We start from the raw sequence: 72,089 nt of genomic DNA on the forward strand, positions 1-72,089 counted from the left end.
ATCTGGGAGCGGCTGTTGCGTGCTATTTGTGAGTCTCTCGAAGGAGGAATTGATCTATTCCAGCTGTCGTGAGCTTCCTTGTGCGAGCAAACTTTTGCGCGCGAGCTACACACGCGTCCACTATTGGGCCCCACGCAACACATGCGTACTGGGTCCCACGCGTCCACTGCTAGGTCCCACGCGTCACCACCTAATCTACCCCATCTTCTCGTACAGTTGTTACTTTCCACCGACCCATCCACATGCGACCTTTATATATCCTCCTTAGCACCCATACAAACACAAGTTCAAGCCAATAGTTGACCCCAAACGGATGTCTGTTTTATCTGGATTTTGTCAGTTTCGGGTAGAAAAACGGATGGTCGTGTTCGGTTTGGTCCATCCACCTACTAGAGCACCCAACTGGATGACAACATCATATTTTGTCTGGGTCATGATAAAAAAACGGTGACACATTAAATCATTCAAACAAAGTCCCTCCAAACATTAAACCAAACTTAGAATTAAAAAACATTAAAAAAACTGGCCGCCGCCACCATGGTCGTCCTCGATGCCGCTGTCGTCCTTCTGGTCGTCATCCCCGGTGAGGTCGATGTACGGCGGTGACTACCAGAGGTGGGCAGGCAGCCCCTGCAGCGGCTGCATGGTCGGAGGTGCCTGCACAGCCTTGATATGTCTCCAACGTATCTATAATTTTTGATTGTTTCATGCTATTATCTTATCATTCTTGGACGTTTTACAATCATTTTATAGTCATTTTATATCATTTTTTGGTACTAACCTATTGACATAGTGCCCAGTGCTAGTTGCTGTTTTCTACTTGTTTTTTACATCGTAGGAAATCAATACCAAACGGAGTCCAAACACAGTGAAACTTCTTGTGGATTTTTTTGGACCAGAAGACATAAAGTGGGCTAAGAAAGCACCTGAGGGGAGCTCCGAGGGGAGTACAACCCACCAGGGCGTGCCTGGGAGCCTAGGCGCGCCCGATGGGTTGTGCCCACCTCGGTGGCCTCCCCCACCGCCTCTTTGCTCTATAAATGCCCCAATATTCCAGAAACCCTAGGGGAGGCGACGAAAATCAATTCTAGCCGCCGCAAGTTCCAGAAACACCAGATCCAATCTAGACACCATCTCGGAGGGGTTCATCATGTCCATTGCTGCCTCTCCGATGATGCGTGAGTAGTTCTTCGTAGACCTACGGGTCCGTAGTTAGTAGCTAGATGGCTTCCTCTCTCTCTTGATTATCAATACAATGGTCTCTTGGAGATCCATATGATGTAAGTCTTTTTGCGGTGTGTTTGTTGGGATCCGATGAACTTTGAGTTTATGATCAGATCTGAGTTTCTATCCATGAAAGTTAGTCGAGTCTTCTTTGATCTCTTATATGCATGATTGATTGTAGCCTCGTATTTGTTCTCTGATATGTGGGTTTTGTTTGGCCAACTTGATCTATTTATCTTGCAATGGGAAGATGTGCTTTGTGATGGGTTCGACCTTACGGTGCTTGATCCCAGTGACAGAAGGGCAAACGACATGTATGTATCGTTGCTATTAAGGATAACAAGATGGGGTCTATTTCTACATAAATAGATCTTGTCTACATCATGTCATCGTTCTTATTGCATTACTTCGTTTTTCCATGAATGCTGGACAACGGTCGATGTGTGGAGTAATAGTAGTAGATGCAGGCAGGAGTCGGTCTACTAATCTTGGGCATGATTCCTATATAATGATCATTGCCTGGATATCGTCATGATTATTTGAAGTTCTATCAATTGCCCAACAATAATTGTTTTCCCACCGTTTGCTACTTTTCTCGAGAGAAGCCACTCGTGAAACCTACAGCCCCCAGGTCTTTTCTCATCATATTTGCCCTTGTGATCTATTTTCCTTTGCTTTTATTTTCAGATCTACTAAAGCAAAAATACAAAAATATCTTGCTGCACTTTATTTATTTTGCGATCTATTTATCCTATCTATCACAACTTTATCATGTCTTCTCGCCAATTCGAGGCATCGTTACCCGAAAGGGATTGACAACCCCTTTAACACGTCCGGTTGCGAGTATTTTTTATTTGTGTGCCGGGGTTGTTTACGTTGCGTTGCTTGGTTCTCCTACTGGTTCGATAACCTTGGTCTCATCATTGAGGGAAATACCTACCATCGTTGTGCTGCATCATCCCTTCCTCTTTGGGGAAATACCAACATAGTTCAAGCAGACATCAAAAAAAATTTCTGGCACCATTGCTGGGGAGGATCTTCAACATCAACCAGGTTCCTAATCACAAATCTCATCTCTGCGCAATCTACATTAATTGCCATTTGCCTGTCATTTTCCTCTCCCCCACTTCACAAAAATTTGCTGTTTTATTTGCCCTCTTTTTCGTTTGCCGTTTTCTCGTTATATCTATTCGTGTTCTTGTTTTCTCGTCACAATGGCTAGTTTGAACGCCCCTCCTTTGCTACCAGACTTTGAAGTACTATACTTCAAACAAACACAAGGAGTAAATTGTAAAGATGCTTGGTATAGGCTTATGGAGTCTTACCGTGCTTACAATCTAAAGGGAGATGCAAAAAAATTGCTTAGAAATTTTTACGTAGGATTGGCTTTGCATCACAGACAACTCTTGGATTTTGCCGCAAAAGGGAATTTTATTGAGCTTGATGCTAATGCTGCCTATGAAATCTTAGAAGGAATTTTGGGGGTTCCACCACAAAACAAAGGGTTCCCTTTCACCCCAGAGGGAGTTCAACTTTTGGAAAAACTTGGTGATTTGCATAAACATATGGTTGAATTGCAAAAATATAATGAACCTCTCAGACATCTCAATGGTAGTATCGATCGTATGAACACTTTGATTACTCTTTGCAATAAACGGTTGGATATTTTATATCTCAAGATGGTTTCTTTCCCGGAAAATTTAGGGAAGCGCAAAGAGCCACCCGGATTTGAAAAGACCCTTACTAAAGTGGCAAAGATTATAGATGACAAAACTTAGATCCTACGTGTTATGCCTAGCTAGGGGCGTAAAATGATAGCGCTTGTTGGGAGGCAACCCAACTTGTATATTTTTTCCTTTTGGTTTTCTTGCTGTTTTCAACAAAATACACAATTATGCCTATGGTTAGATGTGTTTTGTGGTTTAAATTAGTGTTTGTTCCAAGCAAGGCCTTTGGAGGGTTTGGGTGAAAGTTGATTTGATCTTGCTGAAACTCAAAAACTTTTGCGCTCACGAAATTATTTTTCATTTTTATCAGAAGAGCGATTTTGAGTTGATTATTACAGCAGAAGATTAATAAACAAATTATTCACGTCGTCCTAAATTTTTAGAATTTTTGGAGTTACAGAAGTATTCGAAGTAGTCAGATTGCTACAGACTGTTCTGTTTTTGACAGATTCTGTTTTCTTTGAGTTGTGTGCTTGTTTTGATGATTCTATGGTTTTCTTTAAAGAGTTTTTGCCATAGAAAATTTGGAATACATAAGATATAATGCAAAAATAAAATATGAATGGGTTTGCAACAGTACTTATAGTAGTGGTCTGCTTTCTTATACTAACGGATCTCATGAAGGTTTTGTTGAGTTTTCTGTGATTGAAGTTTCAAGTTTTGGGTGATCTTACGATGGATTATGGAATAAGGATTAGCAAAAGGTTAAGCTTGGGGATGCCCGAGGCACCCCAAGATAATATTCAAGAATTAGCAAGCAACTAAGCTTGGGGATCCTCCGAGTGGCATCCTCTCTTTCTCCTAACAACCATCGGTATTTTACCTGGAACTATATTTTTATTCGTCACATATTATGAGTTTTTCTTGGAGCGTCTTGTATGATATGACCCCTCTGTAATAGAGGAAGCCATCCACTTGCCCTGCGCTCCAGATCCGGACATGGCTAGGGTATTTGGTGGCGATGGAAAAGATTGATACTTGGGCGCTGGAGGTCGACGGTAGATGGGCTGAGGAGGAAGAAGGCATGGGGTAAAAGGACGGATCCTTATATTCTTATAAAGGTAGTGGATATCAAGCATCCCCCCACAAGTCTTAAAACTCGCCTATTCCCAAGGGGACGTGCGAACGACACGGTTGGATTACCCAAACCCTTATTGATGAGGATCTCGTGATAAGGGGACACGATCTCTGCTTTCACGAGACGTGTCAATGGTCGTGCCTCAAAACGCGAAGCGGGGGTTATAAAATGGTTCAGAATAATAACAAGGCTGGGACATAACGTCTCACCAAAAAAGTTGCCAGTGAACGTGACTTCCTTTGTTTTAAGTATTTTTGCCCTTACAACTTAGGGTTGTAATCTTTAAACAGAGTCGGATACGGCTCTTATATGTGGAAGACTGCTTTGGAGTATTCGAAGAAGGAACCCGCGTTGCAATGCCGAAGATAATCTACGCGTCGGATACATCGTCACTGAAGCCCGGTTCAGGGGCTACTGAGGGAGTCCTGGATTATGGGGTCCTCGGGGAGCCGGCTTATCTTACATGGGCCGGACTAATGGGCCGTGAAGATACAAGACAGAGGGCCATTCCTCGTGTCCGGATGGGACTCTCCTTTGCATGGATGGAAAGCTTGGCGTTCGTATAGTGTATTTTCCTTTCTCTGTAAACCGACTCCATACAACCCTAGGTCCCTCCGGTGTCTATATAAACCGGAGGGTTTAGTCCATAGAGGCAATCATAAATCATACAGGCTAGATATCTAGGGTTTTGGCATTACAATCTCGAGGTAGATCAACTCTTGTAACCCCTATACTCATCCAAGTCAATCAAGTAGGAAGTAGGGTATAACCTCCTATAAGAGGGCCCGAACCTGGGTAAACATCATGTCCCATGCCTCCTGTTACCTTCGATCCTTAGACGCACAGTTCGGGACCCCTTACCTAAGATCTGCCGGTTTTGACACCGGCAGTCACTACTGACCATAACCACTGACCAGTTACAAAAACTCAATTCGCAGTTCGAGGCAGTTCCTCCATAGGTGCGCCCCATCAATATGGAAATCGTGTCCCGTTATTTAAGGGATATGATCAATGATTTGTGTTATCCCACGTGAGCATAACGACATGGTTATATCAGGAAGCGATGAGGTCTGCTGTGCAATAAAGAGACCCTTGGGCTTTCAACAACTTATAAAAAGGGCAGCGACATCTAATCCCTGCACACGCTTTCCCTTCCTCCATTGCCATTGCCTTCCCAATCTATGTAGCTCCAGCGCACAAATCCATTTCTCCTCTAAATCTCCCTAGGTCACTCCCCTAATTCGGCCATGGCTGGCTCCGGTTGCAAGGGCAAGTGGGAGCCCTACAGCATCACCGATGATGAAATCCAGGAGATGAACTGTGTCGGCTATCTTTCGACCAACGGCACCCACCACGCTCCAGAGGAGGGCCAGGTCGTCCCTATGCCAAGGCAATGTGAGAGGGTGGTATTCATCTCCCACTTCAACTGGGGACTAGGCTTTCCACTCTATCCCTTCGTTAGGGGTTTGATGTTCTTCTATAGGTTGGCCTTTCATGATCTCGCCCCGAACTCCTTGCATATTTTAGCCTTCATTGTTATCTGTGAGGCCTTCCTGCGGGTCCATCCACAATTCAGCTTGTGGCTAAATGTCTTCAATGTTAAGCCAAAGATACTCAATGGCGATTAGGCTGACTATGGTGGGGGGTGGCAATGATTAGCAAGCTTCCCTGGGTCACGTGGCTGGTAGGTACGTTTATCGATACCATTAAAATTTGGCCAAAGGCGTGGTTCTATATCACCCAACCACGTGGCGCGGACTGGGCAACACCCCCTGAATTTAGATCTGGACCTCCCACGCGGCTGGTGTCGTGGACCAAGAAAGGTCTCGATTGGGGGTCGACAACAGAGGTGGAGCCTATGCAGAAGCGCATCTCTGAGACGATAAAGAAGAAAGTCGAACTGACCAATGTGATTCAGGTCATGCTTCTCTTTGCTTGTTTTGCTTTGTGTTTTAAGTCTTGAATCCTTGCTGGACACACCTTTTTGAGAGAGCCAAAAATTATGCTATGCTTGCTCCTATGCTTCACTTAAAAATTTTAGAGCCATGTAATTGCTCTAGTGCTCCACTTATATCTTTTTGAGCACGGTGTGCTTTGTTATTTTTGAAGAAATGCCCTCATGCTTCACTTAGATTTATTTGGGAGTTAGTAATATTTTTTTTAGAAATTCTCTCTTGCTTCACTTAGATTATTTTGAGAGAAAGAAATACTATGCTCATGTTCTTCACTTACATTTGTTTGAGCTTATCAAACGCAACATATGAAAATAGTCCCAAGGTGATAGATATCCAAGGAGGATATACTAAAAACTTTCATGAAGATCATTGGACAAAATAAACTTGATTCTTAGTAATGGTTTTGAGATATGACGATATAATATGTGAGTCGTGTTGATGAGTAATTGTGCTTTAGTAAGAATCACTACAAAAAAAGACACATCCGTGACATTTTGGGCCGAACGAAATTTTTTTCTGTCATACATATGGCACTTCTATGACGATAATTGTGACAAAACCCGGTATCATCATAGATGTGGTGGGCTCCTACTTGTATGACAAAAAATCATGATAGAAAATGGGCTTTTCGTCCTGGGCGGGCCGGAGACGCAGCTGCATGACATTCTTTGGGCCGTCCATGACGGAAAAAACCGTGGTAGAAGCGAGGGGGAGGAAAATTTTGGGGAGTTGCCGGTTACGGTGGGAGGTCTGGGGCCGAGTGATGCGCGTTTCTCTTGTATGTACGCGCGTGTGTGCGAGGCATTGGCTCTAACTAAACCCGAGCGAGGCGTTGGGCTCTAACTGAACCCGAGCGATTGCACTGCAGGCTACGTGTTACTGAACTCGAGCGATTTATCGATGGCTGTTAACTGAACCCGATGGAGCGATTCCTTCGCTACTGCTGCTAACTGAAGCCGATCGATTGGATGAACAGTGAGCATTGCGGGGGGGTTTGGATGAACAGTGAGCGGTGGCGTTGCCTCTAGATGAACAGAACTCTGTGGTGTGGAGGGCTGGATGAACAGTAGACGGTGGAGGGGTGTCCGTGGAGGGGTGATTGAACAGGACCCCGTGGAGTGGAGGGCTGGATGAAGAGTAGACGGTGGAGGGGTGCCCGTGGAGGGATAGTTGAACAGTAGCCGGTGGAGTAGCACACGGTGGAGGCTGGATGAACAGGAGCCCGTGGAGGCTGGAGGAGGTCGACGGTAGCCCGTGGAGGCTGGAGGAGGTCGATGGTGGAGATGAACAATATCCCATGGAGTCCTGTTTTGCGGTACGCCACACCCCTCCCAATGAACAGGACCCCCGTTTTGATCGTAGCGCTCCAACACAAGTCGGTTTCGTCCGTTTTGCAGTACGCCACACCCCTCCCGATCAACAGGACCCCAGTTTCAACCATAGGAGGTCCGTTTCGTCCGTTTTGCGGTATGCCACACCTCTCCCGATCAACAGGACCCCCGTTTCGACCGTAGGAGGACTGTTTCCTCCGTTTTGCGGTACGCCACACCCCTCCCGATCAACAGGACTCCCATTTCGACCGTAGGAGGTCCGTTTCCTCTGTTTTGCGGTACGCCAGGCCCCTCCCGATCAACAGGACCCCGTTTCAAACGTGGTCGGTCGAACACAAGGCCGTTTCCTCCGCTGTGCGGTACGCCAGGCCTTGTTTCCATTGCATGTTCCGTCCAAGCCCTCCCGATGAACACGACCACGCATTCCGTTCCGACCCAGCCGGTTGGCTCCCCATGAACACGACGACGACGCTGTTTCTCTGTTCCGACCCAGCCATGTACGTATGCGTGATAGGCGTTATTGACCCTGCCCGTATGTACGTACGTGGCCGTATTTTCTTTCTTGCACCCTCGCCGATGTACGTACGTGTACATGCTACGTGCGCGCCTCTACTATGACACGTGCGCGCCTCTACATCCACCAGTATATATGTACATACACGTTCGCGACCAGAATGACAACGCTACGTACGCTTCAACCAGGTGGATCCCGACTGTCAGGCAGTTCCTTGCGTGCGAAGATGTAGCTGGTGGGTCCCAGCAGTCAGGGGGCGAATCATTTTTTTTCGGACGCACTTCCTTGTGTGCGAAGATGTAATTGGTGGGTCCCAGCAGACAGGGGGAACCGTTTTTTCGCTAAATACGGTGGCCCGTCCGGTGGGTCCCCGCTGTCAGGTGGAGGAATAATTATTTTGCGCGTAATAAGGAGGCACTTCCTTGCTGTGGCCGTGGACCCAGCTGTCAGCCTCTCCATGTACAGTCCACGTCTGATGGAAGTCATTCCTTGACCACGTTGACCATGCCGTGCCGAGAGCACTACGGCGGTGGACGACGGCGAGGCCTAGGAAGGGGACGACGCGGAGCCAGGGAAGACGTGGCAGTGGATGCCCATGCGTAGAGGAGTACGGGGGTTCACTAGTTCGCTGCGGTGTGAGGCTGCCATCGCCGCAGAATAACAGGGGGTGTGGGTGAGTAGAGGAATGGCCTGGCCAGCGGTGGGAGTAGTAGGGGGCGGTGAGGCCTTCGCCGCATCGCAGCCGGCCACGGGAGGCAGGAGCATGAGGCACGACCGGCACTGGTTTGGGCGGCTGGAGCAAGAAGACCAGAGGTTGAAGAAGCACTACGGCCGTTGGATGGACATTGTATGGTCACTGGAGCTAGAATCGTGCATATTGACTAAGTTGACAAAGCCCTCCATCCCCTCAACTTAGTAGGCCCACAAGTCAGCCTGCCACTATACTGGGTCCCAGCTAACAGGGGGAGTATTCATTTTTTTGTGCGTAATAAGGAGGCACTTCCTTGCGTGCGAAGATATAGCTGGTGGGTCCGAGCTATCAGCGGCGGTAACATTTTTTTTTGCGAAATACTGAGGCCCTTTCGGTGGGTCCCTGATGTCAGGTGGACGAATCATTATTTTGCGCGTAATAAGGAGGCATTTCCTTGCGTGCGGCCGTGGACCCAGCTGTCCGCCTCTCCACGTACATTCCACTTCAGATGCATGTCTGTCGTTGACCACGTTTACCAGGCCACGCCGAGAGCACCAGGGCGGTGGACGACGGCGAGGCCTAGGAAGGGAACGATACGGAGGCAGGGAAGACTCAGCAGTTGTTTCCCATGCGGAGGGGAGTACGACTGAACGAGGGTTTACTGGTTCGTCTGCCGTCGCCGGAGAATAACAGTAGATGTGGGTGAGTAGAGGGATGGCTAGGCCAGCGATGGGAGTACGGTGGGGCGGTGAGGCCTGCGCGGCAGCACAGCCGGCCGCGAGGAGGAGGGAGCAGGCAGTCCCGCTGGCGCTTGTTTGAGCGGCTGGACCAGGAAGAGCAGAGATTGAAGAAGAACGACGGTCGTTGCATGGCCATCCAACAGTCACTGCTTGTGCGTCAAACTTTTTTTTAGGAAAGCCTCAAATCTGTGGAAAACAGCATACATCCCATATGCCATTATTTCTAATAATTTACAGCCCATTTGCTAATTCTTAAGGTTTTTTTTTGGAGCCCATATTCTTTGTCCACTAGGGGCGCCCTGAATGAATAAGAAATGGACAGCTGAGGTCAGGCTTGCATGAAAAAAGAAGATAATAAGTTAGATGTACACACCTGAGGTTGGTAAGAACTGAGGGACAATGCCCCCCCTCACTGGGCCCATCAGCGAAAGCAACTGCTACTTAATCATAGGTTTGCTTTCATGCAAGGCCCCCGCTGCTGGAACAGGCGGTTGCCATTTTCAAGTAAACGCCCCGCCCCCTTTCTTTGCCCGCCGGCCGCCATTGCATCCCATATTGTGGCCACGGTTAAAAAATTATACAAAATTTTGCATATTTCGGTGCGGTCCGAACTGTTTTTAATCCCAAAATTTCGACTCACATTCAAACTAATTTTAAAACTAAATGTATATCAATATAAAATCCAACAAATTCTCCATGCATAAATATTAATGTAATTTAAAATCTCAAAATGAAAAAAAAAGATATTTGAAACTAATTGCCGCTTTGATGTGTTTTAAAAATGTACAACCCATTTCTCATTACTGATGGGCCATTTTCTCGCCAGCCGAATGAAAGCCCTCCTCGTCTTGAAAGATTTGCAGCCCAACAGGCCTGACAAAGCAACTTACTTGGCAAATCACAAAAAAACTGGGTTGTGGCCGTGGACCCAGCTGTTAGCCTCTCCATGTACAGTACTCTTCCGATGGAAGTCGTTCCTTGACCATGTTGACCACGCCGCGTGGAGAGCACCACGGCGGTGGACGACGGCGAGGCCTAGGAAGGGGACAACACGGAGCCGGGGAAGACGCAGCAGTGGAAGCCTGCGCGGAGAGGAGTACGAGGGTTCACTGGTTCGGCTGTGGTGTGAGGATGTCGTCGCCGCACGGCCTGGCCAGCGGTGGGAATAGTAGGGGGCGGTGAGTCCTCCGCGGCGGCATAGCCGGCCACGGGAGGCAGGAGCATGAGGCACGACCGGCGCTGGTTTGGGCGGCTGGAGCAAGAAGACCAGAGGTTGAAGAAGCACTACGGCCGTTGGATGGACATCATACGGTCGCTGGAGCTAGAATCGTTCATATTGACTAAGTTGACAAAGCCCTTCGTCCCCGTCAACTTAGTAGGCCCACAAGTCAGCCTCCCACCAAGGTGGGTCCCAGCTAGCAGGGGGAGTATTCATTTTTTTTGTGCGTAATAAGGAGGCACTTCCGGTGGGTCCGAGCTGACAGCGGGGGGGGGGGCGTTTTTTTCGCGAAATACGATGGCCCGTCAGGTGGATCCCAGCAGTCAGGGGGCAAACATTTTTTTTCGCAAAATACGGTGACCCGCCCAGTGGGTCCCCGCTGTCAGTTGGAAGAATCATTATTTTCCGCGTAATAAGGAGGCACTTACTTGCTGCGGCCGTGGACCCAGCTGAGACTCTCCATGTACATGCAATGGTTAGTTCATTGCATGAAATGCTATTAATTAGCAAATAAACATTAAGGTCTCTCGTTTTCCCCTCCTCCTTGGTCACGGTGCACAACCTAAGATGACTTATTCACCTAGACGGAGGGAGTAGCCTCATCCATGCTTGGATCCAAATACTAAAGAGACTAAAATCAAGTTAATGACATTTCAAAGCATCCGAGCCCACGTGCCATCCACCAAATCACAGCGAGGTGCTACAGTCAAGACTCACCTGTCACCCCAGTGTGGCCGTCATGACCCATCATATCACACAACCCACACCTTTACCAGCAGTGGTAAGGTGGCCTCCAAGTTGGACTGGACGAAGCAACCATCATTTCATTGGAACGCTCGTTCAAGCCCTTTCTTCCCTTTCTTGAAGAAAAACTCACTCCAGGCTACTCACTTCTGCCATTTTCTTCTCTACCAATGAAGCAAAGGTGGGCGAATCAGTTATGCTGCTATATTTTCATTCCAATAATCTTCTTTTTGTGAAGCACCGACCGATTCTCACATCCTATTCTTTTCCCGTTTTCATTGCGATTGTGGTTTCCTTTTGATTGCTTTTTTTTTGTCAGTTCATTGATGGATCCTGGAGCACTAGGCAAAGAGTTGCCGGCAGACAACCCACTAGAGACAACGATCTCCAGGAAGCGAGCACCGACCAACGAGTTGACCATGTTGGCGGGCCAACCCATGGAGATGAAGAACTCCAAGAAACAAGCACTGGCCAAAGAGTTGAGGACGTTGGCGGACGAACTCCTCAAAGAAAGTTGGAAGAACAGCAAGGGCCCCACCGTGCCTACCCCAGGAGCTCTGATTGCCACCTATGTGAGGCTCAAGATCGAGTTTGAGGAGATAGTCGCCGTTGAGAAGCAGTATTCCCCTGGCAAGGTGATGGCCCCCATCAAGGACGAGGAGATGGCCCCCGAAGGGATGAGATCCCCCGGTGAGCTGCACAAGGTAAAAAATAATGGCTTATTACCATAGTTGTGGTTTTTGATTATTTGCAATGTGCTTGCTTTTTGATTATTTGCAATGTGCTTGCTATTATGTTAGTGTTGTGCAGGTGCCGGTGGTTGTCCTTGATGATTTTGATGTCGTGGCCCGTCCTGTTGGCATCGCCCCGGAGATCGATTCCGATGCCGCTGTCCATCCTGTGGACATCGCCCCAGAGATCGATTCCGATGTCGCGGTTAGTACTGTGGACATCGCCCCAGAAATCGATTCCTATGCCGCCGTCCGTGTTGTGGTCATTGCCCGAGAGATCGATGACAAGAAATAGTTCGTCGCGCTAATCCTTCAGGGTAGTTTGCATTGCCCTATGTTTAATTACCAGAACGATGCGTGTTATCAAACCATCTTAGGGCTAGTGCACTGTCTTGTGTGGGCGGATCTTGCTACTTTTGTTTGATAGTGAATCATGCGATGAATCATGCGAACCCTCTCTGAGTTATGGAAACAGATGTATCCTCACCAGCTTTTGATGTAATATATGGCATGCTTAGATGTAAGTTTGAATTGTTTATCATATCAGCAGGGCTTGTTTTATCATATCCCTGTGATGGCCCCCATCGAGGACGAGGAGATGGCCCCCGAAGGGATGAGATCTAAAAGCATGTATGCCCCTCGCCTCTTATTGGTTGATATGTTAAGAAACAAGAGACGAGGTAGAAGTTAATGCACCGCGCCTAAGTGTTTTGGGATTATTTGGTTTTCGTAAGATGACTTACACATCTAGACGGAGGGAGTAATCCAGCAGCCTGTATCGCTTCTCCCTCCTCGTCTCCATCAAAGTGCGGCGGGTTGGCGTTTCTGCCGTCTATTGAGGTCGGTTAACTATCACATGTTAGCGACATGCCAAGAGCATTCTAAAAAAATTCCTTTCACGTACGAATTTGCATGTATGCTTTGAGCAACTTGCATGTCCTATACTGCTCCTGTTTGATACTCTAACTTAGCTAGAGGTTAGACTAACTCATGACTAACCCTGAACTAATTATAGCCAAAGAGGTGTTTGGGTGAAAGGGTTAGATTGACAATAAATGCACTTCATGGAGAGAGAAAAGTGATTTTTCAGTGGTCCCAATGAGAACTATCTCCAGTTAGCACCTCTTGGGTGGGATAGTTTTTTTTGGTGGGTTCGGTGCAATTTGCTCCAATTTAAACCCTCATGCTTGGATACTTTAGGGCTATTTGAGCCCCAACTAGCTCAAACTAACTCTAACCCATGGATCCAAACAGGGCCTATGGCCAGTCTCGACGCAGAGCAGTCGCGTGCACCGGGAAGCGGCGCTCTCTCGACCGTCGCGCCACTTCAAAGCTGGCGCCATTGAGAGGTCGCCTCCGCTCTGGCCGGGCATTAATGCGGCACTAACGCTCCAGGGCAGCGCTGACTGTTTCACGCGGGAAGTGCGCGCTGGCAAGGGAGTATATGTTTTGAACCGTTTCAGGTGTAGTAGTGATGGTAGTTTGCAAAACTACTCAACTATTGCACTCGGTTTCCTAAGAAATTGTGGTAAAAAACGTTACTCCATAGCCTGCTTCCCTTCTCCTTCCTGCTCGTGATTTACATGGCCATGATAACGTGGTTGTGTCAAAAAAATGTCACTTCCTGCTCGTGATTTGCGTTATATAATTACAAGCAAGATTCTCGTGCATTGCACGGAACATCAATATGCACTTTTTTACAGAACACCTGTTGTGATTGACCCATGCAGGAGTAATCCCATGTGTAAAAACTAATGATATCTCAGGAATTTTATCGGAAAACTAGTATCTCGAGAATGTCATCGAAAAAATGAAAGATGAGAGATAAGGCGAGGAGGAGTGGAGCGTGGTGGTGACTGGTGGTCGGAATGGGCAGAGGCATGGGGATGGACGGCGACGGCAGGCGGCAGCGGCCACCATGCATGCTAGATTGTTCCAGAGACTTATTCCTTTTTTAATTGCTGAGCAATGAGGTTGCGGGAGATAATGATGTGGAGAGAGGTGCGGGTATCTTTTGTAAAATTATCATAGTTTGCTTCCTATCCGTCAGATATAGATCATACGGTCTGTATTACAAGATGGCAGGCACACCATCATCGCCAACTCGTTTTTTATAAGGGTATACAGATGATAAGTTTGCTGACTACTAAAGTAAAGTGGAATCTGTCCATGTTATGCAAGAAAATAAAGGTGATTGTTTATCATACGGGTAAGGTTGGATGAAGGGTGGTAGGAACAAATGCTCCGCCTAGAGCATGTGTGTGAGAGATGGAGTCTTAGTGTGTGTGTGGTGTGTGGGTGTGTGGGTGTGTGTGTGTGTGAGAGAGAGAGAGAGGAGAGAGAGAGAGAGATGGAGTCTTAGTTTGTGTGTGTGTGAGAGAGAGAGATGGAGTCTAAGTGTGTGTGGGGGGATGCGTGTGTGTGTGTGTTTGTGTGTGTGTGTGAGAGAGAGAGAGAAAGATGGAGTCTTAGTGTGTGTGGGGGGTGCGTGCGTGTGCGTGTGTGTGTGTGTGTGTCCCGGGGTCCTCTGTGGCGGATTTAATTTAAGTGTGCATGGCTTCATCATAGAGAGGTGATGTGTATGGCAGAGGCCACCAACGATGGGGTGCGAGAGAGAAAATGCCCGTAGGAGGTAAGAGAAGGTGCATGCGCATGAGAGGAGTCGATATCGAGAGAACGTGTTTGTTCGAGAGACACCACAGAAGACTACTATATATCGATGGTGCATGTAGGCGGGAATTAAACAAAGGGATGGTCTTATTGGTTTTGGGGATATAGGGGAAGAGTGAGAGGCGCGTGGGGCGGGGGGGGTAGCTAGAAGGAGATTGTTAAGTGTGAGTGTGTGTTTTGCCCATCCAGGCGGAAGTTATGTGCACAAAAGAGGAGAACGATTCAATGTGGCGTTAGGATTGAGGGTAATTAACTACGTATGGAGACATAGAGACCTTGAACGTGCATGTGTGAGAGGTATACATGTGCGCGCGTGCATGATCGAGATAAAAGAAAGAATACATAAGTCCTAAGATCAACGACATGGGAGAGACGGATCGGTATGACAATATGCATGCATTTGAGAATGCAGGGAAGAAGGCCTGACAATTGAGCATGTGTTTTTGTCTTTAAGAGATAGTGGCGTGGGCTGGAGCATGCATCTATGGCGAGCAGAGGGAGTGAGGCGCAACGATTGTGCAAAAGAGATCAACCTATAAATGCATATGTATGGATAGACATATATAGTGTGGGTGATAGGAAGCAAGACTCCGTGCGAGAAAGAAATGTTGACGAAGAAACTACAGATATATACAGAGATGGAGATGCTAGCTAGAGAGACATCCGTTAGTTTGGGTGTCGGAGATGACCGTCGGGTGGTTCAAAGGGTGAAGTTATATATGTGTGTGAGCGGGCACTTGACTGCATGCATGTAGAGAGAAACATATGTAGTGTGCGTGATAGGAATCAAGAGTGAGGGCGAGAAAGAAGGTTGATGGAGAAACAGATAAATAGAAAGATAAAGATGCTAGCTAGTGTGCGCTAGAGATAGGAGTCGAGTGGATCAGAAGGATGGGTTATGTGTGTGGGTGTGAGAGAGATAGAGAGAGGGTGCATGTGAGTCACATACAAACAAATATCAGAGAGAAATGAGATCCAGAGAGACGGAGTTTTGTGTCTGCGAGAGAGAAAGATATTTCACAACGAGAGTGATAGCTAGAGAGACGTATGAGGGAACGCAAGATATCTCTAGGGAGAGAGGGTGTGTTTGAGCGACATACAAGAGAACAATGGAGAAATATGAGACCCTGGGAGACAGAGTTTGTGTTTGTGTGTGAGAAAGAGATATTGAAGAGGAAGAGTCGTAGGTTCTCATATCTAAGGAGCGAAAGACATCTCTGTATGAGGGGTGTGCGAGTGGCACACATGGGAATAGTTGAGAGAAATGAGACCCCGGGAGACAAAGTTTTGTGTTTGTGTGAGAGAAAGAGATTCCACATGGAGAATCATATCTAGAGACACATAGCAGGGAGCGAGATATACTTAGAGAGAGATAGAGTGATGAAGGTCGATGGAGAGAGTACCATTAGTGTGTTACGAAGATAAAAGATCATTGTCGACATACAGGTAGCACGAGAGATTCCTGAGAGACGATGAACGCATATAGGTCCAGAGAGATAGTCCTATATAAGCATGAGTGATAGCTATATGAGACAAATATCTGGCTTAAAGGGGATTCGAATATTTAAACTGGAGATCACGACATCGATAATATCATAACGCAAATTGGTGTATCAAACATGCATATTCATTTGAATTTGGGCACACGTGTAATGTTATATAGTTTATCAATATTAGTGATCCATAGATTCTTCAGTTACAAACAATGCATGGTTTATATGCAATTAATGTCTAAACGGGATTACACTATATGTTGCGTGTGTGAAACACATTATACATGTTTGACAAGTTAAAAAAACCGCATGAAACACACATTAATTGGAGACAGTTAGCGAGGAATGCATACATTCGATTTCAACATAAAGTGGTTTCAAATATTTGAAAATCCAAATTGATGGATACAACCTTATGAATCTGAGATCATGCCATTTGTAAACCATATTTATGTATAAATGGTGTTGTGCTTTTGAAAGTATATATGTAAAAAAACTGATGTATATAGAATGTAATTCCAATTGAAAATGGATCCCGCCCGAAAAAAAATAGTAGAATACAAACGGGATTCGAATTGAGTTGGCACGGTAAACGTGCACTGTGCAAAATTTGAATGAAGCGGGGAAAGTCGCAGTAACCGCCCGAAAACAAAATCTGCGAGATGGAAATCACTACTGCCTATCCCTGCGAGGCAAAGCCTATCTGCTGGAGTTCTATAGGTTTCGATAGGGGTAGGTTTGTAATTTCACCAAAACGTGACGTAACCGCCTCTCACCTGGATTCATACACGATGGGCGCCAAAACACAGTGTGCCCTCGGCCGAAATCGACTCCCTCCCCGATTCATATTCATACACGGTGGGCGCCAAAAACAAACTCTCGTCGGCGAATATTCGGTGTATGCGAGATTACCGTCCTATCCCCAACCGACTAATGTTGCTGTGATGTAGTAGAAATTTGAAACGGGGGCTAAATTTGTAAATTTCCTCGCATTTGAGACAAGCGCACCCTGAATACATGGTTCCCCCCTTCCTCTCTACCTCCCTTTTCCCCATTCGTACTCCGTGGGCGCCAAAACACCCTCTCCACCCCACCCTCCTCCGTCCGCCGCCGTCCGCCACCCCATCCACCGCCGTCCTCCTCCACCATGCCGGAGCTGATACCCCGATGCCGCCGTCCATTACAAGAGATCGACCTCTCTCATCCACGCCTTCGGACCGGGATCCTTGCATCCCGTCCTCTCGCTTCATCCCCGCCGTCGTCCACCTTGCCGGCATCGCTCCTACGACCGTCTCGTCCACCGCGCCCCGCCGCCACCGTCTACCCTCCTAGATCTGCTTCCACGCTGCCGACAGCCATCGCTACCGCAGCACCGTCAAATTCTCACCAGATGCATACACGGCACCGCACCAGAGGCGGTACTCTTTCGTATCTGCTCAACTTATTTATCGCAGCAAGAAAATAGATCGCCACTGCTTTACTCTAATTTCTTGTCTTGGTTGCGAAGTTGCCTTTGTCTGGTTTGCACCTTCAGATCCACCATGGCACGCTCAACACTATACTCCCAATGCTTATGGTTTTCCCCTTTTATATTCCACACTAGTTAAATCACAGTAGACTAAATTTCAAAATTGGGTCAGTCGATTTTTCAGAGCTCGCCGGAGTTCGCTGGTGCGATCCAAGGGGCTCTGGTGGTTGTGGGGCCTCTACGAATGAAGAAAACTCGACACGGGTGGGGGGTGGGGATGGTGGAGGAACACAGGCGGTGGGGGCCGATTGTCCGGCCGGCGGCCCGTGCGGTGTTCTATATGGGAAGAATCAGAGATGAGGAAGAAGAAGGGTTAGGAGACGTAGGATCTTCATCCAACCGCCTGAAATGGTCGAGAGACAGCTGGGAGTTGCATTCTTAATGCGCTCTGGTTCATCATGTGTGGGCACTGCGCAACCAACATTTTATTATTCAAAATCTGCTTGCTCTTCTTTACCATGTTCGATAGTGTTGGCCTGTACGTGATCGATAGGCTTTCAATTACTAGCGGCAATACAACACCATATTTTCAAGCCAGTTCCACTTTCCTGATTTATATATCGTGGTTATGGTGTACCCCTGTTATGTACACTATGATCTGCCTAGTTGCTGTGTGCTCTTGTTATCATGGTTTGGCAATAAACAGTATATTATGAACCTATCATCTGCCAACTATCCTTACTTCTGGAGCATATTTTTTGTGTACTTGTGCCAGATTACATAAATGCACGCACGATATTACAGCACACATGAGCTCTCTCATCAGAATCCAGTGATAGCACATAAGTGTTTACAGGGGCGCCCCTATATTAGAATATTATCTGCATTACAGAGATAATCTCACAACTATTTATGTTTTCATGGTTCTCAGATATTATATGCAAGACAGTGAATATCAGAATCCGCGCATCAGAAGAATATTGTGGAACACTGCAATGACTTACAAAATTGGCACCAAGGCATTGAGTGCCATTCTGGAAGCAATGAAACTCGTACGCTCCCCACCTGTTGATTCTTGTTTAGAATATCATTCTAATGACTATTCTAACCTCGAGGAGTCAAAGGCAGATAGCCTATCCTGTTCACCCATCAAGGTGCCTGTTCTAATTTGGCAATGTTTTATTGATTGCGCGTATCTTGCATATGTTGTCTCGCATTTCTTCTACTTTGTTGCACCACGATCTGCTTAGATTACTCATCATATAACTCGAGATGCTATGCCCATCCATTATCAATACATATTCCATCTATTGTCATACCATGGTTTTTCACTCAAATGTTGTTCTTGTGCATCAGACATCAAAAAGGAAGAGGGTGATTGCCGAACCTGAAGGAGCACCAGCAAAGTCCTTGAAAAACGTGGTGGTGCCAGAGAAATCAGACAGCGCCCCATTTATATTGGCTGTACAACCAGTGACAGAAAACATAGGACCGACTCCAACAGACTGTACCCATACTTCACTGGCCACGCCACTAGCCCCACCACACAGGACCTGCACTCCAACAAAAGGTATACCGATTTCATTTGCCATAGCACCAGCCATACCACAGAAAAATCCCACTCCAGCAAAAAGTACAGCAAGTCCACTGGCCGAAGGCCTATCCCAACTGAAGAGGCGGCCAATTCCTGTAGATTGGAACCCCATTCCATTTATTCCCAGTTTAAAAGACAATGCTTTCACTGTTGTTAGGGAATACGTGCATATATTCCCATCATGGGAAGATTATAGTGAAGACAAACACCATTTTCGCATCTTCCTATCCAACTTACGTGTAAGTGCTATTATTCATGGTTATTATTTTCCTGTTTTCTGCTGATCGAACACATCAATGATTCACATTACATTGTTGTAACTAGGTGAGGGTCAATCTGGATAGTCATGACGAGCAAAGCTTGCTTGTGCTTTTCAAGGAAGCATTGCAGCAGTATCGGTGTTACCTGAGGAAATCACACTTTGATGGCAAGTCTATAAACGAATATCCGGTGAAGTCTCCTGTGCTAAATTTAGAAGACATTGAATGGAAAAATCTTGTTATGCACTAGTCTCGTTCCCAGGATGAGGTACTGTCTATGAAATCACATGACAATTTGAACTTCTACTTTTCCGCATGTGCCTTACGGATCTTTTTTGTAGGAAATCAGCTCGAAGAAGAATTCCGGTTTGAAAAGAACGACAGGATATCGCAAATATGCTGCCCGCTGCTTTGCTCTTGTTAGTACATGTTGTCCTGTATCACTGTACTTGCATACATACCTGGTTCATTATGTGACAGCAGTATGCATGATAGCTTGCTTATCAATTGTTCGCTCCAAATTATCTGATCTGTATGAATGGTTACATTAGTGTAGAATATATCCAATGCCAATGAATTTTTTTAGCTCTGCATTGTTCTTGTAAGTACATGCTGTCCTTTATCAGTGTACTTATATTGACAGGTAGTTGTTCATGTACCATCACTCTGCAGCTTATTTTCCTTTGCCCTCCATTTTCTACACATCAGATCTATATTTACTCTTACCATAAGGTTGGTACTGAAGAAGTTTAGCTGTGCATTGCTCTTGGATGTGCCTTTTGCCTGTATCGCTGCACATACATTTATAGCTACTTGGTTATGTAGCATCACTCTTCATCTTATCTTAAATATTCTCCATTTTTTTTGTATATTATCACATCTATATTTACTCTTACCAAAATGTAGAATAAAGGCAATGCTTATGAAGAACATTCTGTGCTAAACTTCTTGAATTGCCCCCCCCCCCCCCATCAGCATGGACAAGGGATTTATAGAGCCTGTCTTCACCAGTAATGTAAGTTTGTCCTTCTCAAGCCTTCAAACTTTGTTGTGTATATTTGGTTAGGCATGACTGCAACAGCTGTTTATTTTTGGTGTTTGCATCAAATTGCATGTTTAAAGCTTATTATGTAGTTCATAAACAAAAGTTTGTCCTTCTCAATTTAAGTTTTCAGTTGTACAACCAAGTTCCTTCTTCATACCATGTAAAAACTATATAGAGCAAGTGATCTTCTTTTGCACTGCATGTATGCTTCTGTTCTTCATCTGTAATCCAGTGGTGTGGTGAACCTACCCACTACAGCACAATGTCATATTCTGCAATGTCTTAACTATGAACAATGTCATATCATTCTACTATTATTTAAACCACCTCTTTATTTTCCAATCTGAAATGGGATAAATTGACAGCACACTAACCATTGATACTTATGAGTTCTTGATCTGTAATCCAGTGGTGTCGTGAAGCTGCCAACTCCTTCACAATGTCAATTACTTCCATGTCTTGACCTGAACAATACCATATTGTGTTAATGCAATTTTAAATTGTGTCACTTTATTCGTCAGTAAGAAATGTGATGAATTGTCAGCACTGATACTTTTATGTGCAAAACCTGTCATCTGTCTGCTTGTTTATCTTTCAGAGTGAGGAAGATATAAGTGTTGAACAAGCGCAGTCTCATCATCTTGCTCAGCTGCTTGCGCTGCAGCTCCCCAGCAGGGCTAACCTTTCTTGAACTCTATTGAAGTGCTGTCGGTTTTGTATATTACTTTTTCGGCGTGTTTATTTGCACTGGTGGCGATCTTTGATGCCCAGTGTATGTAATCTGCTGTCTGCTTGTGCTTTATTATCATAGTGGCGAACTTTGATGCCCAGTGGATGTAATATGCCGTAATTTCTTTATTGTATAGTCTAGGTTTTTTCTTATTCACGATGCTGCAGTTATTTTACTGTATATATATCCTGTCTTCGCAGTAAACTGGCCAAACCGTAAAATTATGGTACATAATCGGGCCGTCATGCAATCACGATGTATGATCCGCATCATGGGCCCCGTCAAACTGGCCCACTATTAGATTCGGGCCTTTAATAGGCCGAGTAACCCCAGGCCCTCTTTTTGCAAGAAAACTCAATGGGCTTTTAGGAGGTTGAGAAGTAGGCTGGGCCTGAAACGTGCCGAATAGCTCACGGGTCGGCGGCAGCCCGAAATGGACCCCGACCCATGATTGTGCGAATCAATTCACGGGCTTTTAACAGGCCAAAGTTGTCTCGGTCCTTGTTTGTCCCAATCAGATATCGGCTGCGAGCAGGCCGGATGCAAACCGGGCCGTAGTTAGGCCCAACTATATGACGGGCTTTTAACAGGCCAAAATTAATATAGGGCCGAAATGTTAAATGGGCCCTTAACAGGCCGAAACTAATATCAGGCCGAATTACTAAATGGTCCTTTAGCAAGTGGGCCCAAAAGCATAGCGTCCAGTTAACGGGCCGAATCTGATATGGGCCACAATTGAGCCCAAAGCCTCTTAAAGGGTCGGACCTGATCTGGGACGTGATTTGGCCTAGAAAGTGGGAGACTTTTAACGGGTCGGATCTTATATGGGCCATTACTAGGCCCGAAATGTGGCAGGCCATTAATGGACCGGATCAATTATGGGCCGGCATTTGGCCCAAAACATGGCAGCCAGTTAATGGGCCGGCCTACTAGGGTCCTCAAAATCTTGTGGGCCTACAACTGGGCCGGCCCATTAATGTCAGCGAAATCTCATGGACCTTTAGCTGGGCCGGCCCATTATGATTCACAAGAATTTTGTGGGCCTTTACCTGGGCCGGCCCATTATGGCACACAAAAATCTTGTAGGCCTTTACCTTGGCCGGCCTATTATGGCCCGCAAAATCTTGTGGGCCTTTAGCTGGGCCAGCCCATTATTGTCCACAAAATCTCGTGGGCCTTTAACTGTGTCGGCCCATTATGGGCCGCAAAATCTTGTAGGGCCTTTAGTTGGGCCGGCCCATTTAAACTTGATTGGCCGTGCCACGTGTCGACGTATCATAGGCGCCTTCTGTCCAATGAGTGGATGACATCTGTCCCAATGATGAGCCGACACGTGTTTCCTCCAGCCAATGATGATTTTACACGTGGAAAATCCCCATTGGTTGGGGCTGTTAACGGGTTATCGGATCCAAAACCCAACCCGATAGCTTAACGGCGTTCCGTTACGGTGGATGCCACGTGTCGGTCACCCTTGACGAAAGCACTTCTGTGACGCGCGATTTATCGTCATGGAAGTGGACACTTCCGTGATGATAATTCTGGTAATGTCATGGAACACTTCTACGACAGCACAGGTATGACTATCTTGATTCTGTCATAAATTTGTCATGGATGTACATGCATGACAAAAAAAACCTACTGTGACAAACACGTATCATCACGGAAGTGTATTTTTTTGTAGTGAATATTGATGTTAAGGTTTGTGATTCCCTATGCAAGCATGAAAGTCAATAGTTATGCAATGAAATTTATCTACTACTTGTGGTGCATTTTTCGGTGTTACTTATTCTTAATGCTTGGGTACGAGATTTTTCCTTTCTTGGTTGGTCGCTTCTCAATCTTTTTGCCAGCCTTCATTTTGCACTAAGTATGATCACTACTTGTGCATCCAAAACCCTTTAAACCAATTTTTCCATATGAGTCCACTATACCTACCTATATGCGGTATTTCTGTGCCGTTCTAAGCAAATTTGCATGTGCCATCTCTAATTTTCAAAATAAATTTCACTTTTGTGTGCTCGTACTGCTCGCGAGGCGGTGAGGGGTGGCCAATATTTTCCATGCTAGATGTTTTATTCTCACGATGAGTGTTTATTCACTTGTCATTGCACGAGAGTATGGCAAAGGTATTAGGGATGCCAGGGCCCAAAATGAAAAATGAATTTACTTTATGTTGTCAAATAATAAATTCCTTGGAAAGTGTTGGTATGGAGGGCACCCGTGGATACGGTTAGCCATGGAAAGTGAAAGTAATGGTGGAAAAAGAATAAACTTTATTTTCTGTTTGGGAACCGCCTATGATGTATCTAGCATGGAAAGTGTTGGGAGCTCTAATTCGTTTTCGTTGGTGGGAAAAGTATGCCTCCCAAAATGTTTTTATCTCTCAATTTTCGCTTTGAACTCTGTCACCTCTACAAATCCCTACTTCCCTCTACGAAGGGCATTTCTTTTAATTTATGAAATTTTTATTTTTAATTTGTCTCCACCTTCTCCTATAAAGAACCAACTAATGGGCACTATGATCGTATTTGAGTATTGAGTGTAGCTAATATTTGAGTGTGCTTCATGAATGGATCAATGATTGAACATAATGGGCTAGGGATAACTTGCTTTAGTGTTGATATTTTGAAAGACATGGTTGCTTGTTGGTATGCTTGAGTATTAAAGTCTTCATGTCAAAACTAGACTATTGCTTTGAACCATATAAAAGTGCAAACGTCCATGCTAAAGAGAAAAGAAAATGTGATGAACGTGTTAGGCAGCATTCCACATCAAAAATTCTGTTTTTATCATTTACCTACTCGAGGACGAGCATGAATTAAGCTTGGCAATGTTGATACGTCTCCAATGTATCTATAATTTTTGAACGTTCCATGCTGTTATATTATCATTCTTGGATATTTTACAATCATTTTATAGTCATTTTATATCATTTTTTGGTACTAACCTACTGACATTGTGCCTAGTGCCAGTTGCTATTTTCTGCTTGTTTTTTACATCACAGGAAATCAATATCAAACGGAGTCCAAACGCAGCAAAACTTTTTCTGGATTTTTTTGGACCAAAAGACATCCAGTGGGCCAAGAAAGCACCTGAGGGGAGCTCCGAGGGGAGCACAACCCACCAGGGCGCACCCGGGGGCCCACGCGCGCCCCGGTGGGTTGTGCCCACATTGGTGGCCTCCCGCACCGCCTCTTTGCTCTATAAATACCCCAATATTCCATAAACCCTAGGGGAGGCGATGAAAATCAATTCTAGCCGCCGCAAGTTCTAGAAACACCAGATCCAATCTAGACACCATCTCCGAGGGGTTCATCATGTCCATTGGTGCCTCTCCGATGATGCGTGAGTAGTTCTTTGTAGACCTACGGGTCCGTAGTTAGTAGCTAGATGGCTTCCTCTCTCTCCCTTGATTATCAATACAATGGTCTCTTGGAGATCCATATGATGCAAGTCTTTTTGCGGTGTGTTTGTTGGGATCCGATGAACTTTGAGTTTATGATCAGATCTGAGTTTTTATCCATGAAAGTTATTTGAGTCTTCTTTGATCTCTTATATGCATGATTTTTTGTAGCCTCGTATTTGTTCTCCGATATTTGGGTTTTATTTGGCCAACTTGATCTATTGATCTTGCAATGGGAAGAGGTGCTTTGTGATTGGTTCGATCTTACGGTGCTTGATCCCAGTGATAGAAGGGGAAACGACACGTATGTATCGTTTCTATTAAGGATAAAAAAGATGGGGTCTATTTCTACATAAATAGAGCTTGTCTACATCATGTCATTGTTCTTACTGCATTACTCCGTTTTTCCATGAATGCTGGATAGCGGTCGATGTGTGGAGTAATAGTAGTAGATCCAGGAAGGAGTCGGTCTACTAATCTTGGACATGATGCCTATATAATGATCATTGCCTGGATATCGTCATGATTATTTGAAGTTCTATCAATTTCCCAATAGTAATTGTTTTCCCACCATTTGCTATTTTTCTCAAGATAAGCCACTAGTGAAACCTAAGGCCCCTAGATCTCTTCTCATCATATTTGCCTTTGCGATCTATTTTCCTTTGCTTTTATTTTTAGATCTACTAAACCAAAAAAACAAAAATACCTTGCGGCACTTTATTTATTGTGCGATCTATTTATCCTATCTATCACAACTTTATCACGTCTTCTCGCCAATTCGAGGCATCGTTACCCGAAAGGGATTGACAACCCCTTTAACATGTCGGGTTGCGAGTATTTGTTATTTGTGTGGAGGGGTTGTTTACGTTGTGTTCCTTGGTTCTCCTACTGGTTCGATAACCTTGGTCTCATCACTGAGGAAAATACCTACCGTCGTTGTGCTGCATCATCCCTTTCTCTTTGGGGGAAATACCGACGTAGTTCAAGCAGGCATCAGACCTCTTCCCATGGCCGGAACGGTGACCATGCCTCGTCGCCCACCAACAAGGAAGCACAGAGACATACTCTAACGTGCATGGCACCATGTTCGTCCACACCCGCCACTGCCCCTACCATTGCCACGAAGTGCGGCCTCCTCCTCCTTGACCAGCTCCTCCTTGTCGACTATCTCTTGCATCTCCTGGGGGTGGCGACGTCGCCCGCGACGGACAGGGTCATCTTCTCCTCAAGCCCCTACCATTGGGAATCGTCATGGTCATGGATGGACTCCTCAAGAACATGATGCATGAGCTCCTCCACCTCATGAACGATCATGGGAGGTGCCACCCTGATAGAGCTTTTCATGGACACACGCCAATTCCTTTTGCCGTAGCAATGCACACGCACTTATCCTAGTAAATAATTAAAAATGTGATTAATTTTGCTAAGTGTAATGGAGTTTTCTAGCGATATTAACCGTATATTTAAAGAATGAGTTCTAACAAATTAAAAGGTGTAACCAATTTCGCTAAGTGTAACTAAAATTTGTGTTTGTTACCATTATAGATGCAATGCATTGCAAAATATTAAATTGTGGTCAATAAAATAAATGGTGGAAGTGGCACCCTTTGCAGTAACATTTGAAATGTCACTCCATAGTTTCTATTTTTCATTCTACGGGCCATGTGTGTGTTTTACCCGTCTTCGCTCACTCACTATTGCATTCCAGCAAAAACAATATAAACAAAATTTCTCAGTCACATGAAGTCCAATGTTTGAAAGTAAGAATGAGCAATGGATTTCACATTTTTCCTAGCAAAATTCATTAAAAGTACTTATAACTTAAAGCATAGCCTAGCATATTCCAAGCGGGAGAATGGTTTTGTTTCCTTTTCGTTACTTAACTGGTCATTTCCCCTTCTCTGAGTACATGTGTGTTGGGAAACGTAGCATGCAATTTTAAAAAAATTCATACGCTCATGCAAGATCTATCTAGGAGATTCATAGCAACGAGAGGGGGGGAGTGTGTCCACGTACCCTCGAAGACCGAAATAGGAAGCATTTGCTTAACATGGTTGATGTAGTCGAACGTCTTCTCGTTCCAACCGATCAAGTACCGAATGTACGGCACCTCCGAGTTCTGCAGACGTTCAGCGCGATGACGTCCCTCGAGCTCTTGATCCAGCAGAGTGTCGAGGAAGTAGACGAGTTTCATCAGCACGACGGCATGGTGTCGGTGATGGTGAAGTAATCCACGCAGGGCTTCGCCTAAGCACCGCGATAATATGATCGGAGGCGTAAACTATGGAGGGGGCGCCACACATGGCTTTGAACAATTGATGTGTGTTGTAGGCACTCCCTCCCCCCCCCCCCCCCGTATATAAAGGAGGGAGGGGGAGAGGGCTGGTCCTAGGCACGCCCCAAGTAGGAGGAATCCTACTTGGGCTCCTAGTTGGATTCGCCCCCTCCCACCCTTTCCTTTTATCGGAGGGGGAAAGGGGGAAAGAGAGAGAGGGTGAGAAGGAAAGGGGGGCGCCGCCCCCTCCCCTAGTCCAATTCGGCCATCTTCCCCGCGGGGGGCGTGGCACCCATTTGTGGGCTGGTGTGCCTCCCTCCTATGGCCCATCGGGCCCATATCTTCCCCTGGGGGGTTCCGGTAACCCCCCCCCCCCCCCCAGTACTCCGATATGTACTTGATACATTCCGAAACACTTCCTGTGTCCGAATACTACCTTCCAATATATCAATCTTTACCTCTTGACTATTTCGAGACTCCACGTCATGTCTGTGATCTCATCCGGGACTGCGAACAACATTCGGTCACCAAATCACATAACTCATATAATACAAATCGTCATCGAATGTTAAGCATGTGGACCCTACGGGTTCAAGAACCATGTAGACATGACCGAGACACCTCTCCGGTCAATAACTAATAGCGGAACCTGGATGCTCATATTGGCTCCCACATATTCTACAAAGATATTTATCGGTTGAACTTCTATGACAACATATGTTATTCCCTTTGTCATCGGTATGTTACTTGCCCGAGATTCGATCGTCGGTATCTTCATACCTAGTTCAATCTTGTTACCGGCAAGTCTCCTTACTTGTTCCATAATGCACCATCCTGTAATAACTCATTATTCACATTGCTTGCAAGGCTTCATATGATGTGCATTACCGAGAGGGCCCAGAGATACCTCTCCGATACTCGGAGTGACAAATCCTAATCTCGATCTATGCCAACCCAACAAACACCTTCGGAGATACCTGTAGAGGATCTTTATAATCACCCAATTACGTTGTGACATTTGATAGCACACAAGGCATTCCTCCGGTGTCCGGGAGTTGCATAATCTACTAGTCGGAGGAATGTGTATTTGACATGAAGAAAGGAATACCAATAAAATTGAATGATCATTATGCTAAGCTAACGGATGGGTCTTTGAGGGAGTCCGGGATTAAGGGGTCCTCGGACAGCCGGACTATACACTTTGGCCGGACTTTTGGACTATGAAGGTACAAGATTGAAGACTTCTTCCCGTGTCCGGATGGGACTCTCCTTTGCTTGGAAGGCAAGGTTGGTGGTTAAAATATGAAAATTCCTTTCTCTGTAACCGACTCTGTGTAACACTATCTCCCTCTGGTGTCTATATAAACCGGAGGGTTTAGTCCGTAGGACAACAACAATCATAACCATAGGCTAGCTTCTAGGGTTTAGCCTCTTTGATCTCGTGGTAGATCTACTCTTGTAATACTCATATCATCAAAATCAATCAAGCAGGAAGTAGGGTATTACCTCCATCGAGAGGGCCCGAACCTGGGTAAACATCGTGTCCCCCGCCTCCTGTTACCATTAGCCTTAGACGCATAGTTCGGGACCCCCTACCCGAGATCCGCCGGTTTTGACACCGACATTGGTGCTTTCATTGAGAGTTCCACTGTGTCGTCACCATAAGGCTTGATGTCTCCTTCAATCATCAACAACGCGGTCCAAGGTGAAGTTTTTCCCCCCGGACAGATCTTCGTTTTTGGCGGCTTCGCACTGCAGGCCAACTCGCTTGGCCATTTGGAGCAGATCGACAGCTACGCCCCTGGCCATCAGGTCAGGTTTGGAAGCTTGAACTACACTACCGACATCCGCGGAGACTTGATCTTCGACGGATTCGAGCCCATGATAGCTGTACCCCGCCGCCACGATGAACACGACCTAAATCTGTCATCAGAGGGTATGCGGAAGATTGCACCTGTAGCCGCTCTAGCCCTAGATACAGAGCACAGTGCACCATCCGAGGATGGGAGGCTCGACCCCACCACGGAAGCCGCGGACTCGATGGCGCTAGAGCCGAACACAGATTTGACCTCCAATGAGGCTCGTATCATCAGAGCCTCGGACTCGTCTATGGTTATAGGCTCCGAACCGCGTGAATCTGTGCCCATTAAGTCTGACTGGGTGTAGATCTTAGAGTTCAGCTCCGCGGACATCTTCCAACACTCACCCCTAGGCGACGTGTTAAACTCATTAAAGTCTCTCTCCCTGTCAGGAGATTCCCGGCCGAACTATGTTCGGCTCGAGTGGGAAGCGGACGGCGAAGAACTTCGTTGCCCACCCACCACCCATTTGATAGACACTGTCGATGATTTGACCGACATGCTTGATTTTGACTCCAAAGACATCGACGGTATGGACGACGATGCCGGAGAAGAACAGGAACCACCGCCCATAGGGCACTGGACAGCCACCTCCTCATATGATATATACATGGTGGATACACCCAAAGAAGACAATGGCGATGACATACAAGATGCAACTGATGACAAACTTCCTGAGAAGCAGTCTAAGCGCCGACGTCAGCGGCACAACTCTAAATCACGCCATGGTAAACATAGCGATACAGGCACAAGATAGAACAGCACTCCGGACGATGCCGGAGACAATGAAGACCCCGCCGAGGCAAGTTTTGAACAGGCCGAACGGGAAGATGGGCAAGCCAGCCCCGATGAACAGGCCGTGAACGACGACTCGGAGGATAGCAAATACATGCCTCTCTCCGAGGACGAGATGAGCCTCGGCGATGAAGAATTTATCGTGCCAGAGGATCCTGTCGAGCAGGGGCGCTTTAAGCGCCGCCTTATTCCCACGGCAAGAAGCCTGAAGAAGAAGAAGCAGCAGCTTCAAGCTGATCAAGATCTGCTCACAAATAGATGGACTGAGGTCCTGGCAGCCGAGGAATACGGACTCGAGCGCCCAACCAAAAGTTACCCGAAGAGCAAACTGCTGCCTCAATTTGATGACGAGGCATTGGAGCCAGCACTGCCAGCATATAATGCGGCCGACCAACCCCCGCGTGGTCGAGACAAAGCGGCAATTCAGCCCGAACACCAGCCGCACCATGTTGCCGAACAAATAGAAACACAACAACTCGGGGATACACACATGACCTGCGGTACGACTTGGAGAACTGAGCAGGCCAGACCAGATCGATCTACGGATCGCGGGGGTGCTCCCCAATGTGCAACGACGACCACCACATCGGTCATAATAAATACACACCTGTCTGGGCCGAAAACCGTAGACCGGCTCCATCCGAGTTGCGTTGCGACGTAGCCCAGCACAGAGGCGCCGCGCACCCCCTATGCTTCACTCATGAAGTAATGGAACATGAATTCCCAGAAGGGTTTAAACCCATAAACATTGAATCATACGACGGAACAACAGACCCCCGCAGTATGGATCGAGGACTTCCTTCTCCATATACATATGGCCCGCGGCGATGATCTCCATGCCATCAAGTGTCTCCCGCTAAAACTCAAGGGACCAGCTAGGCACTGGTTGAACAATCTGCCCGAAAACAGTATTGGCAGTTGGGAGAACCTGGAAGATGCATTCCTTGAAAACTTCCAGGGCACTTATGTCCGACCTACGGATGCCGATGACCTAAGTCATATAATCCAACAGCTCAGAGAGTCGGCCAGGAAATTCTGGACTCGGTTCTTAACTAAAAAGAGCCAAATCGTCGACTGTCCGGACGCTGAAGCCCTAGCGGCCTTTAAGCACAACATCCGTGACGAGTGGCTTGCCCGACACCTCGGCCAAGAAAAGCCGAAGTCCATGGCAGCCCTCACGACGCTCATGACCCGCTTCTGTGTGGGCGAGGATAGCTGGCTAGCTCGTAGCAACAGCACCTCAAGCAAACCCGGCACTTCGGAAACCAGAGATAGCAATGGCAAGCCCCGAGGCAGTAAACACAAGGGTCGAAATAATGGCGATAACTCCGAGGACACGACCATCAATGCCGGATTCAGTGGCCCCAAGTCCGGGCAGCGGAAAAGACCATTTAATAGAAAAAATCTGGGCCCTTCCAGCATGGACCGCATACTCGATCGTCCGTGCCAAATCCATGGCACCCTCGACAAGCCAGCCAATCATACCAACAAAGAATGTTGGGTCTTTAAACAGGCCAGCAAGTTAAACACCGAAAATGGAGAAAAAGGATTGCAAAGTGACGATGACAAGGAACCCCGGGCGCCAAATACAGCGGGACAGAAGAAGTTTCCTCCCCAAGTGAAAACGGTGAATATGATATACGCTACCGATATCCCCAAAAGGGAGCGGAAGCGCGCACTAAGGGACGTCTATGTGGTGGAGCCAGTCACTCCAAAAATATAACCATGGTCCTCTTGTTCGATCACCTTCGATCGAAGGGACCATCCGACCAGTACCCGTCACGGTGGTTCAGTCGCACTAGTGCTTGACCCTATCATTGACGGATTCCACATCACACGCGTCCTCATGGACGATGGCAGCAGCCTGAACCTGCTTTATCAGGATACAATGCGCAAAATGGGTATTGATCCCTCAAGAATCATGCCCACCAAAACCACCTTTAAAGGTGTCATACCAGGTGTGGAGGCCTGTTGTACGGGCTCAATCACACAGGAAGTTCTCTTCGGATCCCTGGATAATTTCCGAAGCGAAGAGTTACTCTTTGATATCGTCCCCTTTCATAGTGGTTATCACGCACTTCTCGAACGAACTGCATTCGCTCGTTTCAATACGGTGCTGCACTATGCCTACCTTAAGCTCAAGATGCCCGGACCTCGCGGCATTATAACCGTGAATGGAAATACGGAGCGCTCCCTCCGTACCGAGGAGCACACCGCGGCCCTTGCAGTAGAAGTACAGAATAGCCTTCTTAGGCAAAAACTCAATTCGGCAATAAAGCCCCCAGACACCGTTAAGCGGGTCCGTGCTACGCTACAGCAGGACCATCCGGCTCGTTCAGAGCTTAGCTAGCAATTCGGCCTCCGTCCCATTCCTAAGAGAGCGGTGAAATTTGTACCACGCGTACATAACTACGCACTTAAAATACCATGGGAACGGGTGGAGGCACCGCTAGACCACGGTCCACAATGCGGCCCAACCGCTCCTGAATCTGCATACCTTCAGTTTTTCTCTTTCTTTCAGGTTTCTTCTCTTCTCGAGGCCTTTTCTGATAAACCTGCTCATCCGACCCGTAGCGGGACGGATACGCCAAGAAAGCTAGGGGCTTGGACGTACAAGGGAATACCCAGGTGGTCTTTGCTAATGATCATCATACCTGCTTTAACTACCCGCACGCAGCTCGCTCTTGGTCATGGCATATTAAATAGCCTTATTTGCTTATTACACTGCTCATACGCCTTGACGTATTAATCAAATTACAATGAAAATTAATTGGCAGCGTTTGCATTTTTACTGACTTTTCCTTGTCTACTTATTTTTCATCGCAACCGTACATTTTGGTATGCCTTAATTCACCAGGGGCTTCATTGTACCCCATAACACGGCAAGAAAGTCCGAGCACTTTTACAGTGCACTTCGGCACCTCGAACTTATAGCATTATATGCATTGGCTCCGTATCATGTCTTTGGTCAACAGTTGGGTTGCCCGGCTCTTGTGCTTGCTGCCCTACATTCCGCTATATCGGCTAGGGTAGTAAAGTGAGAACTACTGCGATTGTGTCCCGGTTCTTCCGAACGAGCACCTCGGTAGAGAAAGCCGAAAACTAACTGTCATGATGCGGCGAGAGCTGGTCAGCTGTTCGAGAGGTCCCAAAATCCTTAATGATTTCTTCCGCACTATGCGATAACTAATGCATCGTGCAATTGATCGGTTTTTATCCGATCAGGTGATTTCTAATGCCCCAAGTCCGGTCTTTCGAACACTAGGGGCTGCGCCTACCTTTCTTTTGTCAAACTCCTATGGCTAAGTGAGGGTGATAAAGCCTTATAGTCCGATTGCCTGGTTTGTCGCGCTAAACACCTCCTTTAAGGACCAAAAATCTGGAGTAAAGAGTGTTTAGATTCATCCCGAACAGCCCCGTACTTCCTACGTGGGGGCAGAAGCCGACGACTGGCAAATCTCAGCATTACTTTAAAAACGGCCGCACAGGAGGTAATAGTTTGAATAACAAGCATATGTTTTACATAACTTGTTTCATCTTACAACATAGGATAACACGCATCCATTCATGGGAAGGTAATATCCTTGGAACACTGCTCCACCACAAGGCAAGATCCCTTCAGGACACTGTCATAACACAGCTTGGGCTTGCGGTGCTCTTTCCCTTTGGGCGGTCCCTCGGTCATTAGCTTCACAGCATCCATCTTCGCCCAATGCACCTTGGCACGGGCAAAAGCCATTCCCGCACCTTCGATGCAGACCGACCGCTTGATGGCATCCAGCTGAGGATATGCACTAACTGTTGGAAATATGCCCTAGAGGCAATAATAAAATGGTTATTATTATATTTCCTTGTTCATGATAATTTTCTATTGTTCATGCTATAGTTGTATTAACTGGAAACCGTAATACATGTGTGAATACATAGACCACAACATGTCCCTAGTGAGCCTCTAGTTGACTAGCTCGTTGATCAATAGATGGTTATGGTTTCTTGACCATGGACATTGGATGTAATTGATAACGGGATCACATCATTAGGAGAATGATGTGATGGGCAAGACCCAATCCTAAGCATAGCATAAGATTGTGTAGTTCATTTGCAGAGAGCTTTTCTAATGTCAAGTATCATTTCTTTAGACCATGAGATTGTGCAACTCCCGGATACCGTAGGAATGCTTTGGGTGTACCAAACGTCACAACGTAACTAGGTGGCTATAAAGGTGCACTATAGGTATCTCCGAAAGTGTCTGTTGGGTTGGTACGAATCGAGACTAGGATTTGTCACTCCGATGACGGAGAGGTATCTCTGAGCCCACTCGGTAATGCATAATCGTAATGAGCTCAATGTGACTAAGTAGTTAGTCACTGGATCATGCATTACGTAACGAGTAAAGTGACTTGCCGGTAACGAGATTGAATGAGGTATTGGGATACCGGCGATCGAATCTCGGGCAAGTAACGTACCGATTAACAAAGGGAATTGTATAGGGATTGCTTGAATACTTGACATCATGGTTCATCCGATGAGATCATCGTGGAACATGTGGAAGCCAACATGGGTATCCAGATCCCGCTGTTGGTTATTGGCCAGAGAGCTGTCTCAGTCATGTCTGCATGATTCCCGAACCCGTAGGGTCTACACACTTAAGGTTCGGTGATGCTAGAGTTGTTATGGGAATTAGTGTGCAGTTACCGAATGTTGTTCGGAGTCCCGGATGAGATCCCGGACATCACGAGGAGTTCCGGAATGGTCCGGAGGTAATGATTTATATATGGGAAGTCCTATTTTAGCCACCAGAAAATGTTCGGGATTTTTCGGTATTTTACTGGGAAGGTTCTAGAAGGTTCCGGAGTGGGGCCCACCTGCATGGGGGGACCCACATGAATGTGGGTAGTGGGGGAAAGGCCCCACACCCCTGGTCAAGGCGCACCAAGATCCCCCCTTAGAAGGAATAAGATCATATCCCAAAGGGATAAGATCAAGATCCCTAAAAAGGGGGGATAACAATCGGTGGGGAAGGAAATGATAGGATTTCTTTCCTCCCACCTTTGCCAATGCCCCAATGGACTTGGAGGGCAAGAAACCAGCCCCTCCACCCCTATATATAGTGGGGAGGCGCATGGGAGCTTCACCCTTGCACCCTCCCCCTCTCCAACTCCACCTCCTCCTCGGTAGTGCTTGGTGAAGCCCTGCCGGAGAACTGCAAGCTCCACCACCACGCCGTCGTGTTGCCGGAGCACTCCCTCAACTTCTCCTCTCCCCTTTCTGGATCAAGAAGGAGGAGATGTCCCCGGGCTGTACGTGTGTTGAACGCGGAGGCGCCGTCCATTCGGCGTTAGATTGGATCTTCCGCGATTTGAATCGCCGCGAGTACGACTCCCTCATCCACGTTCTTGTAACGCTTCCGCATCGCGATCTTCAAGGGTATGAAGATGCACTCATCCTCTCCCTCTCTTGTTGCTAGAATCTCCATAGATTGATCTTGGTGATGCGTAGAAAATTTTGAATTTCTGCTATGTTCCCCAACAGTGGCATCATGAGCTAGGTCTATTGCGTAGATTCTATGCACGAGTAGAACACAAGTAGTTGTGGGCGTTGGTTTGTTCAATATGCTTACCGTTACTAGTCTTATCTTGATTTGGCGGCATCGTGGGATGAAGCGGCCCGGACCGACCTTACACGTACGCTTACGTGAGACAGGTTCCACCGACTGACATGCACTTGTTGCATAAAGGTGGCTAGCGGGTGCCAGTCTCTCCCACTTTAGTTGGATCGGATTCGATGAAAAGGGTCCTTATGAAGGGTAAATAGCAATTGGCGTATCACCGTTGTGGCTTTGCGTAGGTAAGAAACGTTCTTGCTAGAAACCTGTAGCAGCCACGTAAAACATGCAACAACAATTAGAGGATGTGATATGGCCCAAAAGAATGTGATGAATGATATATGTGATGTATGAGATTGATCATGTTCTTGTAATAGGAATCACGACTTGCATGTCGATGAGTATGACAACCGGCAGGAGCCATAGGAGTTGTCTTAATTTATTGTATGACCCGCCTGTCATTGAATAACACCATGCAATTAATTTACTTTATTGCTAAACCGTTAGCCATAGTAGTAGAAGTAATAGTTGGCCAGACAACTTCATGAAGACACGATGATGGAGATCATGGTGTCATGTCGGTGACGAAGGTGATCATGCCGTGCCTCAAGATGGAGATCAAAGGCGCAAGATGATATTGGCCATATCATGTCACTCTATGATTTGCATGTGATGTTTGTCATGTCTACATCTTATTTGCTTAGAACGATGGTAGCATAAATAAGATGATCCCTCATTAAAATTTCAAGAAAGTGTTCCCCCTAACTATGCACTGTTGCGAAAGTTCGTTGTTTCGAAGCACCACATGATGATCGGTGTGATAGATTCTAACGTTCACATACAACGGGTGTAAGCCAGATTTACACACGCAAAACACTTAGGTTGACTTGACGAGCCTAGCATGTACAGACATGGCCTCGGAACACAAGAGACCGAAAGGTCGAGCATGAGTCGTATAGTAGATACGATCAACATGAAGATGTTCACCGATGATGACTAGTCCGTCCCACGTGATGATCGGACACGGCCTAGTTGACTCGGATCATGTATCACTTAGATGACTAGAGGGATGTCTATCTAAGTGGGAGTTCATTAAATAATCAGATGAACTTAACTATCATGAACATAGTCAAAAGGTCTTTGCAAATTATGTCGTAGCTTACGCTTTAGTTCTACTATTTAAGATATGTTCCTAGAGAAATTTTAGTTGAAATTTGATAGTAGCAATTATGCGGACTGGGTCCGTAAACTGAGGATTATCCTCATTGTTGCGCAGAAGGCTTATGTCCTTAATGCACCGTTCGGTGTGCTGAACCTCGAGCGTCATCTGTGGATGTTGCGAACATCTGACATACACGTTTTGATGACTACATGATAGTTCAGTAATGTTAAACGGTTTAGAATTGTGGCGCCAAAGACGTTTTTGAAACGTCGCGGAACATATGAGATGTTCCAAGGGCTGAAATTGGGATTTCAACCTCGTGCCCACGTCAAGAGGTATGAGACCTCTGACGAGTTTCTTAGCCTACAAACTAAGTGAGAAAAGCTCAATCGTTGAGCATGTGCTCAGATTGTCTGAGTACTACAATCATTTGAATCGAGTGGGAGTTAAACTTCCAGATGAGATAGTGATGTTTCTCCAAAGTCATTGCCACCAACCTGCTAGAGCTTCGTGATGAACTATAACATATCAGGGATAGATATAATGATCCTTGAGCTATTCACGATGTTTGACACCGCGAAAGTAGAAATCGAGTAGGAGCATAAATTGTTGATGGTTAGTAAAACCACTAGTTTCAAGAAAGGGCAAGGGCAAGAAGGGATACTTCATGAAACGGCAAATCAGTTGCTGCTCTAGTGAAGAAACCCAGGGTTGAACCCAAACCCGAGACTAAGTGCTTTTGTAATGAGGGGAACGGTCACTGAAGCAGAACTACCCTAGATACTTGGTAGATAAGAAGGCTGGCAAGGTCGACAGAAGTATATTGGATATACATTATATTAATGTGTACTTTACTAGTACTCCTAGTAGCACCAGGGTATTAGATACCGGTTCGGTTGCTAAGTGTTAGTAACTCGAAACAAAAGCTGCGGAATAAACGGAGACTAGCTAAAGGTGAGATGACGATATGTGTTGGAAGTGTTTCCAAGGTTGATGTGATCAAGCATCGCATACTCCCTCTACCATCGAGATTGGTGTTAAACCTAAATAATTGTTATTTGCGTTGAGCATAGACATGATTGGATTATGTTTATCGCAATACGGTTATTCATTTAAGGAGAATAATGGTTACTCTGTTTATTTGAATAATACCTTCAATGGTCTTGCACCTAAAATGAATGGTTTATTGAATCTCGATCGTAGTCATACACATGTTCATGCCAAAAGATATAAGATAGTAATGATAGTACCACCTACTTGTGGCACTGCCATTTGAGTCATACTGGTATAAAACGCACGAAGAAGCTCCATGTTGATGGATCTTTGGACTCACTCGTTTTTGAAAAGTTTGAGACATGCGAACCATGTCTATTGGTATGTACGCATGAAGAAACTCCATGCAGATGGATCGTTTGGACTCACTTGGTTTTGAATCACTTGAGACATGCAAATCATACCACATGGGCAAGATGACTGAAAGGCCTCGTTTTCAGTGAGATGGAACAAGAAAGCAACTTGTTGGAAGTAATACATTTTGATGTGTGCAGTCCAATGAGTGCTGAGGCACGCAGTGGATATCGTTATGTTCTTACTTCACAGATGATTTGAGTAGATGCTAAGTATATTTACTTGATGAAACACAAGTCTGAATTATTGAAAGGTTCAAGTAATTTCAGAGTGAAGTTGAAGATCGTCGTGACAAGAGGATAAAATGTCTATGATATGATCATAGAGATGAATATCTGAGTTACGAGTTTGGCACACAATTAAGACATTGTGGAAATTGTTTCACAACTAATACCGCCTGGAACACCATAGTGTGATGGTGTGTCCGAACATCATAACTGCACCCTATTGGATATGGTGCATACCATGATGTCTCTTATCGAATTAACACTATCGTTTATGGGTTAGGCATTAGAGACAACCGCATTCACTTTAATAGGGCACCACACAATTCCATTGAGATGACACCGTATGAACTGTGGTTTAGAGAAACCTAAGCTGTCATTTCTTAAAAGGTTTGGGGCTGCGACGCTTATGTGAAAAAGGTATTAGCCTGATAAGCTCGAACCCAAAGCGGATAAATGCATCTTCATAGGACACCCAAAACAGTTGGGTATACCTCCTATTTCAGATCCGGAAGCAAAAGTGATTATTTCTAAAAATGGGTCCTTTCTCGAGGAAAAGTTTCTCTCGAAAGAATTGAGTGGGAGGATGGTGGAGACTTGATGAGGTTATTAAACCGTCACTTCAACTAGTGTGTAGCAGGGCACAGGAAGTTGTTCCTGTAGCGCCTACACCAATTGAAGTGGAAGTTGATGATATTGATCATTAAACTTCGGATCAAGTCACTACTAAAACTCGTAGGTCGACAAGGATACGTACTACTCCAGAGTGGTACGTAATCCTGTCTTGGAGGTCATGTTGCTAGACAACAATGAACCTACGAGCTATGGAGAAGCGATGGTGGGCCCGGATTCCGACGAATGGCTCGAGGCCATAAAATCCGAGAGAGGATCCATGTATGAAACAAAGTATAGACTTTGGAAGAACTACTTGATGGTCGTAAGGCTGTTGGGTACAGATGGATTTTAAAAGGAAGACGGACAATGATGGTAAGTATCACCATTAAGAAAGCTCGACTTGTTGTTAAGATGTTTTCCGACAAGTTCAAGGAGTTGACTGCGATGAGACTTTCTCATTCGTAGCGATGCTAAGAGTCTGTTGGAATTATATTAGCAGTTACTGCATTATTTATGAAATCTTGCAGATAGGATGTCAAAACATTGTTTCCTCGACGATTTTTTTGAGGAAAGGTTGTATGTGATACAACCAGAAGGTTTTGACAATCCTGAAAGATGCTAACAAGTATGCAAAGCTCCAGCAATCCTTCTAAGGACTGGAGTAAGCATCTCGGAGTTGGAATATACGCTTTGATGAGATGATCAAAGATTTTGGGTTTATACAAAGTTTATGAGAAACTTGTATTTCCAAAGAAGTGAGTGGGAGCACTATAGAATTTCTGATGAGTATATGTTGTTGACATATTGTTGATCAGAAATGATGTAGAGTTTCTGGAAAGCATATAGGGTTATTTGAAAAGTGTTTTTCAATGGAAAACCTGGATTAAGCTACTTGAACATTGAGCATCAAGATCTATAAGGATAGATCAAAATCGCTTAATAGTACTTTCAAACGAACACATACCGTGACAAGATTTTGAAGGAGTTCAAAATAGATCAGCAAAGAAGGAGTTCTTGGCTGTGTTAGTATTGAGTAAGACTCAAGACCTGACCACGGCAGAAGAGAGAGAAAGGACGAAGGTCGTCCCCTATGCTTTAGACGTAGGCTCTAAAGTATGCTATGCTGTGTACCGCACCTGAAGTGTGCCTTGCCATGAGTCAGTCAAGGGGTACAAGTGTGATCCAGGAATGGATCACATGACAGTGGTCAAACTTATCCTTAGTAACTAGTTGACTAAGGAATTTTCTCGATTATGGAGGTGGTAAAAGAGTTCGTCGTAAAGGGTTACGTCGATGCAAACTTTGACACTAATCCGGATGACTCTGAGTAGTAAACCGGATTCGTATAGTAGAGCAGTTGTTTGGAATAGCTCCAAGTAGCGCGTGGAAGCTGCATCTACAAGATGACATAGAGATTTGTAAAGCACACACGGATCTGAAAGGTTCAGACCTGTTGACTAATAAACCTCTCTCACAAGCGAGATATGATCAAACACCATGGGTGTTGGATTCATTACAATCACATAATGATGTGAACTAGATTATTGACTCTAGTGCAAGTGGGAGACTGTTGGAAATATGCCCTAGAGGCAATAATAAAATGGTTATTATTATATTTCCTTGTTCATGATAATTGTCTATTGTTCATGCTATAATTGTATTAACTGGAAACCGTAATACATGTGTGAATACATAGACCACAACATGTCCCTAGTGAGCCTCTAGTTGACTAGCTCGTTGATCAATAGATGGTTATGGTTTCCTGAAAATGGACATTGGATGTCATTGATAACGGGATCACATCATTAGGAGAATGATGTGATGGACAAGACCCAATCCTAAGCATAGCACAAGATCGTGTAGTTCGTTTGCTAAGAGCTTTTCTAATGTCAAGTATCATTTCCTTAGACCATGAGATTGTGCAACTCCCGGATACCGTAGGAATGCTTTGGGTGTACCAAACGTCACAACGTAACTGGGTGGCTATAAAGGTGCACTACAGGTATCTCCGAAAGTGTCTTTTGGGTTGGCACGAATTGAGACTGGGATTTGTCACTCCGATGACGGAGAGGTATCTCTGGGCCCACTCGGTAATGCATCATCATAATGAGCTCAATGTGACTAAGTAGTTAATCATGGGATCATGCATTATGGAACGAGTAAAGTGACTTGCCGGTAATGAGATTGAACGAGGTATTGGGATACCGGCGATCGAATCTCGGGCAAGTAACGTACCGATTGACAAAGGGAATTGTATACGGGATTGCTTGAATCCTTGACATCGTGGTTCATCCGATGAGATCATCGTGGAACATGTGGGAGCCAACATGGGTATCCAGATCCCGCTGTTGGTTATTGGCCAGAGAGCTGTCTCGGTCATGTCTGCATGATTCCCGAACCCGTAGGGTCTACACACTTAAGGTTCGGTGATGCTAGAGTTGTTATGGGAATTAGTGTGCAGTTACCGAATGTTGTTCGGAGTCACGGATGAGATCCCGGACGTCACGAGGAGTTCCGAAATGGTCCGGAGGTAAAGATTTATATATGGGAAGTCCTATTTTGACCACCGGAAAATGTTCAGGATTTTTCGGTATTGTACCGGGAAGGTTCTAGAAGGTTCTGGAGTGGGGCCCACCTGCATGGGGGGACCCACATGAACATGGGTAGTGGGGGCAAGGCCCCACACCCCTGGTCAAGGCGCACCAAGATCCCCCCTTAGAAGGAATAAGATCATATCCCGAAGGGATAAGATCAAGATCCTTAAAAGGGGGGATAACAATTGGTGGGGAAGGAAATGATGGGATTTCTTTCCTCTCACCTTTGCCAACGCCAAAATGGACTTGGAGGGAAAGAAACCAGCCCCCTCCACCCCTATATATAGTGGGGAGGCGCATGGGAGCTTCACCCTTGCCCCTGGCGCAGCCCTCCCCCTCTCCAACTCCACCTCCTCCTCGGTAGTGCTTGGCGAAGCCCTGCCGGAGAACTGCAAGCTCCACCACCACGCTGTCGTGCTGCCAGAGCTCTCCCTCAACTTCTCTTCTCCCCTTGCTGGATCAAGAAGGAGGAGATGTCCCCGGGCTGTACGTGTGTTGAATGCGGAGGCGACGTCCGTTCGGCGTTAGATCAGATCTTCCGTGATTTGAATCGCCGCGAGTACGACTCCCTCATCCGCATTCTTGTAACGCTTCCACATCATGATCTTCAAGGGTATGAAGATGCACTCATCCTCTCCCTCTCTTGTTGCTAGAATCTCCATAGATTGATCTTGGTGATGCGTAGAAAATTTTGAATTTCTGCTACGTTCCCCAACACTAACCAGCCGCTTCATGAGTCCGAAGTAGCTGCTGGGAATAGGTTCGGTAGGCCATAGCCGGATAATCAAATCCTCGAGGGCTAGTTCGGCCACCCTATGCAGATCGACCAGCTGTTTCAGCTGATCGGTAAAGGGTACTAGGTATTCTGGCGCAGGATATTGCAACGAGAACAGCTTCCCTGCAGAGCTCCCCTCTTTGGCTCGGTAGAATTGTTCGGCATCAGACATGCTGCGCGGTAGATCTGCAAACACCCCTGAAGAACTCCGAATCCGGGTCAGTAAACGAAATCTTTCCTTCGTGTATTTGCTCGGCATAATAAAGGCCTTACCCGCGGCGATCTTTCGGGCCTCCTGGATTTCCTGGAGGGCGCCTTGGGCTTCGACCCGGGCATCATGTGCGGATAGGCGAGCCTTGGTGAGTTCGGACTCTTGGTCCTTTATACTCTGCTCCAAGGTCTCGCACTTCCCTATGGCCTCTTGGAGCTCTTGTTGAACTTCAATGACCCGGGCCTCGTGGTTCTCATGAGTGGCCTGCTCATTGGCCGCCCTTTTCTTGGCCTCGGCTACCGCCTTCTTAAGAGCCTCGACTTCGGCCGCCGCTTCTATTACATACCATGACATTTTTTCAGTCAAAATAACCACTCACTTGTATTCAAATACAGACGATGTTATCCCATACCTTGGTTATCCTCCAATTGCTTGTTACTTGGCCGAGTGCCTTTTCGGCCCGCTCCAGTCTCTGCCTCAGCCCGAAGACCTCCATAGTATGAGCGGTTGCAGCTAATAGCGATGCCTGATCATTCACATAGATATTTCCTAGTTAGTCTCCTGCGAAATGTATCTGATCCTCTGTCCGGCTTTCTTTTCAAAACACCGAATAGTGTATTAGGGGCTACTATCTATATTATGACAATCTTTTAACTTCATTACTTACCTCAAAGCCTGTTAGAAGGCTGGTGCAAGCTTCGGTCAGCCCGCTTTTGATGGACTGAACCTTCTCAATCACTGCACCCATAAGGGTACGATGCTCTTCAACGATGGAGGTGCTTTGCAGCGTCGCCAACAAAGTATCCGGCACCCAAGGGTAGACTGAGGTTGCCGGTGGAATAGGTGCACCACCTTTTGTTGAGGAAGGTTGCTGGCCTAACTCCGGAGCCGTATTGATCTCCGGAGTTGTCTCTGGCTGGGGGGCCGAATTCAGGATGGCCCCGCCTTCAGCATCCATGGGGATCTGCTCCCCCATGTGTCCGGTCGCCGGGGTTTGACCCTTCGGCGCCACGGTCTCCCGAGCTTCGCCCTAGCCTGGGCCCCTCTGGGACGACACCTCAGTGTTGTCCATATCTTTGGGGGAGGAGGCCGTCAGGAGAGTCTCGTTGTTCATTGCATCCGAGTCCAACGAATCTTCTGACGAAGATCGCCCGATTTCGGATCCGGCCGGACTGTAGAATATGAGGACTCGGTACATCAATACTATGCAAAAGTGAGACTGGATATATAGAGATGTCCGGGTTTCTTTGTACTCATGACTTGGCCACGGGCTTGACCCTGGGTTCCCACTTTGGGTTGCTGTCGGCGGCCGCGATAGGTTCGTCTAGAAGGGATGCTTTCCCCTTCTTAGACGTTCGGCCTCCAAACGTGTGGAGGTCGTCCTCTTCTTTCTCCCCCTCACGAGGGGGACTGGCTTTCTTCTTCTTCTTCCTCTCCCTCTTCCTCGTCTTTTTCAGAGGAGTGGGCCTTGGTGTCTTCGGACACCACGTCCGACGTGCCCTTACGACGAAGCCTGCCCCTGGTCTCCTTGGCCTCCTTCTGGGCCTTCTTCTTCGGCGCCTTGTATGGCGCCGGGACCAGCATCTTCATCAGAAGTGGGCCCGCTTGTTCCTCAGGCAGCGGAGCCGGATAGTAGATCCGCTCTGCCTTTTCCTTCCAGGCCTGGGAGAATTGTCGGGGAAATATTAGGTGTTTTTCCCAGGGTATACAAATAAAGGACACACATTGACAACAAATAAAGACTCACCGAACTTGCGGGCCGGGACGCTTTGTGCCCGCGGTCCTCGGCGGTGTCCGGCCACGACTTGCTGGACTTGAATAGCACCTTCCAGATGTCCTCGTGTGTCGTGTCGAAGAACTCTAGCAAGGTTTGGTCCTTGGCCGCATCAAACTCCCATAGATGGAAAGTTCGGTGTTGGCAAGGAAGGATCCGGCGAACTAGCATCACCTGGGCCACATCGACAAGTTTGATATTCTTGTCCCCCATGCTCTTGATACGCACGCGGAGTGCCATCAGCCCGTCGGACGAAGGCCAGTCTAGGCCCTTTTCGGGCCAGGACATGAGCTGCAGTGGAGCTCCAGATCAGAACTCAGGGGTGGCGGCCCATTTGGCGCCGCGTGGCTCGGTGATATAGAACTACTGTTGTTGCCAACCTTTGACAGACTCATTGATTTTACCTGATGGCCATTTGACGTTGGGCATCTTGCTCACCATGGTTCCTCTACACTCGGCGTGTTCGCCGCCGACCACCTTGGGCTTCACGTTGAAGATCTTTAGCCACAGCGCGAAGTGTGGCGGGATGCGGAGGAAGGCCTCGCACACGACGATGAATGTCGAGAACCTGAGGAAGGAATTGGGGATAGATCATGGAAATCTATCCTGTAATAGTACGTAAGGCCGTGAACAAATGGGTGGAGGGGAAACCCCAACCCACGGATGAAGTGGAGGAGGAATACAACCCTCTCGTGGGGTTCTGGAGTAGGGACGATCTGTTCCGCCTCTGGGAGACGGTGTGCGATCTTCTTGGCCAGGTATCCGGCCTCTTGGAGCTTCTTGATATCCTTCTCCTGAACGAAGGAGGCCATCCACTTGCCCTGCGCTCCGGATCCAGACATGATTGGAGTGCTTTTTTGGGCGGAAGAGATGGGAGCTTGAGCGCTGGAGCTCGAGGATGAATGAGCAGAGGAAGAAGAGGGCGTGGGTGAAAGAGGGGAATCCTTATCCCTTTATATAGGCAGTAAAAATCGTGCGCCTCCCCGTTCGCCCTAAAACTCGCTTATTTCCCAAGCGTCGTGCTGATGGCACGGTTGGGTTACCCATGCCCGTATTGATGAGAATCCTATGATAAGCGGACACGATCTCTGCTTCGACAAGATGTGCCAGTGAAACCGCGCCTCAAAATACGGAGGGGCGGGATAAAAAACGGTTCGAATAAAGATCGGGCCGTGGCGTGATGTCACGCTAAGAGTTGTCAGCAGATTGGACTCGTGGGATATTATACTCTCTACAGTGGTGTGCAGAATTGTTTTTGCAGAGCCGGACATGATTCTTGTGTTCAAGATCTACTTTGAAGTATTCGGAGAAGTAACCCGCCTTGCAATGCCGAAGACAATCTGCGCGCCAGACTCAGGGGCTACTGAGGGAGTTCGAGATTAAGGGGTCCTCGGACAGCCGGACTATACACTTTGGCCGGACTGTTGGACTATGAAGGTACAAGATTGAAGACTTTTTGCCGTGTCCGGATGGGACTCTCCTTTACGTGGAAAGCAAGCTTGGTGGTTAATATATGAAGATTCCTTTTTCTGTAACCGACTCTGTGTAACCCTAGCTCCCTCCAGTGTCTATATAAACCGGACGGTTTAGTCCGTAGGACAGCAAGAATCATAACCATAGGCTAGCTTCTAGGGTTTAGCCTCTTTGATCTCGTGGTAAATCTACTCTTGTAATACTCATATCATCAAAATCAATCAAGCAGGAAGATGGACAAAAAAAAGCTCAATTTGTGAGGAAGTAAGCAAGTTAAAAGTTGAAGATAAAAAGATTGTAATTAGCATAATTAGTTTCCTTTCCTTTTAATTTCAAACTTTTAAGATGTAATCATTAATTACTTCTGTATATTTATGTGTAGTGCAAAGTCCATATTGATTGATCATAATAAAGGAATTAATTTCCCAAGTTTTTTTTAAATTTCCCAAGAGGTTAGACCATACGAGCCACCACTGGATTGGACAATATTAATGGCTCATATTAACTTGGACCATCTTAAAATTTCTCATTTCATAAATGAAAAGATATCGCCGCATGCCTCGCTTACTCACGGGTGCATCACGAGGGAGCCAGCACAGGACCGAAACGGCCGCGAATGCCTCGAGGTCACACGCCACACGGAAGAGCAGAGCCAAGATCCAGCGACCCGGGTCGAGGATTTCATACCCGTACGTCGAACAGCCCACAATCTCACATCCGCAGAGATAGAGTCTCTCAGGGAGCAAGTAGTGTCTCAGTGGAGTGCTCGCTTACTCAAGCTGCGATCTCGTCAACTGAAGCCGTCCCTGACTGTGATCCGCCCACGCAGCTTGATGGGCCGAAGCATAGCCATCTGGTTGCTCGTCGCCGCCGCCGTCATCCTGCCCCTGCTGGTGGCGGTCGCCACACATCGCCTGCCGCGGCATGCTCCAGGTACGCACGGCACGATCGAGTGCCAAGAGATTTCCCTCACTTGGATGATACGGATCCTAGCTAGTCTGCTGCCTATGCATGCACGAATGGGTGACTGATGTGATTTCGGTGCTGATTGATGATGCTAGGTGGCGGCTCCGGCGCGTGGGGTCGACCGGAGGGGCTGCGCCATGGCGCTAGGATGCCGGGTGTGGGAGCTGCGAGGCGCCTGGGGCAGAGGACGCCGTTGAAGGCGCCTCCCTCGCCGGACCCCGATCCCGGCAAGGGCACGTCGACGCGTCGGCTGCCCACGCGCCTCCCCTCTCCTCCGTCGATCAAAGAATAGTGGCCATTAATTTTTTGCACACACCGACCAGTCTTGGACGGTTTCTCAACAGCATGCACAATAAAAACGGCAATAGATAACCATTGTCAAAATAAACTATCTTCCCTTTATTTTGTCAGGCACATCTGCAAGTCATCTCATAACAATGCAGAGTTTTTCCAAAAAAAACAGGATCTATAGCGACAATCTCTTCTTCCTCGATTCCGACAGCCGGCACCCATTTAATAACGCTTACGAGAGTCGTAAAAAACTAATCATGTGATCTGATCCATCCTCTCCCTCTCCCTCTCACACGTGTTGCCCGATTTTCTCCATGCCCGCCCTCCCTCCCCCCTTTTCTGACTTATGAACCCCCCGATCCGATGACTCTTAAACGACTACGCATCGAGCGGTTCGTTTTCTCTCGATACAACCACCTCTATCACCCAATAGGACCCGACATGCATTGGGGAATAAAACTCTCGTTTGTAATGACCCCATGCATTTTGTATTAATTAATTGGCAACAAATCAAAAGAACGACAACATTGGTGATGAAGGAACACGTTACACTAGGCTTAGAAATGAAAATGACAATTTTCTTGGATGGGCCTAACACAAAAGGGAGTGAGTTCTACGATTTCTTTTACAAAAAGACTTTTCTTAGATATGATAGTATCATTGTTGTTTCTACATTAGCAATGCGATTCCAATGATGGTAAACCAAACATAGCGTCCGTTTGTTTTCATTTATTAGTCGAGAGAGCTAAGTCAATACAGATCTCCCCCCCCCCCCCCCCCCCCTCTCTCTCAATTTTTGGGCTTCGATTATTGTTAGGTTACAAATCCTCATTACGCTATATTCCCGATTTTCTTCATTTTTGTATTTAGTCTTACAAACCCAAACGAAAAGAGTAGTTGGCTTGATTGCATTCGTAATCCAGGAATCTAACGTAATTAACATGTCCCCCTTTGAGATAGCCAGACGTAGTACCTTTTTTGAGGAATGTTTCAAAGAGGGGTAGGGTGCATGTAGGGCTTATTTTAGAAAAAAGAATCAACTCACTATATAGAGAAAACTGGGTCAAAAACCATAAATGCATCGTTATTAAAAGAGAACGTGTAGAACCCCATCAACATGGAAACACCTAGCAAAACTAGGCAACGCGGCAAACCAACATGTGGTTGCGTGATTAGAGGGACTGTGGTATCCCCAGCCCATCAGGATTCAAGTCCTGGTGCTCGCATTTATTTCTGGATTTATTTTAGAATTTCCGGTGATGCGCATTCAGTCGGAGGAAACGTTTCCGTCGACGACGAGGTGCCTAAGGTGACTTCATAAATTTCAAGATGATATGCTGGCTCAGTCTTTCGGAGGTGCTCATAGGGGTAGGATGTGTGTGTGCGCGCGTTCATATGGATGAGTGTATGCGCGTGTGTATGAGCGCTTGCGTCTGTACTGTGTTTCAAAAAAAACTAGGCAACGCGATCCAACAACAACCGTGTAGGTGTCCTAGCATCGCTCACTAGCTGATATCACCTATGCCCCCGAAACCGGACCCGCAGGCCCATAAAGTTGACCTTTACCACCATGTACATGCGTTTCAATTAGAGTGATGCTATACACACGACGAAATTGCAGCCGACATGCGCACGATCCCATGTGGCAGCATCAGTAGCGCTCGTACATGCAGGAGGTAGTTGGTTTTCGTGTTAGGTGATGCATGCACACTATGTATCGTCCGCAGATCGTTCAATCATGTCGTGTGTGAAGCCATTTCGTTTCAATTATGCTAAGATGTGAAACTAGATCTTCGTCGCCCAGTAGAATCACTTGTGACCAAAATGAGTACAAAATCGGCGCACCTTCGGACCATACGGCTGAAGCTTGCACCATGTGCAATTAGAAAGTATGTTGCCTTATTACATTCTCTAGAACAATGAATAATGCAAAAACGAAAAAAAAATAACCAGACAGAGATTTTTATTTCCTGGAAGAGGACGCCACTGAGCGATCTATCATGGTAATTATCACTAATGGCTCGCTTCACTAGGAGGGACTATATTTCGACCACGGCTGCAATCATGCCCCAGCTCTGAGTTGGGGATTCTAAATATGTTGGATATGACCCACCCATATAGCCACTGCCTCCCCGAGCTCGTTTTGTACGACAAACCCCAAGTTGCCACGCAAGGCATTATTTGGAGTGCTTTCCATCAACATTGATCTTCAGTGGGTCCCTTCTATTGAGGAATGTTACAAAGAGGCGCATGGTGTATGTACTATTTATTTCCGGAAAAAAGTCAACCCACACTATACGTAAAACTGTGCCAAAACCCTTAAATGCATGGTTATTAAAAAGGAACGTGTAGAACCCAATAGCATGGAAACATCTAGCAAAAATAGGCATGCATCACAATCTAACAACAACTATGCAGGCATCCTAGCATTGCTCGCCAACTGATATCATCTCTGCTCCATGAAACCACAGCCATGAACCCACAAAGTTGACCTCTACCACCAGGCACATCCATCAAAAAATGTGGGTAAAATGTGAAACTAGCTCTTCGACAACGCCTTCGAGAATGAAGTGGTACCTAAATACCTAATCAGGGTTAGGATAGATGTGTGTATGATGCTTGGTCGTCTGATGTTTTGGTATCATTGCGTGTGAGCTGGCCAAGGAAGTTACAATTTACAAGTGCCTAATTTTGCCTTAGAATTACTTATTTATTATTTTTATACAGGTCCTTGATATTTGGAAAATCTTTCATTCGGAATCCTATGACCGGCTTTTGTAGACATTTAAGGGGTGGTTTTCTATCCACTTTGAAGCAGCCTACGCCATCTTCTGAAGCCTCACAATCATCCTAACCTACACGAGTCGAAAAGCAAGTAGGTCCATGTATGATCAAGCCATGTCGTTAGCTTAAAAGGCAGGTAGCTTAAACCGAGACCTATTCCACTAGGGTTGGACGAACAACAGCCACTGGCGGGAGACCTTCTGTCCCCTCGCCTTCAGATCGCCAAGAGGTGAGAGAGGTGAGAGGACCTCAGATCGCCAAGAATCATATGGTCTTCGTCAACATATATTGGTGCTCGTTGTATTTTTGCGAAGAAAAACACTACATTCTTTATTTGGCGATGCCATGGAGCCGAAAAGGCTTGTGTCCTTGCATAGTCAATTATTCAGACGACTAAGTTTATTTTAGTGTGCCATGTTGCTTTTGTTGCTTTGGTTCTTCGTGGAGTTAAAATCTTTCCTCGAGAGTATGCTGGGGATCTTGCGGTTCGACATCCTGCACTTCTAGGGAATCATCCCTAGCCCAAGTATGTTCACCACTTATGGTTTCCCATCTTTTTAGATGGGCGACTCAAGGGGCTTTCAGAAACCTTTACTGAACCAAGTTTGTGCAGGTAAACAAGCGGCGGTATCGTTGCTCCGCTTCAATTGCAGTCTCTTTAGGGTTTAGGATTTAGGGTTTAGGGTTAAAGTCTTGGCACTATTTCATCTTGCAAAGATTGACACCATATAAAAGAGATTTCATTGTAATTCTTAGTTGTACGAGTTACTTCGTAATTTCTTGTATCTTGGATCCAAAGCATTGAACCTGCAATGTTAGCTAGTGTGAATGAAATTACAGGTATTTCTCATAAAAACTTGTGCGCAAATAGCCATCTGGGGTAAGTGTGTATTAAAGGAAAAAAGGTTAGTAATGGAACTTCAGTAATATCACAACTTCAACCCATAGAGTGCAAAAACAACACCACAAACTATGTAGAATACTCTTTTTTCCAAAAATGCATTTGATACTGTCTGAAAACTTTGAAGTACCATGATAAACACTTAGTAAATACATGATAACAGTTTTTAATACATGATGACTAGTTTCTCATAAACCATAAACATTTTAAAAGTATACCATGAACATTTTAAAAGTACACCATAAACATTTGATACGGTATGAAAACTTTTAAGTACCATGATAAACATTTAGTAAATACATGATAACAATTTTTAATACATGATGACTAGTTTTTCATATGCCATGGCCATTTTGTTAAATATTAAGCATTTCTAATACACAATGAACATTTTAAAAGTACATGGTGGACCTTTTCAGTAAAATGTAAACAAACCAGTTTTTAGTACACGATGAACACTAATTAATTCACAAGGAACTTTTAATACAAAGAAGAACATTTTAAATAGTTCATAAACATATTTTAATACACAATACGCAATGAATATATTTTTAATATACACCATAGTTTTCTTGGTTACACCATTAACATTTTAAACACATGGCAAAACCCTTTTTTTAATGGCACATATATTTTAGTAGCTGATGAATAAAAATAACCAGAAGAAATGAAAAAAGGAAAATGAAAGAAAAATAGGAACAAGGAAAAGGGGAAACTAAACAAAAAATAAGAAGATAAATTAAAAATGAGGAAAAGGAAATGAACAAAATAAAAAGGTAGAGAACCCCAAAAAATAGATAAAGAATAGATAGAAACACCAAAAAACCAAACCAACCTGGTTCACGGAAAACATTTAGAAAACAGCGGTAAATACCTATTGAAAGAATAGATGGTGAAATGTCACCAATTATTTGCCCGGTTTTCCCTAGGTTTTATGGAGAAAAAATTGCACTATTTTCTCGCGTGAAAAAATAATGCTTCCATGAGAATCAAAAATTTCGTTCTCCTAGAGGCACAGATTTGCTTCAGGGAGAAGTGTTTTTAGAAAAAATAGATAATAATGTGAAAACGTATCGACATTATTTTAAAATCAATTAACATTTTTAATTTCATGTTTTATTTTGAAATTTGCACATGATTTTTAAAATTTTCATTTTTATTTTCTAATAATTTTTTAAAACAACTGTGAACCTTTTAGATTTCTGAACATTTATGAAATTCACTTTGAATTACATGCAAAATTTAAAATTCATTATTTTGTTTCAAATCTAGCAAAGACGCCAACACAATACATATGATAAAGTTGAGAGACGTGAAGGTCATTAAGGTGAAGGGAAATGACATTCACATGCTAATTAGCAAAGATGACAGCACAATACGTACTCTATGTATGCTTAATTCACAATCTTTTTTTTACAAACACATGTAATTTTATTCATACTTATAACAATTACAGGTACACTGATTTGGATCCAAAGTCTAAGAAAACAAAAACTAACTCATATGACCAAAAAATACAATGAAATCTCTTGAAAACACCTTCTTCTTGCTATTCTCTGCTAGAAGAAATACTTTAAAGACTTCGGTAAAGAGGCTGCAATTGAACTGGAACAACGATGTTGTCACTCTTTCACCCGCACAAACATTACCAATAATAGTTTTTGAAAACCGTCTTGAGTCGCCCATCCAAAAAGATGAGAAGCGTTCTGTGTCATGAGGCATTGGCCGTAGTTATGTTACGTACAGAGAAAACTCAGCCGGCGCCGCATCGTTGTACTAACAGGTCGGGCTTGTGGATGGATCGACCACTTGTAGTGCTATGTGCTATGTGCTATACAATGGATGCCACTATGTCTCGCTTAAAGCGAGACGACAGGCGAATGGAACCATCACGTAATGGGCGCGCCAGATGAGCCGGCCCATCACATCTTGTTTCTTTTTCAGTTTTTATTTTCTCATTTTTTGTTTTCATTTTATAAATTTATTTTTGTACTTTTGATTACACTTATAAAAACCTAAAATATATATTGCAAAATAATAATATAGTAAATGATCCGAAAATTCTAATCACGCATTTGAAAAATGTCAAATATGTATTAAAAATATTGACAAAAATATATATATAATATGTGTGACAAAATATGATCACGTATTTAAAAAATGTTAATCAAGTATTTGAAAAATGTTAATAAAGCATTTGAAAAAATGTTAAATGTGCATCATAACAATGTTGACCCTGTATTAAAAAATGTTAATCTTGTATGTTAAATGTTAATTAAATATTAGGAAAACATTAAATGTGCATAAAAATAATGACCATGAATTAAGAAAATGTTAATATTTTAATCAAAATATTAATAAGTCATTTGAAAAACCTTTAAAATGTGTATAAATTGTTTTTTACCATGTATTCAGAAAATATAAATCTTGTAAAAAATGATTATCTTGTATTTTAATAATGGTAAACGTGTCTTAGAAAAATGTATTATATATACCTTAATGTACAATGTGCATGGAAAAAGGTAGACATCAAAAATATAAGTTTTCAAAAAATGTTAAACCTGCATATAAAAATACTTTTCATGTATACAAAAAGTGTTGAATTTCTAGTAAAAATTTAACATGTGTTGGAGAAAAAAGTAAACCAATGAAAATCAACAAAACACATAGGAAACCTATGAAAAAAACTTTTCAAAAACAAAAGAAAATGAAAAACCAAAAAAAGTGCAAAAAATGGAAATAGAAAAAACTGATGAAACCAAGAAATAAACAAAGAAAATGAATAAAGAAAGAAAACCTAATAATGAAAATAGAGAAAGAAACAAAAAAAAGCGAAGAAAAGGAAAAAAACAATGAAAACCAAAAAAGATACGAAGAAAACCAATGAAAATGAAAAGAAAAAATCGAATTAAAAAAATAGCAAAGAAAAAATAGTAATAACTGAGAAGAAGCAAAGAAAAAACAAAGAAAATACTTTAAAACCCAAAAAAAGAAACGAGGAAATAAAAACAAAGAAAACAATGCAAATGAATGAAAAAATAGTGAAAATTGATAAATAAGAAAAGAAAGACCATAAAAACCAGGAAAGAAAGAAAGAAAAATCAAAGAAAATTCAAGAAACTAAGAAATAAAGAAAAACCAATGAAAATCAAGAGAGAAACAAAAAACATAATGAAAATGAAGAAAAAAAGAAAAATTTGTAAAACCAGTAAAGAAGCAAAGAAAACCATTGGAAGAATATAGAAAAATTGTAAGAACCGAAGAAAAATGACCAAAAACAAAGAAACCCGAAGAAGAAGCGGAATAATAATGAAAATCGATGAGGAAACGGGAAAAGCCAGATAAGAATTAAAGAAACCGAAAGAGAAACAAACAAAAACACAGTAAACCACGTCGAACAACACACAACCAGCGAACGGTCTAGCGCTAAAGGAGGGCCTACCCAGTACTGTATGGTCGCTGGGAAACCTCAAGCAAGATGGAACGAAGTCTCACTATAAGCGACATATAGATATTGTGCTATGCAACGAGTGAATTTGTTTTTGTTTTGAAAGATCCAACAATTGCTGGATTTTGATTGATCATTAGCAGGAAGGAAAGGATCCTAGGATCAAAAGGAAGAAAGCAGAAAAACAACATCGAGGCCGGCCAAAGTACATGTCCAACTTCACTACTCGTAAAAACATATCTCTCACGATGGATCCCCGAGGGGCTCTCAATGCATTTTCCACCCGTCAGTCAATTGGCGAAAGCTCGATCTTATCAATAATAATCTTTATGATATACCTTCAGGATGGCAGCTTCTTACAGAAGGTGCATTTGTTGCGCTCCTACCAAATTTCGCAGCAAGTGAACACCAACAAAGTTATTGTCCCTTTCTTGTGTCATTGCAAATGCAGATACAAAAGAGTGAATTTCCTTTGCGCGTTCGAAATCCCGGCCAACTTGTTGTACCATGTATGTGTGCATCAATATTAATTGATCGATCGTGACCACTGCAGTGCTGCTAGTAGGTGGCAACGAGGATCTGTGGGGAAGCCGGGTGCTGCATGAGAGGCGAGAGCGACGTGTGGGAGCGACGTGTGGGAGCTGGGAGGCACTTGGGGTAAAGGGTGCCAGTGAAGAAGCCCCCCTCACCCAACCCCAACGACATGAACACTATGGTGAAGCCTGATTTGCCGTCACCGCCATTATCGATCTACTGGGTATACAAGTATGCGGATTTGATGCTCACTTGTCGATTATTTGCAACATTGCATGCATTCACGTGGGACATAGCCGCAAAATATTTTCTTAGGATTATCTATTTTTTGGCAAAAAGACCCTTAGATCTATTACCCATAGACCAACAGTACAAGACAACATTGACAAAGAAAGATACTACAACCAGGTCCCTTGGATGCCTCACTCCTCCAATCTCCTGGATGCGATGACAGTGCATCGCCTCAGCTGCTCCATTAGCTTCCCCAGTGCTAGATTCCGACGAACCTTGTAGTATAACATGAGAGGGAAGTCATCACTGCCAAACATCTCGGAGATGTAGTCGTAGTCACCAGATCATAAGCCAAAGAGCTAAGAGCCTTGATGTCGCCCAAGCCAGCGCAGAAGCACCAGAGCAGGGCACACCACTGCTGCCACCTAGGATGAAAACAAACAGTGTTAACCACCCAAATCATGAACAAACTCTCGGGGCTTCCCGGCGACACTGAAGAAGCCAACGCCGTAACGCGGGTGAAGCCCGAAGACAGAACAGCCGATGGTACCATCGTGTCCACCTTAACAGCAGCACTAGGGCCAACATCCAGATATTGTTTCATGACAAAGCTCGGAGCGTCGTTGTTGAGGGGGAGCAAGGATCGGGCTTATTCCATATGCGCTGACGCCACTCTCCCACATCACTGTGGGACAAGCAAGCGCACACCTATTTACACACTAGAAAACTGGATCTGGGGTTCCCCCACCCGCCCACCGCCGGAGAGGCCGGAGAAGGGGAGGAAAAACCACAGTGGCATCGAGGAACTGAGGGAGCCCTTTCTTCGCCCAGAGCCTAACTTGAACGACTCCAAACCTTTAGCATTATCTTTGCAAGTACAATGTTGGAGTTGTGTTGTTCTCTCACACTTCGTACGGAAGATTGTTTTTTCTAGTTTCTCTATTTTTAGTCACCCCTTCTTTTTGGGGGAAAAATAAGGTTAATAGTATATCGATTGATTAAATGACAAAGGTTATGGGCCTCTGGCAGGCTAAATGTTACATTTTGGTCCGGCCTAATCATGGGTTCGCGGCTTGATCCACTTTGCCGCGTGAGAGATGTGAAGGGGAAGGGCTACACGACAATTGGCAAAGGGAGTGTATCACCAGGGTGGAACTGCAAGCAACATACATCTAGACATGCATGGTCAACACCTGCAAGACGAGCAGAGCCAAAATCGTATCCATGCTACTGGCTGGCAGAGGATTTAAGAGTGTCGCTATAGGACAACGAACAACGAACAACTCCCGATGTCTATCCCATGCAGCTACTAACTCAAACCCACATTTTTATTTGGTTTGCGTGCAAGTTTTTTTTCCTTTTTAGCTTGCTCCCAACCCTTTCCCCCTATTTATTCCATTGCCTCCCCTTGTTTTGCAGCTTCACAGGCAACCGATGTGTTAACTACTCTGATCATTGTGTAGGCAATTTCCCCTCTCTTTCCTCTTCGCCTTCCAGATCTCTCATCGTACCCAACTCTTCCCCTCTAGACGCCATGATCTACCAACGGAGGGCCACATGTTTTATCTTCATCGCCTTCCTCCTCCTCCTACCACTGATGGCATCCTATCCATGTGTGGCCGCCGCACATGACCCACCACGCCATGCTCCAGGTATATCTATATGCGCAACTGAGTTCCCTTTGGATATTTCCGAATCCTGGATTTGTTGTTCATATGTATGGATGCGTGCATTAATGGAATTACTATGATGATGCTAGGTGGCAACATTGGTGTGTGGGGGTCGTTCAGATGGGCTGAATCATGAAGGGGAAAAGGTGTTTGGGATGAGAGTTGCGAGGCGCTTGGGGCAGAGGATACCGATGAAGAACCCTCCCTCGCCGGTCCCCAACGAAAACATGGGGGTGGTGTTACCCTTGACACCGCCACCACCATCGTTGATCAATAAACAGGTGTTGGAGGTCCAGGATACAAGCATGCCATGGTGACTTTCGTGCACCTCCTTATCTGTTGTTGTCGTGTTACAAGAATAATTTCGCTATTGTGAAATAAGTTGGCATGCTTCAAAGTGTTAAAATATATTGTTCGCTTATGAATACCAATTTGGACTTTTGAGAGAAATGGTAAAAATATAATTTTATTATAGTCAGAGTCAAGTGGTCTCAAGCTTAAGACCTGGTCGACGAGCTACTAATAAATTAGTTGTAGCATACATACATAACTTTTCTAAGTGGAACTATTATTTTGATATTGATGAAAAATAAACTAAAGGCATGTTAAGCTATTTACAATAGCACACACCCCAATGAACTATTTATCCAGTTTAGCTATCTTAGGCCTCTAAGAAAATCCGATAATTCATGTTTCTTCCTTAATTCTATTTTCCTTCCATTACATGCAGTAACTGAAGAGGAGATTGGCCATACATGTGACCCACTGCGGATCTCTAGGGGAATGTCATATTTATTAGGCAATAGAGCGATGTGTGGGCCCTCAAAGATAATTAATGGACCAAAATTGGTGTGGTTAAAGAAGAAATTTTGGATGCCTTGGTCCTTCCTATTTGGCCACTTAAATAAACCCAAATATATATGATCATTTATTTCTCCGTTTGCACGGCAATTTATTTCATTTTTTATGTTTAGTTAAGGCATTGTCATCCAAACATGCATTCCAATGTACATTGGACAAATCTATCAAACAACTAAACATAACCATAATTTGTGCCAAAAGGCATTGATGAACAAGTCCATTCCAAAAAACCATCAATGCACGGTGGACCAAATGCCATCATAGTTCACAAGGGCTTCACGCACTCGCGTTGTCACCGGTGGCACCACCATTGTCGTCGCCACCATTGCTGCTACCAACACATATCTTAGCCAAGATGTCGCCATGATTAAACTCCCAATATTGCCTTGCCTTCTCATCCATCTTGCTAGGATCCATCCACATGGTTGCATGTTCCTCGGCCACCCTCTTGTTCCTTTGCTCCTCAGCCGCTAATGCAACATTTGCTCCTCACTCTCAATCTTTTTCTTTTTCTCCGCGACCTCAATTTCAAGGCTTGTCACCTCAAGTTCAAGTTTTTCTTTTCTTATGCTAGCACCTTTATCTCCTCGGCTATCACCTATTCCTTCTATTTTGTCTCCTCCATCAATTCCATCTCATAGAAACAAGTCATCTTCTCCTCCTCCCGATCGCCACCAATGCCCTCTTAACATCCACCATCGCAATCAACTCTTCCTTGTATGCTCCAACACAACCATTCTTCATGCTTTGCAATTTTCAATCCATCCGGACGCACATGAGGAGTGGATGGATTATCGACCAAATCATCATCATCAACACTGGTGTTGAGCCTTTGCCTCTTCTGTGTGGTTTCAAGGTTTCTTATTGTCCACTTGTCATGGCCATCAAGCTCCGTGTAACAATGATGCAAAGGAAATGCTTTTGAGACGTTTTTGTTGTTCCTTTCCTTGTAAAGAGCTTGAATGACGGGTTCATGCTTGTTGATGGGCACTCCACCTAGCGATGCAAGGTTGACTAGCTCAACATATTATTCCCACCAATTGCATTGATCTTAGATCGCACTCCAATGAGGAGTGAGAAATCCGATTGTGTGGTTGGAGCGAATGGTCGCATTGTTATTGTAGTACTCTGCGGCCCTTTAAAAAACATCCATTGTTTGGTCAGCCCCTAACGTGGCATCGAGAGAGATGTTGACCCAAGCTTCACACACAGCTTTGTCTTCCTCGGTCTTATACTTGCAAAACCTACTTCTCTTCTTATTAGCTTGGGTCTCTCAGACCTCATCAACAACATTGGCATTTCTCGTCATCTCTTGGGTATATGGCATTGAGATGGTGCTACTTGTGAACTGCTTTAGGATTTCTCCGAAGAGGAGAGGATGAAGTAGTACAGTAGAGATATGTATTTCCCTCACTTAAGAATCAAGGTTATCAATCTAGTAGGAGAAACACACAGAACCTTGTTAGCAGCACCTGCACACATAAAAGTAAATACTTGCACCTAACACAAACAAAGGGGTTGTCAATCCCCTCGGCGGTTATTTGCAAGGATCAAATCTCGTTGTGGTAGGTGATAAGAGAAATTGATAAACAAAATAAAATAAATAAAAGTGTAGAAAGGTATTTTTGTGTTTTTTATATATGATAAAAGTAGACATGGGTCCCATAGTGTTCACTAGAGGCTTCTCTCTCAAGCACATAACATACGATGGGTGAGCAAATTACTGTTGGGCAATTGATAGAAAAGCGCATAGTTATGACGATATTCAAGGCAATGATCATGTATATAGGCATCACACCCGAGACAAGTAGACCGACTCCTGCCTGCATCTACTACTATTACTCCACCCATCGACCGCTATCCAACATGCATCTAAGGCATTAAGTTAATGAAAACAGAGTAACGTCTTAAACAAGATGACATGATGTAAACAAAGTAAACCCAAGCAATATGAATAAACCTTATCTTTTTATCCTTAATGGCAACAATACAAATACGTGGCATGTCCCTTTGTGTCACTAGGATTGAGCACCGCAAGACTGAACCCATCACAAAGCACCTCACCCATTGCAAGAAAAATCAATCTAGTTGGCCAAACTATACAGATAAATTGGAGAGAAATATAATACTGTAATAACCATGCATAAAAGAATTTAGAAAACACTGAGAGTTGTGTTTTGCCTCCTAGGTGTAGATACACCTATTATGAAAAAAAATTAGCACAGATCAATTTAAAAAAAATCAAACAATAATTTCGTGTGTACATCCGGACATTCTATGTTCGCACAAAAATTCTCAAAGAAAGAACATTTTTTGTGGTATGTATAAAAAAGATTTAAAAAATGTCTCCGAAATAGTTATAATCAAACATCGAAAATTTTGTTTTTTACACAAGCCACAAAAAAATCCCTTTTTAGCGAAACTTTGTGCACAAACATATAATGTCCGGATGTACACGCGGGATTTTTTTCCCATTTTTTTACTTTTTAAAATGTATATTTAGACAATGGGTGCATCTATATCTATGTGTCAAAGTGAATTTCTTGAAAAGACTTAATTAATATTCATGAATAATCTGATCATAAACCCACAATTCATCTGATCCCAAGAAACACACTGCAAAAGAAGATTACATTGAATAGAACTCCAAGAACATCGAGGAGAACATTGTAATGAAGATCAAAGAGAGACAAGAAGTTATCTAGATAGTAACTATGGACCCATAGGTCTGTGGTAAACTATACACGCATCAACGGGAGGCAGCAAGGATGATGTAGAAGCCCTCCATGATTGATCCCCCTCAGACAGAATGCCGAAAAAGGCCTCCAGATGGATCACGGAAGAACAGAAACTTGCGGTGACAGAAAAAGTGTTTGGGGTGGCTCTCTGTGTGTTTCCCGATTTTACATAATTTATAGAGTTAAAATTAAGTCAGTCGAAGCCACGTGGGTCCCACAAGGCATCAGGGCGCGCCTACCCCCTGGGCGCGCCCTGTTTCCTTATTGTCTCCTCTCTTCTCATATGGCCTCCTCCTGAAGTTTCTGGGGTCTCTCTTGTCTAGAAAAAATTGTTAAAAAGTTTCATAGCATTTGGACTTCGTTTGGTACCGATTTACTGGAAAACCAAAAACAAACAGAAAACAACAACTGGCACTTGGCACTGGGTTAATAGGTTAGTCCCAAAAAATAATATAAAATATAACAAAAGGTTATAAAACATCCAAGATTGATACTATATAATATGGAACAATAAAAAATTACAGATACGTTGAAGACGTATCACATGGCAATCTCATCGAGACCGAGTGTGTGTCATACATTCAATTCATTCATGAAAGTGGTTGAATCATCATTCAATTGCTTAGAGAATCTAGTGTAGGAGTTGCCTAATCCGGGCCCATATACATTCACGGTCACGCCCGAGAGCACCCGCAGACATTGACCGGGCATGCACTAAAAGTATGCTTCCACAACCGGATCCATCAAACCAAAACCTCAAATCCATACTAGTCTCATGCAACATTGAACATACGTAGTTGAACACAAGTCATTGAACTACCAAAATTTGACATGTTCTACTTAACTATGAAGGAAACAACAACAAAAGAAGTTCATGCATGGTCTCCCTTGCCCTTGCCGTATTCCTTGCGGAAGTAACGGTCAAAGATGCAAAACGGATCAAGGCGAATCTGCTCATTGCTGGAGTTGTCCGATCCATCATCGTCCTCGTCCTTCTCCTCCTTGGGAGGTAGTCCAACCATGCCACGGACCGCTCAACTTTCCTTTTTTCCATGACATGGATCGGACTCCTTCGCCACTTCATGGTGATGCAGGCATGGAGGGCTTCCTCCTCGCTGACCATGCCAGTGTGCGATTCAACTGGCTCCGCCTCGCGGCCTTTGCTTCAAGGGCGTGCCCGTAGCCTTGTGCGGCGGGCACGCCGTACATCCCTCTCATTTCATCCGCAAACCATGGAGGCGGATATGGCCTCCATTCTGGCGGTCGACCCCGTGGGCGACCTAAAATGTTCCACAGGCACAACGGGGTACTTTACCATGCAGTGGTGGCCGCTTCCTGCGAGGTCGCGGCCAAATGCAGTGATCCACCAGCCCCAGCGGATCCTAGCGCCATTTAGCAGAGTCAATGGATTCCCGTGGGATCGATGAAGTCCACGGGCGGGCGCACTCCACATGAGAGCGTTAAAGAGCAGTGCAGATGGCCATCTGCTCCTCAGGATTGCAAGGGATGAGGTTCCAATTGAAGGAAATATGCCCTAGATGCAATAATAAAGTCATATCATGATAAATGTTTATTATTCATGCTAGAATTGTATTAACCGGAAACATGATACATGTGTGAATACATAGACAAACATATAGTCACTAGTATGCCTCTACTTGACTAGCTCATTAATCAAAGATGGTTATGTTTCCTAACCATAGACATGTGTTGTCATTTGATTAATGGGATCACATCATTAGAAGAATGATGTGATTGACATGACCCATTCCGTTAGCCTAGCACTTGATCGTTTAGTATGTTGCTATTGCTTTCTTCATGACTTATACAAAGTTCCTGCAACTATGAGATTGTGCAACTCACGTTTACCGGAAGAACACTTTGTGTGCTACCAAACGTCACAACGTAACTGGGTGATTATAAAGGTGCTCTACAGGTGTTTCCGAAGGTACATGTTGAGTTGGCATAATTCGAGATTAGGTTTTGTCACTCCGATTGTCGGAGAGGTATCTCTGGGCCCTCTCGGTAATACTCATCACTTAAGCCTTGCAAGCATTATAACTAATGAGTTAGTAATAAGATGATGTGTTACAGAACGAGTAAAGAGACTTGCCAGTAACGAGATTGAACTAGGTATTGGATACCGACGATCAAATCTCGGGCAAGTAACATACCGATGACAAAGGGAACAACGTATGTTGTTATGCGGTTTGACCGATAAAGATCTTCGTAGAATATGTAGGAACCAATATGGGCATCCAGGTTCCGCTATTGGTTATTGACCGAGAATGGTTCTAGGTCATGTCTACATAGTTCTCGAACCCGTAGGGTCCGCACGCTTAACGTTACGATGACAGTTTTATTATGAGTTTATAAGTTTTGATGTACCGAAGTTTGTTCGGAGTCCCGGATGTGATCACGGACATGACGAGGAGTCTCGAAATGGTCGAGACATAAAGATTGATATATTGGAAGCCTATATTTGGACATCGGAAAGGTTCCGGGTGAAATCGGGATTTTACCGGAACACCGGGGGGTTACCGGAACCCTCCCGGGGGTTAATGGGCCTTAGTGGGCCATGAGGGAGAAGAGGAGGGCCGGCCAGGGCAGGCCGCGCGCCCCCTCCCCCCTAGTCCGAATAGGACAAGGAAGGGGGGGGCGGCGCCCCCCTTTCCTCTTTCCCCTCCCCCCTTTCCTTCTCCACCAAGGCAAGAGGGGGGAGTCCTACTCCCGGTGGGAGTAGGACTCCTCCAGGCGCACCCCAAAGGGGCCGGCCGCACCTCCCCCTCCCTCCTTTATATACGGGGGCAAGGGGGCACCCCATAACACACAAGTTGATCTACGGATCGTTCCTTAGCCGTGTGCGGTGCCCCCCTCCACCATATTCCACCTCGGTCATATCGTCGCGAAGCTTAGGCGAAGCCCTGCGCCGGTAGAACATCATCATCGTCACCACGCCGTCGTGCTGACGGAACTCATCCCCGAAGCTTTGCTGGATCGGAGCCCGGGGATCGTCATCGAGCTGAACGTGTGCTGAACTCGGAGGTGCCGTACGTTCGGTGCTTGGATCGGTCGGATCGTGAAGACGTACGACTACATCAACCGCGTTGTGCTAACGCTTCCGCTTACGGTCTACGAGGGTACGTGGACAACACTCTCCCCTCTCGTTGCTATGTCATCACCATGATCTTGCGTGTGCGTAGGAATTTTTTGAAATTACTACGTTCCCCAACAGTGGCATCCGAGCCTAGGTTTTATGCGTTGATGTTATATGCACGAGTAGAACACAAGTGAGTTGTGGGCGATACAAGTCATACTGCTTACCAGCATGTCATACTTTGGTTCGGCGGTATTGTGAGATGAAGCGGCCCGGACCGACATTACGCGTACGCTTACGCGAGACTGGTTTCACCGTTACGAGCACTCGTGCTTAAAGGTGGCTGGCGGGTGTCTGTCTCTCTCACTTTAGCTGAATCGAGTGTGGCTACGCCCGGTCCTTGCGAAGGTTAAAACAGCACCAACTTGACAAACTATCGTTGTGGTTTTGATGCGTAGGTAAGAACGGTTCTTGCTAAGCCCGTAGCAGCCACGTAAAATTTGCAACAACAAAGTAGAGGACGTCTAACTTGTTTTTGCAGGGCATGTTGTGATGTGATATGGTCAAGACGTGATGCTATATTTTATTGTATGAGATGATCATGTTTTGTAACCGAAGTTATCGGCAACTGGCAGGAGCCATATGGTTGTCGCTTTATTGTATGAAATGCAAACGCCCTGTAATTGCTTTACTTTATCACTAAGCGGTAGCGATAGTCGTAGAAGCAATAGTTGGCGAGACGACAACGATGCTACGATGGAGATCAAGGTGTCGCGCCGGTGACGATGGTGATCATGACGGTGCTTCGGAGATGGAGATCACAAGCACAAGATGATGATGGCCATATCATATCACTTATATTGATTGCATGTGATGTTTATCCTTTATGCATCTTATCTTGCTTTGATTGACGGTAGCATTTTAAGATGATCTCTCACTAAAATTATCAAGAAGTGTTCTCCCTGAGTATGCACCGTTGCCAAAGTTCGTCGTGCCCAGACACCACGTGATGATCGGGTGTGATAAGCTCTACGTCCATCTACAACGGGTGCAAGACAGTTTTGCACACGCGGAATACTCAGGTTAAACTTGACGAGCCTAGCATATGCAGATATGGCCTCGGAACACGGAGACCGAAAGGTCGAGCGTGAATCATATAGTAGATATGATCAACATAAGATGTTCACCATTGAAAACTACCCCATCTCACGTGATGATCGGTTATGGTTTAGTTGATTTGGATCACGTGATCACTTAGATGACTAGAGAGATGTCTGTCTAAGTGGGAGTTCTTAAGTAATATGATTAATTGAACCTAAATTTATCATGAACTTAGTACCTGATAGTATTTTGCTTGTCTATGTTTGTTTGTAGATAGATGGCTCGTGCTGTTGTTCCGTTGAATTTTAATGCGTTCCTTGAGAAAGCAAAGTTGAAAGATGATGGTAGCAATTACACGGACTGGGTCCGTAACCTGAGGATTATCCTCATTGCTGCACAGAAAAGTTACGTCCTGGAAGCACCGCTGGGTGCCAGGCCTGCTGCTGATGCAACTGACGACGTTAAGAACGTCTGGCAGAGCAAAGCTGATGACTACTCTATAGTTCAGTGTGCCATGCTTTACGGCTTAGAACCGGGTCTTCAACGACGTTTTGAACGTCATGGAGCATATGAGATGTTCCAGGAGTTGAAGTTAATATTTCAAGCAAATGCCCGGATTGAGAGATATGAAGTCTCCAATAAGTTCTACAGCTGCAAGATGGAGGAGAATAGTTCTGTTAGTGAGCATATACTCAAAATGTCTGGGTATAATAATCACTTGATTCAACTGGGAGTTAATCTTCCGGATGATAGCGTCATTGACAGAATTCTCCAATCACTGCCACCAAGCTACAAGAGCTTTGTGATGAACTATAATATGCAAGGGATGAACAAGACTATTCCCGAGCTCTTCGCAATGCTAAAAGCTGCGGAGGTAGAAATCAAGAAGGAGCATCAAGTGTTGATGGTCAACAAGACCACTAGTTTCAAGAAAAAGGGCAAAGGGAAGAAGAAGGGGAACTTCAAGAAAAACAGCAAGCAAGTTGCTGCTCAAGAGAAGAAACCCAAGTCTGGACCTAAGCCTGAAACTGAGTGCTTCTACTGCAAGCAGACTGGTCACTGGAAGCGGAACTGCCCCAAGTATTTGGCGGATAAGAAGGATGGCAAAGTGAACAAAGGTATATGTGATATACATGTTATTGATGTGTACCTAACTAGAGCTCGTAGTAGCACCTGGGTATTTGATACTGGTTCTGTTGCTAATATTTGCAACTCGAAACAGGGACTACAGAATAAGCGAGCACTGGCCAAGGACGAGGTGACGATGCGCGTGGGAAACGGTTCCAAAGTCGATGTGATCGCGGTCGGCACGCTACCTCTACATCTACCTTCGGGATTAGTTTTAGACCTGAATAATTGTTATTTGGTGCCAGCGTTGAGCATGAACATTATATCTGGATCTTGTTTGATGCGAGACGGTTATTCATTTAAATCAGAGAATAATGGTTGTTCTATTTATATGAGTAATATCTTTTATGGTCATGCACCCTTGAAGAGTGGTCTATTTTTATTAAATCTCGATAGTAGTGATACACATATTCATAGTGTTGAAACCAAAAGATGCAGAGTTAATAATGATAGTGCAACTTATTTGTGGCACTGCCGTTTGGGTCATATCGGTGTAAAGCGCATGAAGAAACTCCATACTGATGGACTTTTGGAATCACTTGATTATGAATCACTTGGTACTTGCGAACCGTGCCTTATGGGCAAGATGACTAAAACGCCGTTCTCCGGAACTATGGAGCGAGCAACTGATTTGTTGGAAATCATACATACTGATGTTTGTGGCCCAATGAATGTTGAGGCTCGCGGCGGGTATCGTTATTTTCTCACCTTCACAGATGATTTGAGCAGATATGGGTATATCTACTTGATGAAACACAAGTCTGAAACATTTGAAAAGTTTAAAGAATTTCAGAGTGAAGTGGAAAATCATCGTAACAAGAAAATAAAGTTTCTACGATCTGATCGTGGAGGAGAATATTTGAGTTATGAGTTTGGCCTACACTTGAAACAATGTGGAATAGTTTCGCAACTCACGCCACCTGGAACACCACAACGAAATGGTGTGTCCGAACGTCGTAATCGTACTTTACTGGATATGGTGCGATCTATGATGTCTCTTACTGATTTACCGCTATCATTTTGGGGTTATGCTTTAGAGACGGCCGCATTCACGTTAAATAGGGCACCATCAAAATCCGTTGAGACGACGCCTTATGAACTGTGGTTTGGCAAGAAACCAAAGTTGTCGTTTCTTAAAGTTTGGGGCTGCGATGCTTATGTGAAGAAACTTCAACCAGATAAGCTCGAACCTAAATCGGAGAAATGTGTCTTCATAGGATACCCAAAAGAGACTATTGGGTACACCTTCTATCACAGATCCGAAGGCAAGACATTCGTTGCTAAGAATGGATCCTTTCTAGAGAAGGAGTTTCTCTCGAAAGAAGTGAGTGGGAGGAAAGTAGAACTTGATGAGATAACTGTATCTACTCCATTATTGGAAAGTAGTTCATCACGAGAACCGGTTCCTGTGACAACTACACCAATTAGTGAGGAAGCTAATGATAATGATCATGAAACTTCAGATCAAGTTTCTACTGAACCTCGTAGGTCTACCAGAGTAAGATCCGCACCAGAGTGGTACGGTAATCCTATTCTGGAAGTCATGTTACTTGACCATGATGAACCTACGAACTATGAGGAAGCGATGATGAGCCCGGATTCCGCAAAATGGCTAGAAGCCATGAAATCTGAGATGGGATCCATGTATGAAAACAAAGTATGGACTTTGGTTGACTTGCCCGATGATCGGCAAGCCATTGAGAATAAATGGATCTTTAAGAAGAAGACTGACGCTGATGGTAATATAACTGTCTATAAAGCTCGACTTGTTGCAAAAGGTTTTCGACAAGTTCAAGGGGTTGACTACGATGAGACTTTCTCACCCGTAGCGATGCTTAAGTCCGTCCGAATCATGTTAGCTATTGCTGCATTTCATGATTATGAAATTTGGCAAATGGATGTCAAGACTGCATTCTTGAATGGATTTCTAGAAGAAGAGTTGTATATGATGCAGCCGGAAGGTTTTGTTGATCCAAAAGGTGCTGACAAAGTGTGCAAGCTCCAGCGTTCCATTTATGGACTGGTGCAAGCATCTCGGAGTTGGAATAAACGCTTTGATAGTGTGATCAAAGCATATGGTTTTATACAGACTTTTGGAGAAGCCTGTATTTACAAGAAAGTGAGTGGGAGCTCTGTAGCATTTCTAATTTTATATGTAGATGACATATTATTAATTGGAAATGATATAGAATTTCTGGATAGCATAAAAGGATACTTGAATAAAAGTTTTTCAATGAAAGACCTCGGTGAAGCTGCTTACATATTGGGCATCAAGATCTATAGAGATAGATCAAGACGCTTAATAGGACTTTCACAAAGCACATACCTTGACAAAATTTTGAAAAAGTTCAAAATGGATCAGGCAAAGAAAGGATTCTTGCCTGTGCTACAAGGTGTGAAGTTGAGTCAAACTCAATGCCCGACCACAGCAGAAGATAGAGAGAAAATGAAAAATGTTCCCTATGCTTCAGCCATAGGCTCTATCATGTATGCAATGCTGTGTACCAGACCTGACGTATGCTTAGCAATAAGCTTGGCAGGAAGGTACCAAAGTAATCCAGGAGTGGATCACTGGACAGCGGTCAAGAACATCCTGAAATACCTGAAAAGGACTAAGGATATGTTTCTCGTATATGGAGGTGACAAAGAGCTAGTCGTAAACGGTTACGTCGATGCAAGCTTTGACACTGATCCGGACGATTCTAAATCGCAAACCGGATACGTGTTTTTATTAAACGGTGGAGCTGTAAGTTGGTGCAGTTCTAAACAAAGCGTCGTAGCGGGATCTACATGTGAAGCGGAGTACATAGCTGCTTCGGAAGCAGCAAATGAAGGAGTCTGGATGAAGGAGTTCATTTCCGATCTAGGTGTCATACCTAGTGCATCGGGACCAATGAAGATCTTCTGTGACAATACTGGTGCAATTGCCTTGGCAAAGGAATCCAGATTTCACAAGAGGACCAAGCACATCAAGAGACGCTTCAATTCCATTCGGGACCAAGTCCAAGTGGGAGACATAGAGATTTGCAAGATACATACGGATCTGAATGTTGCAGACCCGTTGACTAAGCCTCTCTCACGAGCAAAACATGATCAACACCAAGACTCCATGGGTGTTAGAATCATTACTATGTAATCTAGATTATTGACTCTAGTGCAAGTGGGAGACTGAAGGAAATATGCCCTAGAGGCAATAATAAAGTTATTATTTATTTCCTCATATCATGATAAATGTTTATTATTCATGCTAGAATTGTATTAACCGGAAACATGATACATGTGTGAATACATAGACAAACATATAGTCACTAGTATGCCTCTACTTGACTAGCTCATTAATCAAAGATGGTTATGTTTCCTAACCATAGACATGTGTTGTCATTTGATTAATGGGATCACATCATTAGAGAATGATGTGATTGACATGACCCATTCCGTTAGCCTAGCACTTGATCGTTTAGTATGTTGCTATTGCTTTCTTCATGACTTATACAAAGTTCCTGCAACTATGAGATTGTGCAACTCACGTTTACCGGAAGAACACTTTGTGTGCTACCAAACGTCACAACGTAACTGGGTGATTATAAAGGTGCTCTACAGGTGTTTCCGAAGGTACATGTTGGGTTGGCATAATTCGAGATTAGGTTTTGTCACTCCGATTGTCGGAGAGGTATCTCTGGGCCCTCTCGGTAATACTCATCACCTAAGCCTTGCAAGCATTGTAACTAATGAGTTAGTTATAAGATGATGTGTTACAGAACGAGTAAAGAGACTTGCCGGTAACGAGATTGAACTAGGTATTGGATACCGACGATCAAATCTCGGGCAAGTAACATACCGATGACAAAGGGAACAACGTATGTTGTTATGCGGTTTGACCGATAAAGATCTTCGTAGAATATGTAGGAACCAATATGGGCATCCAGGTTCCGCTATTGGTTATTGACCGAGAATGGTTCTAGGTCATGTCTACATAGTTCTCGAACCCGTAGGGTCCGCACGCTTAACGTTACGATGACAGTTTTATTATGAGTTTATAAGTTTTGATGTACCGAAGTTTGTTCGGAGTCCCGGATGTGATCACGGACATGACGAGGAGTCTCGAAATGGTCGAGACATAAAGATTGATATATTGGAAGCCTATATTTGGACATCGGAAAGGTTCCGGGTGAAATCAGGATTTTACCGGAACACCGGGGGGTTACCGGAACCCTCCCGGGGGTTAATGGGCCTTAGTGGGCCATGAGGGAGAAGAGGAGGGCCGGCCAGGGCAGGCCGCGCGCCCCCTCCCCCCTAGTCCGAATAGGACAAGGAAGGGGGGGGCGGCGCCCCCCTTTCCTCTTTCCCCTCCCCCCTTTCCTTCTCCACCAAGGCAAGAGGGGGAGTCCTACTCCCGGTGGGAGTAGGACTCCTCCAGGCGCACCCCAAAGGGGGCCGGCCGCACCTCCCCCTCCCTCCTTTATATACGGGGGCAAGGGGGCACCCCATAACACACAAGTTGATCTACGGATCGTTCCTTAGCCGTGTGCGGTGCCCCCCTCCACCATATTCCACCTCGGTCATATCGTCGCGAAGCTTAGGCGAAGCCCTGCGCCGGTAGAACATCATCATCGTCACCACGCCGTCGTGCTGACGGAACTCATCCCCGAAGCTTTGCTGGATCGGAGCCCGGGGATCGTCATCGAGCTGAACGTGTGCTGAACTCGGAGGTGCCGTACGTTCGGTGCTTGGATCGGTCGGATCGTGAAGACGTACGACTACATCAACCGCGTTGTCTAACGCTTCCGCTTACGGTCTACGAGGGTACGTGGACAACACTCTCCCCTCTCGTTGCTATGCCATCACCATGATCTTGCGTGTGCGTAGGAATTTTTTTGAAATTACTACGTTCCCCAACAGTGGCATCCGAGCCTAGGTTTTATGCGTTGATGTTATATGCACGAGTAGAACACAAGTGAGTTGTGGGCGATACAAGTCATACTGCTTACCAGCATGTCATACTTTGGTTCGGCGGTATTGTGAGATGAAGCGGCCCGGACCGACATTACGCGTACGCTTACGCGAGACTGGTTTCACCGTTACGAGCACTCGTGCTTAAAGGTGGCTGGCGGGTGTCTGTCTCTCTCACTTTAGCTGAATCGAGTGTGGCTACGCCCGGTCCTTGCGAAGGTTAAAACAGCACCAACTTGACAAACTATCGTTGTGGTTTTGATGCGTAGGTAAGAACGGTTCTTGCTAAGCCCGTAGCAGCCACGTAAAATTTGCAACAACAAAGTAGAGGACGTCTAACTTGTTTTTGCAGGGCATGTTGTGATGTGATATGGTCAAGACGTGATGCTATATTTTATTGTATGAGATGATCATGTTTTGTAACCGAAGTTATCGGCAACTGGCAGGAGCCATATGGTTGTCGCTTTATTGTATGAAATGCAAACGCCCTGTAATTGCTTTACTTTATCACTAAGCGGTAGCGATAGTCGTAGAAGCAATAGTTGGCGAGACGACAACGATGCTACGATGGAGATCAAGGTGTCGCGCCGGTGACGATGGTGATCATGACGGTGCTTCGGAGATGGAGATCACAAGCACAAGATGATGATGGCCATATCATATCACTTATATTGATTGCATGTGATGTTTATCCTTTATGCATCTTATCTTGCTTTGATTGACGGTAGCATTTTAAGATGATCTCTCACTAAAATTATCAAGAAGTGTTCTCCCTGAGTATGCACCGTTGCCAAAGTTCGTCGTGCCCAGACACCACGTGATGATCGGGTGTGATAAGCTCTACGTCCATCTACAACGGGTGCAAGACAGTTTTGCACACGCGGAATACTCAGGTTAAACTTGACGAGCCTAGCATATGCAGATATGGCCTCGGAACACGGAGACCGAAAGGTCGAGCGTGAATCATATAGTAGATATGATCAACATAGTGATGTTCACCATTGAAAACTACTCCATCTCACGTGATGATCGGTTATGGTTTAGTTGATTTGGATCACGTGATCACTTAGATGACTAGAGAGATGTCTGTCTAAGTGGGAGTTCTTAAGTAATATGATTAATTGAACCTAAATTTATCATGAACTTAGTACCTGATAGTATTTTGCTTGTCTATGTTTGTTTGTAGATAGATGGCTCGTGTTGTTGTTCCGTTGAATTTTAATGCGTTCCTTGAGAAAGCAAAGTTGAAAGATGATGGTAGCAATTACACGGACTGGGTCCGTAACCTGAGGATTATCCTCATTGCTGCACAGAAAAGTTACGTCCTGGAAGCACCGCTGGGTGCCAGGCCTGCTGCTGATGCAACTGACGACGTTAAGAACGTCTGGCAGAGCAAAGCTGATGACTACTCTATAGTTCAGTGTGCCATGCTTTACGGCTTAGAACCGGGTCTTCAACGACGTTTTGAACGTCATGGAGCATATGAGATGTTCCAGGAGTTGAAGTTAATATTTCAAGCAAATGCCCGGATTGAGAGATATGAAGTCTCCAATAAGTTCTACAGCTGCAAGATGGAGGAGAATAGTTCTGTTAGTGAGCATATACTCAAAATGTCTGGGTATAATAATCACTTGATTCAACTGGGAGTTAATCTTCCGGATGATAGCGTCATTGACAGAATTCTCCAATCACTGCCACCAAGCTACAAGAGCTTTGTGATGAACTATAATATGCAAGGGATGAACAAGACTATTCCCGAGCTCTTCGCAATGCTAAAAGCTGCGGAGGTAGAAATCAAGAAGGAGCATCAAGTGTTGATGGTCAACAAGACCACTAGTTTCAAGAAAAAGGGCAAAGGGAAGAAGAAGGGGAACTTCAAGAAGAACAGCAAGCAAGTTGCTGCTCAAGAGAAGAAACCCAAGTCTGGACCTAAGCCTGAAACTGAGTGCTTCTACTGCAAGCAGACTGGTCACTGGAAGCGGAACTGCCCCAAGTATTTGGCG

General features: G+C 45.0%; 1 protein-coding gene and 1 long non-coding RNA gene across 2 annotated transcripts; both read left to right on the forward strand.

Moving 5' to 3' along the window:
• Positions 1–46,088: 46,088 nt before the first annotated feature.
• Positions 46,089–46,661, forward strand: LOC123135903 (protein bassoon-like). The gene is made up of 2 exons (XM_044555145.1): positions 46,089–46,319; positions 46,448–46,661. Exons 1-2 carry the CDS (start codon positions 46,220–46,222, stop codon positions 46,642–46,644), a joined length of 297 nt encoding a protein of 98 aa, XP_044411080.1. The 5' UTR covers positions 46,089–46,219; the 3' UTR covers positions 46,645–46,661.
• A 9,311-nt stretch (positions 46,662–55,972) lies between these two features.
• LOC123134825 (uncharacterized) lies at positions 55,973–57,074 on the forward strand. The gene is made up of 3 exons (XR_006465747.1): positions 55,973–56,193; positions 56,301–56,524; positions 56,942–57,074. It is a non-coding gene; the product is annotated as an uncharacterized lncRNA (long non-coding RNA).
• The last annotated feature ends 15,015 nt before the right edge of the window (positions 57,075–72,089 follow it).

The sequence above is a fragment of the Triticum aestivum genome, chromosome 6B, assembly GCF_018294505.1.
Source record: "Triticum aestivum cultivar Chinese Spring chromosome 6B, IWGSC CS RefSeq v2.1, whole genome shotgun sequence".
Lineage (NCBI taxonomy): Eukaryota > Viridiplantae > Streptophyta > Magnoliopsida > Poales > Poaceae > Triticum > Triticum aestivum.

What these genes read in the sequence shown, in the direction of transcription:
- LOC123135903 (XM_044555145.1), top strand. Translation starts at nt 46,220, where the DNA reads ATGGGCCGAAGCATAGCCATCTGGTTGCTCGTCGCCGCCGCCGTCATC. An exon ending in CCTGCCGCGGCATGCTCCAG is followed by an intron (nt 46,320 to 46,447) that starts GTACGCACGGCA and finishes TGATGATGCTAG; the next exon opens with GTGGCGGCTCCGGCGCGTGG.